General features: G+C 35.8%; 1 protein-coding gene and 1 long non-coding RNA gene across 2 annotated transcripts; one reads left to right on the plus strand and one right to left on the minus strand.

Annotated features, from left to right (window-relative positions):
• Positions 1-41,881: 41,881 nt before the first annotated feature.
• On the minus strand, positions 41,882-50,181 carry LOC131181530 (uncharacterized). The gene is made up of 3 exons (XR_009150058.1): positions 49,883-50,181; positions 46,211-46,289; positions 41,882-42,145 (listed from the first exon to the last, which is right to left on the minus strand). It is a non-coding gene; the product is annotated as an uncharacterized LOC131181530 (long non-coding RNA).
• Positions 50,182-54,684: 4,503 nt separating this feature from the next.
• Positions 54,685-56,081, plus strand: LOC110632467 (transcription factor bHLH162-like). Its single transcript, XM_058150068.1, has 3 exons — positions 54,685-54,933; positions 55,331-55,672; positions 55,796-56,081. The coding sequence occupies exons 1-3, from the start codon at positions 54,781-54,783 to the stop codon at positions 55,937-55,939; spliced, it is 639 nt and encodes a 212-aa protein (XP_058006051.1). The 5' UTR covers positions 54,685-54,780; the 3' UTR covers positions 55,940-56,081.
• Positions 56,082-72,089: the final 16,008 nt, after the last annotated feature.

Consider the following 72,089-nt stretch of genomic DNA (forward strand, 5'->3'; position numbering starts at 1 on the left):
AAAAAAAAAAAAAAAAAAAAAAACTTAGATCTAACCTCTAATAAGAGGAGAATCTAAGCTTGTGCACGTACCATGATAATCAAAACACAACTAACTCTATTATCTTCCCAACAAATGAGAGAGATGGGTAATAACCTAGTCAAGCATCTATAGTGAGATATAAAACAATATCACAATCCTTTTTGTGAGCAGAAATCACAATACAATTCGATTCAAAGTCAATTCCAATACCCAATAATTTTTATGCTCATCACAATTCAAATCATAAATTTGCATTTTTCCATGCAAATTGCCCATCACAATTCAAAACATATTCAATCACAATTTTCCAAAAACATAATTTATTCAATTCACAACAATGCTTAATACTTGTGGAAATACCATTTCACAAAGCTAAATTCATACATACTATAACAATTTCAATAATCATTGAATTAACTCCAATGCTTATTAAACATAATACATAAGAAAAATTTGTCATTTTATCATATGAAATATTCAGAACAAAATCAGTTAAAAACTAGTTCTGCATAAACCTCTGATAAATGTCTCTTGGTCCTGACTCAGTGTTTCCTTCCCCTCCCCTGAGTCTTTGCTAACTAAACACACAATTTGAAGTGTTTCAGTACTCATTTAAACTGTCTCTAACGATAATGCTTAATAATTAATTTATTGAATACTATTATTTCCTTCGTCAACCTAAGATATTGACCCTCGATGCAGTCTAGGTGAATTAGGTTTTAATGTTACCAATGTGTCATATTTAATAGCCTTTTAGTATTGGTACATGTTACCCAATTCATTTTCATGTATAGTGCATTTTATTACAATTTGTCGGATTCCGGTATACTAATTTGACCTAGTCGGATGACCTAGTTCCCTCGGTTTTCGGGTTTCGATCAAAACTACAAACTTGTAGGTCTATGTCTTATTGCACGTGGGGCAAAATTTCAAGTCATTCTGAGTTGTGTAGACCAAGTTATGGTCAATCTACCAATGCTGGTCAAAATGCATCAAAATGGTCACTTTAGGTCATTTTTAGGTCACTTTTGGTTCGGCCAATTTTTGGACCTGAATTTGTGCAAGCTATTTGGCTTTCTTATGGTCATTTCTGGGTGTTGGTGTCTTCATAATAGTTGTAGATATATGTCTCAACTATTCATGGTAAAACCTTCAGGTCAATTGGACCAGTTTTGAGTGAGTTATGGCCAAAATACCAACTGCTGCCCAAATGGTCAATTTTCAGGTTTTCAAAGCACTAATCCGGATTTGGTCATTTTTCAAGTCACCTTCCAAGCAGAATTTTGGTAAGCTTCCTTCATGAAAGTTGGCACATTTTGTGCCTAGTGTCACCTCCAATTGGTCTCATACCAATTGGAGTCACAAACTTAAGGTTCTAAGCCAAAACCTACACTGCCCTATTGCACATTGTTCATCACTCATCAATTATATATTTAACACTTACCAAGTTACACATCCATGCCAATTCTAGTTTGTACCATAACATAAACACATTTTACTTCACATTGTTGGTCATTTTGGCAGCTTGTAATCACACTCAATATGCACATTGTAGTATAGAATTTACCAAGTCCAAATTACAAACAGTTTAACCACATGACAAGCTCATTTACATGTCCAAACTCAAACCTTTATACACATGTACATGCTGCCATAACAAGCACCATAATTCAACAATATAATTCCATAAACCAAACCATGAAACAACACATTTTGGTTCACACTTCAAGTTTGCTAAATTGTACATCCCTTTCAATTAACTTCCAAGCTTCCAAAATCAAGTGTACTATCACATACATCTAGTATACATTATCCAATTTATTCCTACATACATAAATACTTACATCAACACTTTAATCTACCATTTACATGCAAGGATAAACTGCCCTTATTGAAGTTCCATGGCTGCCAAAAATGTACCTCTCCCTTAACTCATCAAACTTTAAAAATCCTTCCACAATTCAACTACCCATAACATTCATACAAAGTTTAATGAAACAAGCATCAAAAATACATACTTACCACTTTTGAAACTCTTCAAAACCTCACCAAAACTTGATTTTCTTGCTGCCTATCTACTGCTCAAGTTGTGTAGAACAACTTTAGTGAAGGAATCAAGTGGAAAAATGGCTTGGATCATGGGAAATGGAAGCTTGGCCATGGAGGTTTCTTTCTTCTTGGTTTCGGCTGGCTTTTGGGAGGTTGAAGAAGATGAGCAATCTGTCCAAAATATGCTGATTAAATTTCCACTTTAGGTGTTAGTGGAGCTGTCACGACCCAGGGATGGGGTTGGGACATGCTTATTCAACCAGCTACGCACTGGGGTGAAAACTTCGTGTCCCACATCGGAAACGGGAAGAAAAGATTTGGGCCATATATGTGGGAGCCTTCCTCACCTGGTCAGCGCGCTTTTGGGAATGAAACCTCCCAAGGGACAAATCCGTGAGGCTCATGGGCCAAAGCGGACAATACTAACTGGAGAAGGGCCGGGCCATTACATTTGTGGTATCAGAGATTGTAACACCCTAGGCAAATCCCACATCGGCAAAACACGGGGGAGATGCTGGGTTTATAAATTGGTGGTTCGTAAATCCTAGTGACGTGTTTTAAAACCGTGAGGGCTTCAGCCAAGAGCGGACAATATCACTAGTGGGCCGGGCTCGGTAACGCAGGCCTATGACCCTATGTGGGGGGCATTAAAGATGGGCGGATTAGTTTGGTGGGTCTAGTTGTTTGGGTGAGGCTAAGTGGGCCCTTGCTGGCTTGCCATTCCCTGTCTGGGTATGCATGGTTTGCATAGTGTTGGCCCAGTTGTTGGGTGGTATTATGCATGTTTAAGCCTTCGATGTTAAGAATACCGGGGACTTCTTGAGCTAGCTTTTGAGGTAGATTAGGCAGGTTCATATCATTTGGTATCAGAGCTGGACTCCCTCTAGTACGGTGTGTGGTGCGAGGACGCACCAGGCGGAAGCTGGTGGGCTTGTCACGACCCAGGGATGGGGTTGGGACGTGCTTGTTCAACCAGCTATGCACTGGGGTGAAAACTTCGTGTCCCACATCGGAAACGGGAAGAAAAGATTTGGGCCATATATGTGGGAGCCTTCCTCACCTGGTCAGCGCGCTTTTGGGAATGAAACCTCCCAAGGGACAAATCTGTGAGGCTCATGGGCCAAAGCGGACAATACTAACTGGAGAAGGGTCGGGCTGTTACAGGAGCACTAAGTGAAGATTGTAATATTTGTTTATTCTAAAGTTTCCATATTCCCACATTAAGCCCCTATCTTTTGCTATTTGAATTAGGTACCACCAATTTAATTTTTCATGACATTTTCCAAGTGTAATATCATTTATTTTTAATGAAAATTTAGGTCAAAAGACAACTCGGGGTGTCAAATGACCACAATGTCCCTGTTCGGGTAGCATTCCTGATTTTTCGTTAACACCAAATTTTGTCATTTTCTCGATTTCCCGTTTTTCTTTGTACTAATTAATTAATTTTTCTTTGATATTTCTAATGATATTTATACTTCAATAGGTCTTTAGTTATGTCTTAAAAATATTTTTCAGGGTTTCCCGCGGTCCAGGGCTAGTCAACAGTCCATGCTGTAACTTCTCAGTGCGGTCACCCATCGCTAGGATTCTCGGCTCGTTTAACTTGGTTACATTTCATTGCTATTATTTTTCCTTTGTTTTTCTTGTATTTTCTTTTCTTGTATTTCATTATTTTATGTCTCCTCACTCATCTCTAAGTGTAGTTCTAGACATCCTAGCTGTCCGGACAACACTGGTCATCGGAACAGTAGAACACACTACCGAGCATAGGGGTGTTACATTTTCAATGCATACATTGATGAAAACATTTTCATGGAACAACCTAGGGGTTTTGAATCCCAAGATATTTCCAAGGTGTGCAAGCTAAAGTGATCCATTTATGGGTTAAAACAAGCTTCGAGGAGTTGGAACATCCATTTTGGTGAAGCCATTAAGTCATTTGGTTTTATCAAAAATGTAGATGAACCATGTGTATATAAAAAGGTTAGTGATAGTGCTGTCACTTTCCTTGTCTTATATGTGGATGACATTCTATTGATAGGTAATGACATAGGTATGTTGACAACTGTCAAGATATGGTTGTCAAATACATTCTCCATGAAAGACTTAGAGGAGGCAACCTATATTCTTGGAATTCGCATCTATAGAGATAGAGCGAAAAGAATAATTGGCTTATCCCAAAGTCTATACTTGGAGAAGGAGTTAAAGAAGTTTAACATGCTTGATTCCAAGAGAGGATTATTACCAGTAAGACATGGTATCCACCTTTCTAAAGAGATGTCTTTAAAGACACCAAAAGAAAGAGATAAAATGGCCAGGATTCCATATGCATCGGCTATTAAAAGTTTGATGTAAGCAATAATGTGTACTAGGCTAGATATCGCGTATGCTATTAGTTTGACTAGCAGGTTTCAGTCCAATCTAAGTTTGAAACTCTGGATAGCTGTCAAGAATATCCTTAAGTACTTGAGAAGAACTAAGGATTTATTCTTGATTTATAGAGGTGGTGACTTGCAATTGGATGGTTATACTGATTCTGATTTTCAATCAGATATCAATGATAGAAAGTCTACCTCTGGATTTGTGTTCATTTGTAATGGAGGTGTAGTCAGTTGGAAGAGTTCCAAACAGAGTATGACTGCTGATTCCTCTACAGAGGCCGAGTACATCGCTGCATCAGATGCTGCAAAAGAGGCTATTTGGATAAAGAAGTTCGTGATAGAACTTGCAATAGTTCCTTCCATTGAGTTAGCTGTTCCTCTCTACTGTGACAATAATGAAGCAGTCATACAGGCTAAGGAACCCCGGTCTTACCAGAAATCCAAACACATAGAAAAGCGTTACCACATTACCAGAAAGATAGTTGGGTGAAGCGATGTAGCCATGCAGAAAATAGCATCAGCTAAAAATCTAGCTGATCCATTCACAAAGCCTATGTCATAAACTCAGTTAGACCGACATCTTGAGAAGATGGGTCTAAGATATTATAATGAATGGCTCTAGTGCTAGTGGGAGATTGTTAGTAGTATATCCTAGAGCATATCATTTTGTATGTATCTTGTACATATTTTATTAATAAAAAGGCAATTTCACTTTTCGGTTTATATAATATATTTATGTGTAATAGAAAAGGTCCATTGATATTTTATTAGAAATTATATTCTTAAGTTGTTAAGAATATGAGTGACAGTATTTCTAGCACAAAGTATCATAAATAGGTTCACAATCGAGGATACTTCACAATAAGGACATGACTTATCCAGAAAGATTGTATTCATGTTTGTTCCCAAGTTATTTATATGAGATATAAATAAGATGGAGTGGTGAGTCTCATGCCACAAAACAAACATGATAGGCACTTATACATGATAAGTAGGCCGAACTAGTGACGCTTATGACAAGCACATGGAGTTTACTCTTGTCAATGCATTGTTATATATCATATCAGTGCATATAATCTTTAGATCTGAGATAAATATAGGTGGTTTGAGTTTGATACTACTTTCATACTTGTACTATGTATGGATATATAGGCATGTGTTAGCTCCTACTAGTTATATATGGAGATAGGTGTTGATCAAGATGGGATCCATTACCCTAAGTAAATAGGGATAAAATCCTATATTCATTTAATTGTTCTTGATGTTTCAAGTTTCTGGCTAGGATAGACAGATTTAGTCAGAAAAGAGTTTCTGATAAGAAAATCTAATTAATCAAGAACTGGAATTAAAAGAGAACATAATGTTCATAGCAAATGGGGTTGACATTAACTATGACTCCAGCTCGAATTAGAATTTTATAACAGAGAGATTTTAGTGCATGGTAACATATGATTAAAGGTTCATTTAAGGTATTTTTTATTACTGATTGGATGGCCATGACATACTATGCTAGGTGTCAACCATGGTCTATGAGATACCTGAAATGATTTAGAGAAATCATTTACGGTAAGAAAGAGTTCTAATGATATTAAGAGTTAATATCATTTCTCATTGCCAATAAGTAATGAGCCTAGTAAGTCACACATCCACACAAGCTAATCACCATTTAAAATGTGATTTAGTTAATTAATTAGAGAGTTTAATTAATTAATTAAAGAGGTTTGGTTTGCAATAAGATTGCAAAGTCCCTAGCATGACTTGAAATCAAATCTAGGTTATTAGATGTATAGTATAAAATAAATTTATATTTAATTTAATTAAATATGAATTTAATTATGAGAAATTAATTAATGGAGATTAATTAATTAATTTATATTTGATATAAATTGATTTAAAGAGGAGAAATTATAATTTTAGGTTGAGAACTCAAATTAAAAAGTAAGGGCAAATTGGTATTTTCACATGGTGACATGTGGCACCATAAGATGGTGACACATGGCACCATATGATCTTGCCACTTGTCTTCCTATGATGGAAGACTACATGTTATGATTTAAATGGAGCTTGACACATGGCTTCATAGGATTAAATCAAATAATAAGAAGATGGGATCTTGTGGTGACATGTGGCAAGGGAGTTAGGGTTTGACCTAAGTATATAAAGAAATGTTATAAAGAAAATTCAGCCCACCTCTCTTTTCTCTTATATGGGATGGCAACATAGTGTCTCCCTCTCCTCTTTAATTTCTCAATTGATTCAAAGGGAATAACTTAGATTTCCTCTTGAATTAAATTATTAGAAAGTGTTTTTAACACCCAATACATTCATACAACCTTCACAAAGCATAATCCCCATCTCATAATTGGTTGACAAGGCTTGAGAAGAAAATCTAGGGGCTGCCATTGTTACTTTGGTGTGTGTTTGTAGTGGACAAACTAGAGGGACAACATTTGGGGTCCTAAGAACATCCTAAGATTGCATTAATTGTGTATCAAGAGGTTAGTACCTAAAAATCCCTCTTTTAGTTAGGGTTTGATTGAATTAAATATTAATTCATAATCTTTAATGGCAAATGAAATTTTAATGTATGCTAAAATATGTTTTGGTATGCAATTGGGCATTGGAAATTGATTAGGTTCATAAGACACTTTGTATGGTACATGTAACCTTAGAAATTATTTTTGAAATTCAAGATTCTAATGCCTAATAATCACGCTTCCACTCCTTCAGTATAATTACTTTCTCACAGCTGTCTAGAGGAGCAGGACATCAGTATCAAGGAGGAGCCTTCAGCCGAAGTTCCACAAGATCAAAGCTGCAGATCCTCTTCAGTTCTTTTGTTCTATTTCTTTTAAAGGATTTTTATTGTCCCTTACTTTATTTTTATCATGTTTGCTAAACTCACCATGAGTGAGTAATTTTCATATTCTGTAATTAGGAGAGTATTGCTTGTAATCATTATTATGGGCAAACATTAAGTTTTATTTATTGGATTTGAGTTTTGTTCCTTGATTTAATTTCTTGTAATCTTAATGCATGCTATGTGTTGGTACCCACTTAGTACTGATTATAGATATTAATTGAAGGACTGAAAGGTGAAGATTAATATTAAAAAATCAAGATTTTGAACATAGAAAATCTGACTTAGAGATAGGCTGATGACCTTTGTGGAGTTCTGAAATTAGTCAAAGATCTTAAAGGATTTTAATTAATTTAATCGCCACAAAAGTAGAGTATAGGTTAATTAAAATATACTATAGGTGCCTTGAGAGAGGACTTAGGATATCTTAGGATTAATTTCTATCAAGGCAAACGATTCTCAATCCAGTAAATAAACAAGATTACATCCATAGTAAGATTAAAGTGTGAAATCTTAATTCTGAAATTATTTCAAAATAGACTATTCCATTTTAAGTTTATTATATTTTTTTATTCTAGCATTTAAAATAGACAAGTTTCATTCCCTCATTTTATTCGACAGCTTAAAAAGCCAAAATCACTGTGTAGTTTGGTATTTACTAATTAAATTTCTCGTGGGACGATACTCTGCTCACTATTTTATTACTTGTTCATGATCTGTGCACTTGTGGGGTTGTAAAACCATCAAACAGTATACCTTAGGATGGCCTAAAAACCCAAATCTAACGTTCCTACTTCCTAAGCTTTCTATTTAGATCTCATCGACCAGAGACCAGTTTAGACTATCAGACTTAGATATTGTGGTCCTCATCCCTCAAGCATCGATTTGACACCAACCATGCTTTGATCGGACCTTAATAAGTGAAAAATGCTTATCAAATGGTCAAGATTAAATTTGTCGATATATGACAATTGGAATGGAGTTCCAATGAACGGACTTAGAATCCATCATCAGTAGTTTTTAGGCATCTCAATTGTGCATTTGGATCAGTGATACCTCATTAGAACCTAAGACTGAGTTTTTTGCTAGATTATGATGTCCTATGGACTTTTTTGGAAGGCAATTGTGCTTATAAGCAATCCTAGCATTACACATTTCAAGTAATAGAATCAACATTTGTAAGTCCAAACTCCAACTCTATATTTTTAACCTAGAGTTAGGTTTTATCAATTAATTAATTAAATATTCATGTCTTAATGAAAATAAGTAAAATGAATATAAATAATTAAAGGACAATGACATGGAACCCAAGAACATTTTCATAATTTATACAACTTTGGACATAATTTATTTGACTAAAGAGAAGTTAGGTACCTAAGCTGGAATTTGGATATTGGGCCTAAAATTAGGATTTTTGTAGGCTTTGGATGGGCTGTATGATGATTTTTGTGGGCCTAAGGCTAATTATGGTGTTGTTATTGCAATACATATCTATATTTTCTTTGTAGACAGTAAGGTTTTAAGTATAGAGGAAACTCTATCAAAATTCCAGCAAAAACCTTAGGATTATTATTCTTGCTTTTGTAGTTGCTAATTATTTTTCTATCAGTGTTTGGTAGACATTGGTATGCCTGTATAAGTAACTTGTGATAGCCGTTTTCTCCTTTCAGTTGGACTAGCAGTAGTCAAGTCATGAGTTAGATATTACATATTCTTTATAATTTCAAAAGTATTTGTGTATTTTCTAACATTCCCAAGCACTATTTGTAAATATATTTAATTAATATTTTAGTAGCATCCCAACTAGTTGCATAATTATTTGTTGTGATGTGTCATCCTGTTGTTTGTGCATGTTTGGGTGTGTATCTATATGGCATGTATAACCTTAAATTATCTTTTTTATGTGTAGATTTACATGGATTTATTTATTAGTGATTGTAGACACTATATTTTGGCCAACCTCCGAAGGCAAGGGCCTTTTAAAATTGAAACTTTATAACCCGTTCTGTACCGATGTCCTGATCACAAGGTAGCTTTTCCGAACTTATAGATTGCTCGTCCCTGGAACAAATCGATCTCACGCTCAAGTTAGACTATTTTCTGATCTCTTGGTCTTTATCAGATAAGTTCGAGTCAATATTGGGTTTCCGGACAATCCAATCTTGCCTACTGATATTCTCCGATCTCTCTGTATAAATATTACAGAAGTTCATTTGGCTAATGTTGTGATCGGGCTTCTCGTTTGAATGCCCAAGATATTCCTTAAAAGGAAGTTAAGGTCTCCATCCAGCCTAATAATGGTTCTGATCTTAAAAGCTCAAGTCAGTATCAAATCTTTGCAATTTTAAAATTTTAAGGTTTCATCCTGTATTTAGTCATGGCTTTGTCCGATCTCATATTCGCGTACAATGTTTTTCTGATCTCTTATCTTTTGATTAATAGTCGCTCTAAGGTTTAATGTTCAACCACATTCAATCAATTAAATATTCAGACAATTTGGTTTGGACGCTTTTCGATCTCATCAAGAAATTGAACAAAAAACTTCAATTCATTTCAAAATAAAATGTACAAGTCATTCGGCAGGAAGGTCTCCCCCAGCCTGCTCCCTGGATACATTATCATTTCTCTCTTCCTCTCTCTCTCTCTCTCTCAGGCTCCTCCTCGCTCTCCTCCTCACCCCTAGGGACAAGATCCACCATCCAGGAGAAGTCTTCCTCAGGATAGCCCTCTCAACCAGAAGATCGCCGTGTGCATTCACATAAGTGCCAGCTTCCCTTCTCACGGCCTCCTCTTCTTTCACTATGACCTCCTCGGTAAGGCGAGTGACATTTGCAGTTCGGCAGGACCGAACTTCTTCGAGTTCAGCTTCAGTTCAGTTATCCTATCCTCATAAGATTTTGTCCGACCCTCAATCTCGGCGATATAGTCCTGAGTAGATGAAAGTTGGGATCGGGCGGAAGTAGCGTCCTGGACTGCCTTCAGAATTTCTTGTCTCAAGAGATGAGCCTTTTCTCTAATTATGTGTTGATTCACAAGGCCCCCAACGCTCAAGCTCATCGTCTGAGCCAGGAGATCATCAATGCTATCCGAAGTCAGCCTATTACGGTCATCCTGGAAGTAGATGGTGGCACCCAAAACTTTGGCTAGGCCAGGATTCCCCCAAACTGAGCGGTTCTTCTCTAACGAGTGAATGAGGACCTGGGCACCATGAGAAAGGGTCCTCACAGTAGGTTGGGAAAACCCTCCCTCTACACTTGAAGAAATCGATGGAGGTGGTGGTTCATCTTGTCGAGGAGGAGGAACAATCTCTACCTCTGGGATCGGCTATCCCGAAGGTCAGGACGAAGAGCCTGGCACTTCCGCCGACTCTCGCCTTGGCATTTGGGATACCGCAGCAATCTTCATTTCCCACACCTTCTGGGAGACCTCTCTTTTTCACTTGCGGCTCTCCTTCGTGCCTTCGCCTCCAGCCATATCTGCACAGAAAATAAGTTAGTGAGATCACCTAAGTCAGGAGGCTAAAAATTTAGGTTATACCGATCCCGGGTCTGAGGTCAGAGAGCTGCAACTCATAATCTTCAATAGCAATCATCTGCATTAGCCACCACTTCAGTTTGGCCATAACGGCATCTAAACATGAATACTTATGAGTGGCCGCCTGATCCTTCAATTCCTTTACCATGATATCCTCATCTCTATTTAGGGCGATCTTCTTTGGAACTGAAGGGACCAAGTACTGCCAACTGCATGGGAAACCCTTGAAGCCATTCAAAATCTTGCTCCTCAATATAAAGAATCGGTTCTTCCAATTCTTCAATAAAGAAGGGAGGTCGGTAAAAAGCCCGCAGTGCGGCTTGGCATGGAAGAACCAGTACTCGTCGTCCTTTCGACGAGTGAGCCTATGTAACTCAGCAAAAACCTTTACTGTAGGCTTGAGCTTTTTAGCTCTGCATAAGCCTCTAAAAGCCACCAGGATCTGCCATGAGTTCAAGTGCATTTGGGCTATACATACATGGTGGAACTTCAGAATAGCCTTAAAGAAGTCGTCAAGGGGAAACCGAAGCCTGGCTTTCAATTGTTCTTCATACACCATCATCATGTCATTTTCATCAAAGAAATGAACAGCTCAAATATCAGCATGACAACTGATAAGCTTGAAAGAGTCAGTCCGAAGGTTGTACTCTTGACTGATGGACTGCAGATAAGTTTCTTGGAGGACCGATGGCAACTCATCCACGGGAAGATTTTTTTTCCTTGAGGAAGATGCCTGTTTTAATTGGACCGCCCGACCGTGGGCTGAGACAGAAGTTGGAGAAGGTTCAGGTCGCCCACTCGACCTGACCACCTCAACTTCATCCGACGTCCATGAGATATGAACAGAGGGAGGACTAGCAGCTCTCTGACCATCGTTACCGCTCATTTTCAGAAAATAAAAAGGAAATTTTACAGGGAAAAGATCAAAACCCTTACCAGAGTATGAATTGGTGCCTGGAAACTTTAGAAAACGAGAAAAGTGTTGAGATTGTTGGGGAGAGGTCTGAAGATGACATAAGGAAACAAATGACTCACCCTTCCCCCTATTTATACCTATCTAAGCATTAAATGCTCATGTAGCCCCAAGTGACGCATTGGTTAGCGGAACCGGGCCACTTCCTTGACACGTCGCAAGAAGGTTCCAGAAACATAATAAAAAATCGGATAAATGAGATCAGTTAACTAAGGTCATCAAATTGAACAAATTTCCAAACCCACGGATTGGTGAATGGCGAGTCGTCTAGGGATCAGATCGGATACGCTTATCAAAGATCGAAAAAATAACTAATGCAATAACAAAACAAAAACATTCAAATAAAAATTTCATTTCATTTTCAAAAGATCAGATTACATCATTTAGACGATCTCAAAAGATCGGATTACATCATTTGGGCGATCTCTCGAAATCAGCACTGCATTCTACCTAACTTAAGAATACTCCTAATGCTGGCCTATGTCAAAGCCTAGTCTTGTGGCCGAATCAAAAGATGTGTTTGATCAGAAAGCTAGCCACAAATATTGGATAGATGTGCAGCTTAGATAGGGTGACTATGACTCTCATGATATTGAGCGGAGTCATCGCTGATGTCATTGACCAGAACCGAGCTACAATCAGGACGCCTAATATGGTTGGAAGCCAAATGAACTTCAAGAGGCAGTCACCGACATCAAGATTGAAATTAGCAGTCCTCTTGTCCGAGATCAGTCTACCGATTATACCGATAGACCAATTCAAGATCGGCACGGCCGTCACTTTCGATTTTGATTGGTAAATTAGTTCGATTCCCTCACTATCATTAGATGACATTCTCGTAGCTCTCCAATCGCCGGGGTCATAAATTTTCAGGCAAGGGGCGAAGGAAGCAGTTGAAAAAAGATCAAAATAGCCATCATAATTAGAATTATCACTGGAAAAGCTAAAATTGGGGAAGGGGTGCATTGATAATAAACTGAAAAGGAAAAGTGAGGTGTGAAGGATATTTCCCATTACTGCATATATATAGGGCTTTGGCATTTATTGCATATAGAACCCGAAGCTAATGCATCGGTAACTAAAGAATTTATTGATTTGACCAATGCAAGTTAGATAGAGAGGAAAGATTAGGAATGAGAGAGATCGGGAAATAAGAGGGGACCCGATGTAAGAGATAGAGATCTGAATAATTATCCCAGAAGGGGATGGTCATAATGGGAAGATCGGAAAAGACAAAAGACGACCTCTAGAGATCAGAAAGTGCAGAAGGGCTAAATAACTTCCGGTTAGAACTTTCAATCAACACATCTCATTTGCAAGGACACCCACCTAGCCACCAAATGCCAAAACAGTTAAAGCAGTCCTGTACATCTCGATCTCCACCGTTGATCATAATCGTAAGGATGGATCCAGAGCCCTCGGATCAAATAGTAGACGACAGGTTCGGCACCTTTTATTCCCAGCCTTTAGATCCATTTTGTAAGGCAAGACCCTAAACCGTTAGATTAAGAGAAGAAAGGACGAATATTCTGAATGGAATCTCAACCCTCCATTTTGATTCTCTTTAATTCTTAGACATCAAATTATGTCCTTTTGAATTTAAACCCTCCGTCTCCCCTGGTGAGATCCTGACCCTTCACTTTGGGCACCTGTTCCCTATAAATACCTGCATGCAACACTGTAGAAGGGACAGAAAAAAAAAAGGGTGGTGGTGATTATTGTGGAAAGACTCTGAAATTTAATTCAGTCTTGCTACTTGCCATTTTGAGCTTTCGAAGTATTGAGAAACTTTAGAAACCAGTTTTCTGAAGTATTTCACTAAAAGAGCTATGAACCTTGAGATTTTCATTTTTAGCGCCTGTGCACCATCCTTTGAAACTATCTTCACCCCTCCTCATTCCCACCGCTTCAGTATCTGTGCATTATCTTTTGAGTTCAACTTTGTTCCAACCTATTCCCATTATTTCAGGTAAGTTCGAGCCCTTTGGCCGTCAGCTTTCACCTCTGTAAGACTTGTGGACACCGGAGTTAGCTCATCTATCTCCTCAACTTCCCACAGGTAAGCTCCTAAACTGGTATTTTGTCGAATATCCTTGTTTTATTTTCTCCAGTTTTCTCTTAAATTTTCTTTTATGTCCAGTAGCTCTAAATCTCAAAATAGATTATCTAGGCCAATAGATATTTCCTGTGTCTTCTTTTATTTCATTCGTAAATTCCATTTATCGTCACTTAGTTTTCATTCCCTTCAAGGGTAGATGTTCGAGTCCTCAGTGACTCGTAAATAGTCTGAAGAATGTAGGCAGGAGCATTTTAACATGAGAGTCTTGGGTCTGAATAAGTGAAAGGTGATAAAGATAGGTAGGTGTAGCAAAGGTCAAAAACGATAAAAAAAATTAGGTCAAACAAATAAGTTATGAGGTCGGGCCTCGTAACGAGCCCAGGCGATAATATAATAGATCAGAAATTAGGATAAGTTTGGATTCTGGGCAAGTGACTAAAAAGAGATCGAATGCGCAAATTAAAGAGTTTGGATAGAGCGATCTTGCGAGAGATCGGCAAGGAGTTCAATCTTTTATCCACCCTCTAGTTATGAGATCCTATAGGCTAGGAAAAGCACGGGTTTCTTACGCCTTTAGTACTTTATACTTATATAAGAAGAGGTCAAGAAAGACCCTTTACCAGAATCCTTAGTTCAAAGTTCTTACAAACGCCATTCAAATAAGCACATTAAGAGTTCAGGAGAGAGTTCTTACTCGAACTCAGTCTAATTTTTAAAGCAACTCATTAAGAGATCGGGGGAGAGTTCTTACCCGAGTTCTCAATTAAAATCCTTAACACTAAGAGATCGGGGGGTGAGTTCTTACCCGAGCTCTACTTAACCTTCAAGCGCAATATATTAAAGAGATTTAGGGAGAGTTCTTACCCGAGTTCTCAATTAAAATCCTTAACACTAAGAGATCGGGGGAGAGTTCTTACCCAAGCTCAGTTTAATTTTTAAACGTAATATGTTAAAAAGATCGGGGAAGAGTTCTTACCCAAGCTTAGCTTAAATTTTAAACAGAATACACTAAGAGATCGGGGAAAAGTTCTTACCCGAATTCTCAACCAAAATCTTAATAAAATATGTGGAGATCATAAGAGAGTTCTTATCCGAAATCTCCTGTTTAAATTTTAAATAGAATACATTAAGAGATCGAGGGAGAGTTCTTACCCGGATTCTGGGCCAAAATCTTAATAAAACATGCGGAGATCGGAGGAGAGTTTTTATCCAAAATCTTCCGCTTAAATTCTTAATAAAATACAGCAAGAGATCAGGAGGGAGTTCTTACCCGAATTCTCTTAGCTTAAATCCAAACTAAAAAAAATCATAACTTCAATATTCAAATTAATCCCCAACAAAACCCGTTACATAACACCTATTCACTGAAGGGTCATCCCATGTACTCGTGTTCTTGGGCAACCTTAAATAGTGAAAAATCAAATATTCCTTTTATCCACACAAAGGATTAACATCATCATCCTACCTACTGAATTACCAATTGATAATGAGCATAATATTAAATCTGCTTACCCTCGTTGAGGGACAAGGTGGGGTGCCTAACACCTTACCCACCCGTACACGGACCCCGAACCTAGAATCTCTGTTTTCAAAGTGGATTTTCAATTTTTAAGAAAAATGGTTTTCTTTAATTTCCCTCAAAATTAAAGTGGCGACTCCTCACTTTTCCCACTTTGGTGAGAACTAGTCCGGTAATCGCGACAGCTTGGCGACTCCACTAGGGACTCTCTGGTTTAGAGGTCCAAAAGAAATTTTAATTTTATGCTCATTAAAACCATAATTGGGAGACTTAACTCACAAAATTCGAAAATCTTTATATATTGATTGTTATTATTCTCTCTAACCATCTTGCTTGCTTTGATTATCTTATTTGTTATAGTAATTTTCGTCTAAAACTCCCCCCCCCCCCTCGTACAGGGAAGAGGTAAATATGTCCCTTCACACACTGACTACTTACACGATGTCCTCACACACTTCAGCCCTATACTCGGGCTTTCTTACCCTTTTAGGAAATAGGAGGGAGTCATGTAGCGATACTTGTGGGTTTTACCCCATTAGTATCCGTAAAGGCTTCTGCTCAGATTGGAACTTGTTCCATCTACTGTGATACCCATGGAATTCTCCCGTTAGTATCATGGTGGTGGAATGGGGCTCTATTATTTACAGTAGGGACAATTTGGGAACCTGTGGCTTTAGAAATTAGACCTTGAGCTAAACTATCACATTAGTTGAGAGCCATAGCAAACTACCTCATAAGATAGAACTATGCAATTAGATAGTACTTACCCGGTACTAGGACTCTCCTTATTTTAGGACAAAAGGGACATGCTTACTTTCATCTTACTCTGTTTGTATTTTTAAATTTTAAATAACATGAGGATAATGTTGAATCATACTGTTAGGATGATCTAAACACCTTCCTACTTTGATAGGTGTATAGATATTGCCGCGCCAGCAGTATAATTCAAAATTGCTTGAATTTATTCTGCTAATGTATTTTCTCCGCAGGCATTATAAATTGGAGTCTGCAAAGGAAAAATGGAAACTTTAATATGGCATCCTCAAGTCAGTCAACTGAAAGAGTTCCAAGGCAGGAACAGAATGCTAGACAATGGTCCAAACCACTTCATAGTTTGAAGTACTCACAGATTGATGACAGAGGGGCAGATATTGGCCTATTACCTCTATTGGATCCAAGCAAGGTTGAGGTTAAAATGACCGATCTTGAGGATCTATCTAGCAGTTGGAAATCACTTCCTGATCATGTCAAAGTAAAGTTTGAGGAAAAATATGGAAAGATTGCAACTTGGATATAGGTCAGAGTATAAGTTCCTGCATTAAAAGCCATGCTATCAACTTGGAATCCCAAGTATGGGGTGTTCTTCTTCAACGATATTGATACAACTCCCACTATGGAAGAATATCAGGTGCTGCTAGAAATCCCTTATGTGGCATAGAATCGAATTTACCTACACCTCGAGCATAGACAGACCTGGAAATGGTTCACGCATATACTTGGAATCTCTGCAGAGGAAGCAAAGGTTGTCAAGGGAAGCACACATGGGTGGTATTGGACTTACATCAAGAAGCATTTGGATCTGCATATTCAAAGCAAGCAATGGGAATAGGCTTTGTTGGCATTAGCTTTGGGAATTTATGGCTTGATCTTGTTTCCTGGGCCTTTGGGAGTTATAACTTACAGTGTCACGGTGTTGTTTTGGGCGATAGAGAAGCAAAATGTCAACCCAATACCTGCCATCCTCGCAGAGACCTTTTTGACTCTTACGTATTACCAACGACAGGGTAAGGGAACCATCAAGTTTTGTTCCCAATTGCTACATCTTTGGATCCTCAGCCATATCTGTCCTCTAGAAACTAAGGGATTAACCTGGTATCCCGACCAGCCTCTCATCGAAAAGATGGCTAAATTGGCAATAAGTCCAAAGAATGAACTACAATGGCAAGAGCAGGTTCTAAGCTTCAACAGTCACAACTATTACTGGAGGAAGTTATGGACTATGGGCCAGCCTATTTTGTTCAGTACAAGGGATAATCATTTGCTACCTTTGATCGGATTGACTGAATATACAAGTTACATCCCAGCTTTGGTAATGAGGCAATTTGGTTCAACCCAGTTCGCGCCCAATGTTGAAGAACTTCATCAAGCTCATTTCTATCATGAACCCAGCGGAGAGGAAGAACTGAAAGCATTTCGCAAATCCTGGTAAAGGTTCACCATGATTGAATGGTCACCTAAAGGGCCAAGCACCACGAAAGATTACCTCAGATGGAGAACAAGCAGAGGCCAAGGGTATCAAGTTTCCAAACTAGTAGAGCCTAAGGGAAGCATGCCTCACCAGCAAGTTCTTTCAAAATAAGTTAATGCCAAGTTGGTCAGCTCCCTACAGAGTTCGAACGCCGAGAACCAGCAATTGTAAGAACGAATAAGGCAGTTGGAAGACCGATAACAAATCCTGAAAAAGGAGGTAAAAAGGCTCAGGGAAGAAGTGATAGCAGAAAAAGCAGAATTTGAGGAACAGGAAGTACAGTGGGGGAAAGAAAAGACCTCGCTTCAAAATGCAGTGCGAGAAGCAGCAGTCCAGAATGGCAAATTGCAGAAGCAATTAGAATATCAGGAAATACTCATGGAAGAATATAAGCAGGAAAGGAAAAAGAAGAAGCTTGAATTAAAGGAGCAGGCACAGCTTATTAATAACATTTTGAAAGAATGTGCCAAAGAAAGGAAAGAAAAAGAAAGACAAGCAACCCTTTATCAAGAGTGTGACACAGTAAGTAATGCCACACACTCTAATATTCCTTAATTAATTTATATCATGCTTTTGCATATAATTTATGAAATACAATTTATTTAAACCATTTATCAAAAGTATCATTCATTTAAGGTTCCGAAAATTTTAAAGAAAATCCGGCGGAGTACCGGCTAAAAATGGAGAAAATCGTTCTTCGGAACTTGTGAAAAACACTTCCTATATTCTTATTCATTCATCTCAACTCCATTTATCAAAATCTCAATATTTTTCAGTTCACATTCATTTCTCAATCATTCATTTCATGTGATAATCATATATATATCACAGATAAACATTCACTTTTTCATTTACAAACACAATTCTCATTATTTACATGAGCATCAAATTACATTTCTTAAGTTCATTTACACATGAGAAAATAAGATCAATTACAAAATACCAAAATGACACCTAGTGTCCTACCAATGGAGGTGACACGGACACTATGGATGGACTTACCCACTAAGCATAAAGCTTAGTGGTGCAAATAATAAAATAGAAAGAAATAATATGCAAATAAAAATCACAATTTCTTAGCCATTGTGTTCACAAGAACTGAATAATTACCAACTTAATGTTTAGTCGAGGGGTAATTACGTTTTATGATATTAACTTCTTCATGCATTTTGTTTATTTATTTTCTTCATGATCTTGAGGTTCTTTGTATTCTATCGTAATCATTTCTGATATTTAATTTTCGTATTTTCTTTAACAATCGTTCAATTACGCTTATACTTTTCCATGCCCAAGTAACCTATACAAATTGATAAACGGGTAAACTAGCACCGGGTACACCATCGGTCACAATGTGTCTAAACAGAATGGCTAATAAGCCATATAAGCAATAAGGCATAAAGCCAAGTAAAACATCATAATCGGTATAGCCATAGGCTATCACATCGCAATGAAGCCATACATCATGATCGCTATCGTAACCCTATTGGCATGCCAACCTATCCAAACCAATCACATTAGGCCTACTAGGGCATTTGATACTTTTGAATTCTTCAATTTTTTGAATTTCAAGTTTTTATGTCACTATTCACTTCAATAGTCAACAAAAAGTTGACTTTTGCATAGATCATAGGTGCATTGGTTTTAACACTCCCAATGTACCACATTTTGCATTTAAAACTTGTTGGAATTAATTACCAAATCCATTTCCAAGCTTATTTCAAGTTTTCATGTCACTATTCACTTCATTAGTCAACTAAAATGTTGACTTTTGCATAGAAAATATGTACATTGACTTTGGCACTTCAAACATACTACATTTTTCATTTAAAACTTGTTGGTTTTGGTCACTTTCTCAAAGCTTAGGTCATTTTGGCAAAATTGCCAATTTTTTGGTAAGTTGCACTGTTTCATTGGTCGATTTACTGTTGGAATTTGACAAAACTTCCTTCATATAAAACGTTTCTTATTTTGTCTAGTTGAATTTCTTTTTTTGAATCACTCCATTTGAAGTTTTGTAGCTCAAGTTATGGCCAAAATAAGTTGACTGTTCAACTTTGGTCAGTAATTTGACCAAGTTAAGTTCATAATTTGGTCTAACTTTCTTCATATGAAATGTTCTACCATGCCTTAGGTTTCCATCGGTTCAAGAATCGCCTAAATCCGAGTTTTCTAGAGAGAGTTATAGCCATCCAAACATTACTGCTCAAATGAAAATCTGCAGAGTTGCAGGTTTGAACAGTAACTGTGACTGCCATTTGGGTTAGGTTCTGGTCATAATTTGGGCCAGGTTTCTTCATGAAAGTTGTTTGTCTATGTCTTAACTTGTTTCTGTAAAAATTTCAGCTCAATTGACCAAATCTACAGTGAGTTATGGCCAAATGAACAGTTACTGTTCATTTGGTCATTCGTATCCGTATTGGGGCCAAGTTTTGGTCCTCTTGCTTTGGTATTTTGGGCATGGTTTCTTCAGCAAAAATGTGCCATTATAAGCCTAGTTTCATGTCCAATTGGCCAAACATCAATTGGACTAACACAGCCCAAGTTATGGCAGTGCAAAGGGACTGAATTTTCAGTCCCTATTTTATACCTTGACTTTGCCATACCATTTTTCAGTCCAAATTGTATTCAACATACCTCAAATGGTCACTTATTGACCATTAGATTGTTCTTTAACAGTTTAGTAAGTCAAGTCAATTTTTCATGCCTCAAAACCCTAATATCCAATGCAATTTACCCATAAGCCTCAATTAGCACCCTAGTTCAACATCTATATAGGTATATAGCTTAAACATAACCTCCAATTCATGCTAAGTCCATTAAAAACATCCAAAACCATTCCTCTATTAGGGCTGCCGAATTCTTTGGTGGAGATATACATTGAATTTGTTTCATTATTTCACAATTTCTAATTCATTACAAGCCTAAATCATGGAATTAATGAACTTTAATTACATATATGCACTAACCTTGTTTGGGCAGAATTTCCAAAGCCCTAAACTTCACTTTCTTCCCTCTTGTTGGCTGCCAAAAGGTTTAGCAAGGTGTGGGATTAATTTTTGATGAAGGGACTTATGGGTTTTAGGGTGAGGAAGCATGGAAATTTGAAGCTTTTATTGCAAATTAATGGAGGGAAATGGGGAGAGGGTTTCAGCTGGATTTTTGGGGAAGATGGCTGCTGCAATTTTGGTGGATTTAGTCTTCATTTAGTCTTTTATTTAGTTAGTCAAAGGATGGCTAAATTGTGATTGGTCCAAATTTTCTTAATGACATCACCATGATGTCATAATTAGGCTTTTTCCTCATTTTCTTTCCTTTCCTCCACTACTCATTTTCAATTTAATTTCTAGTAATGTTTATTCATATTTTATATTATATTAATTATTTACTCAACTGGACAAGTCGGCCAAAAATCACCTCGGAAGGCGAAATGACCAAAATGCCCTCCGTTTGGCTTAACGGGTCAAAATCGGATTGAAAATTTTTCTAGGTATTTTCTTGGCATTCTAATGCCATGGGAACCTCAATTACCCTTCTTCGAGTCCCAAAATTATTTTATAATTTTTATAGGGCTCAACTTACCTCTAGTTACCCATCGCGTTTAACTTGGTTGTATTTTATTTCTAAAATTTTTACTAAATTTTTCTTATTAATATTTGAGTTAATTATGGTTCTGACTTTAGTTTAAATATTTTGGAGGGTGTTACAAAGAGCTAAGAGAAAATGTTGATTAGCTAGAAAGAATGATAGCACAAGGGAAACAAGAGCTCTTGCCAGAATCTGAGTATGCCTTGAAGACATTCAATCCTGCCAGACAAGAAGAAAGACTCTATGAGTACCTTAAAAGATGTCATTGTATTTTAAAGAGTCTTCCTAAACCTAGGCAATAACAAAGGATGTTATTTATGAACAGATTGATTAATGAATTGTTTTGAACTATGTTTAGCAAAATATGAATGAATAGTGTAACTCTTGTGGGAACTATCCTCGTTAGGGTTATACGAAAAGATGAATGCATCATATGGACAAGTATCATAGACACGCATACGATCCCGTCATTCACTATTGGACTATCGAGCGATGCCATGATAAATTTGACACAATTTGCCTTCTGCAGACTCCATTTTGGCGGTTATCTGCCACCGTATCCTTTGTCTAGTTAGGATCTTTAACTCTAATAGATTTCAAAACTAATTTAACAATTTCCCACAGGAAATCATCATTGCTCCAGAAAAAGCGAACCCGATCAAGCAAGTAGTTCAACCAAAAAGAGTGTACTTAACAAGGTCCCAAGCGAAGAAGATAATGGAAGACCAGGAACAAGTACAGAACCTATAGGGACAAGGATAGAACCTATAAGGACAAGTTTCAGAATTGAGAGACCAAGTCTCAGAGATGATGAAACTGATGAAGGAGATGTCCTAAAGTAAAGAAACCACTCGACCTACACCAAAACCGAATTTGCCACTACCTCCCCCACTCCCAACGATGGTTGATTCCCATCAAGCTTCAACCTCTTTCACTTTCCAGCCTCCTATTATAGACCCGACAATCACTGTGAACCCAACACTCCCAAATAATGACTTAACCTTCTCCTATTATCCGACTATCTCAAACGCTGAATTGCACCCTTCCATACCAATCCCTCCAGTTCACCCTGCAACTTATTTCCCAACCAGAGGCATGGCCTATTTAGCAGGGGGTGAAAATAAAGAGAAAGAAAATGAGAAGTTGTCTGCTTTAGACTAAGAGTTATTAAAGGTCTGAACATGTATGGCTCAGTTTATGTATCTTCGCTGAGATTGATACCGGATGTAGTGGTACCACCTAAGTTCAAAGTTCCGAACTTTGATAAGCCGGAAATTCAAACCCCCGCATCCATTTGGCCACTTACATAGCCAAAACGTCCGCCCTTACTGAAGATGACAGACTTTTAGTCCACTTCTTTCTTGAAAGCCTCTCTGGGGCAGCATTGCGATGGTGCATACAGCTGGATAGAAGCAAACTACGCCCCTGGAAAGATTTGGTTGATGCTTTCCTTAAGCAATACAAGTTCAATTGCGATGTTGCCCCCAAAAGGAGAGACCTCCAAAACCTGCTGCAGAAGGAGAGGAAAAGGTTTAAGGAGTATGCCCAGAGATGGACAGAGAAGGGAGTTGAGGTATATCCTCCAATTACTGACAATGAGCTTTGCTCTCTCTTCATTGAAGCGTTGAAGGCTCCGTACCTCAATTTAATGATCGAAAACACATCCAATAGCTTTTTTGACATTATCCAAGCTAGCAAAAGAATTGAAGGTAACCTCAGGTTAAGACGGTTGCAGAAGTTGACTGGAGAAAACTCTGCAAAGAAGACTGCTAGTTTCGAAAAGAAGAAAGAAGGTGATGTACACTCTATCACTAGACAGGCTCAATCACCATTCCCTCAAAATAACTATCGAGCATACCCTCCAACTCAAGGCCCAACAATAGCAAACATTCTGCCCCTTTTTCCAAATTATCCTCACCTTCACCCACAATATCCACCACAAGCTGCTTACCACCCCAAACCGCCTACTCAACCTAATCAGTTGAGACCGCTTGCTCCCCAAACCAACCCAAGACCTTAAAGGAACCCTGATCCACCTCTCCCCCTTCCACTCAGTGAAATCTACTGATACCTCCTCGATATAAATCAGATAATGCCTATCCCCCTTGACCCAGTTCAACCACCATATCCTAGGTGGTATGATGCTAGTGCCCAATGCGAATATCATAGTGGGGCAGTGGGGCATTTAACTGATAACTGTGGAGCTCTCCGGGGAATAGTACAAGCCCTCATTAGAAACAAGTGATTAATAATTGAAGGAAATGGTTCTCTTCCCAACGTCACTTCAAACCCATTGCCTAATCATGGTACAGGTAATGGCATGAACATGATAAAACCTAAGGATGAAAGGTCAATTTTGGAGGTAGATCAGCTGATCCCTCATTTCAAGGAGATTTTTGCAATGGCAGTAAAAGAGGGATACCTTTGCCCTCAGGCATCCGAGTCGAAAAGTGATATAGGATGCCCCTACCATGGAGGAGCAGCTGATCATGAGCCACACAACTGTGAGGAGTTTAGGCAGGAAGTTCAGAGAATGATGTCGCTCAAAACTTTGAGGTGTCAGCGGAGGTCGAGGATGGAGGGTGAAGTAAATGCAGCCAGGTTTGGCCGAGATGCCTTTACCCCCAACCCAAGATTAGTCTTTTCTGCTCCCAACACACCAACACCACCAATAACGGTCATCCAAACCCCGCCTCAACTCCCAGTCACCAACACCCATGCAGTACCTTGGAATTACAACCTCCAAGTGTTTACTCAGGGCGCATCCAGCAGCACTCCAACTCCTACCCTTAACCATACCTGCACCCAACCCATCACCCCTCCTAAGCCATGCTTTGCTCCTCACGAGCATTTTAAAATGACTTACACAGGACCCTCCAACAATACTTCTCCTCAACCAAACCCAAAACCTATCACAACTAGTAACTCTCTCCCCTAAGATTAGGAAGTAGAATTTATAACCCGAAGTGGGAGATGTTACGGAAGTGATGAAGCTGAAAAGAAGAAAGGGAAAGTAAAAATGGGAGAGCCACAAGAAAATACGGAGGAAAGGGCTGTGAGGGTTGAGAAAGGGGAACCTGCTAAAAAGAAAGAAGAGGAGGAACTCCTACTACAGATAATGAAGCAGAGTGAATATGACGTCATCGAGCAACTGAGAAAGATGCTTGCTCGAATTTCTTTGCTGTCATTAATTCTAAGCTCGGAAGTGCATCGCCAAACCTTGCAAAAAGTTTTAGACCAAGCCTTTATGAACCCCGATATCACACACTAGGAAATTTGAGAAAATAGTTGGGCAAATTCAGGCGTCCAGTTTTATCACTTTCTCGGAAGATGAGATAGACTCGGCTGGCTTGAAGCATACCAAAGCTCTGCATGTGATAGTTAAATATAAAGGGTGCATAGTTGCTAAGGTCCTGATTGACAATGGATCTACCCTCAATGTCTTACCTAATGCCACCTTGGCAAGACTACCTATTGATCCATCAGCCATACGCTAAAGTGCCATGATAGTAAGAGCCTTTGATGGTACAAAGAGAGAAGTACTTGGGGAAATCGATTTGCCACTTCAAATCGGGGCATGCACTTTTAATGTCACTTTCCAAGTGATGGATATTGAGCCTGCATACACCATGCTGTTGGGGAGACCCTAGATCCATTCAGCAAATGCGGTACCTTCAACTTTGCATCAGAGGATCAAGTACATCATGGGTGGCAAAATCATCACTGTAAGAGGGGAGGAAGCCATCTTAGTCACTAAGCCTTAATCAGTTCCTTATGTAGAAACAGCTGAAAGATCCTTGGAAAGTTCTTTCCAAGTGCTGGAGTTACAAGAAACTCCCCTGAGGGATGAAGGAGCTGCGGCTATGGTTGCAAAGGTGATGTTAAAAAGTGGCTATGAAAAGGGCAAGGGATTAGGCGCCGCATTACAGGAGATTGTCGAACCTGTACTGGCTATTTAGAAGATCAGTCACTCTGGCTTGGGATATGAGGAAGATGCTCTCGTGGATGGGAGATTCTACATGAGGAATATGCTCCAGGATTAAAGGTTTGATCGAACAATCTGGAAAATGAAAGTTGTCCCGAAAATCACAGATGTTTTTACCAAACCAATCATTCAGAATCCAAAAGAAAGTGAAGAGTCTCCTGAAGAACCCTCCATTGATGTCATACAACTAGACTCCTTGTCCGAGGCACTGATTTCACCAATCACTGAGGGGCAAGAGCTTGATAATTGGGAAGCAGAAGACATCCCTGTGCTTAATCTCAAGTAAAGTGCATTTTGTTATCAACACTTAATCATTTTGTCTATGGTGACAAGTGTAATGCTGTAAATGGACCATTTTTCTTATGATTAAAGTATTAATGAATTAATAGCACATTTTATGTTCAATTATCTTTTCCTTTTGCCATTAAAGTCTATTTTTTTAATATACTCCACTTTCATTTCTCCAGGACTATTAACCAATTCATTCCTAATAATTCAATTGACTCAGAAGTTCCTAATGTTAACTTTGAAACTCCCATAACTGCCATTGGTTCAAGTAATTCCTAAGAAGAGTCTGTAGAAGAATAGGGCGAAAGAGATGAACCTTCCCTGGTGCCTTGTTGGGATGAAATGCACACAATAAATCTAAGGACTGAGGAAATGAAGAGGTAACTTAAGGTCGTAAATAACAGAGAATTAGATAGTATAGTCAGTTTACTCAAGGAATTCTTTGATGTATTCTCATGGAGCTATGATGACATGCCCGGGTTGGATCCTCAAATAGTGACGCATGAGATCCCCTTGATTCCTGGGACAATTCCAGTGAAACAGAATTTGAGAAGAATGAACCCCGACATGCTGCTCAAAGTTAGGGATGAAGTCAAAAAGTAGTATGATACTGGGTTCCTAGAAGTGGTCAAATACCCTCAGTGGATAGCTAATGTTGTCCCGGTAATGAAACAAGATGGAAGAGTAAGGGTATGTGTTGATTACAACGATCTCAATAAGGCAAGCTGTATGTGTTGATTACAAGGATCTCAATAAGGCAAGCTGTATGTGTTGATTTCCCTCTCCCACACATAGACGAGCTGGTGGACAATGCTGTAGGACTGGGAAGATGTTTATGCATTGACGGGGCATCCAGGCATAACCAAATCCCTATGGATGAAGAGGATAAGGAAAAAACTGCTTTTATCACCCAGTGGGGGGTATTTTGCTATCGGGTCATGCCCTTTGGGTTAAAGAATGCCGAAGCTACCTACCAGCGTGCCATGGTCACATTATTCCATGACATGATGCACAAGGAAGTGAGAGTGTATGTGGATGATATGATCATCAAATCCAGAGGGGCAGAAAGTCATGTACAGGTGTTGAGAAAGGTGTTCGAAAGGCTCAGAAAGTATCAACTGAAACTGAACCCAGCTAATTGTGTGTTTGGGGCCAAGTCTGGTAAGCTATTAGGATTCATAGTAAGCGAGAAGGGAATAGAAGTGGATCTAGACAAAGTTTAAGCCATTCAAGAAATGCCATCCCCAAAAACAGAAAGGGAGGCACGCAGTTTCCTGGGAAAGCTGAACTACATCTCGAGGTTCATCTCCAATCTCACTGCTAAAGTTGAGCCCATTTTTAAACTACTCAGGAAGAATAACACTGCTCAGTGGGATCAAATTTGTCAAGAGGCTTTTGAAAAGATTAAACAACACCTGTCAAATCCGCCAATATTAGTTCCTCCAGTGGTGGGAAAGTCGTTGATTCTGTACATAACAGTTCAGCAGAGCTCGATGGGTTGTGTTCTGGGACAACATGATGACACAGGAAGAAAGGAAAGAGCCATTTATTATTTAAGTAAGAAATTCAACGATTGCGAGTCGAGATACTCATTCCTAGAGAAAACTTGTTGTGCATTGGCATGGACGGCAAATCGACTCAAGCACTACATGTTGAATCATAAAACTTGGCTCATCTCTAGAATGGACCCAATCAAGTATGTATTTGAAAGCCCGTTCATGCCAGGGAGGATAGCAAAATGGCAGGTCATACTTTCTCAATATGACATTGTCTACATGACCAGAAAGGCAGTGAAAGGAAGCGTGATTATTGATCTCCTAACAGAAAATCCAATCCAGGATTATGAAGCTCTGGATTTTGAATTCCCCGATGAGTATGTTAATGAAGTCAGCAACGATGACAAAGAACTGAATGATGTATGGGAAATGTATTTCGACGGAGCGGCCAATTTGTCCGGTAATGGGATTGGGGCAGTTTTCATATCCCCCAGATGGAAAGCACTTCCCAATAGCTATCAAGCTAAGGTTTGACTGCACCAACAACGTTGCAGAGTATGAAGCCTGTGTGATGGGTTTACAGGCTGCCATTGAAATGAAGATCAAGAAGTTAGAGGTGTACAGAGATTCAGCCTTCATCATTTACCAAGTCAAAGGGGAATGGCAAACTAAGGACCCGAAACTGATCCCGTATCAAAAGTATCTCCTAGAAATGATCAAGAAATTCGAAGAGATTTCTTTCACTCACCTCAACCGTGACAAGAACCAATTTGCTGATGCCTTAGCCACTCTAACTGTCATGACTCAGATGGAAGAGGAACAAATAACACAGGAGTTGCAAATCAAAGCAAGGAGTGAGCCTGCGTACTGCTTCATGATCGAAGAAGAAACAGATGGTAAACCCTGGTATCATGACATCCAGGTCCACATCAAAACCAGGGAATACCCTCCCGAGGCGAGCAGAAATGAAAGAAGAATGATCAGGAGATTGGCACTGGAACACTTCCTCAGTGGGGAAATTTTGTACAAAAGTAGCTCTAATGGCAAATTGTTGAGGTGCGTGGATGCAAAAGAAGCAAGAAGGATGTCACACCCTACTCCTCGTAAGATGTAACATGCTCCCGTAGTACACCTAATGAATTACTGTACTTCGCCCACCGATAACCCATTAAATATACTACAAAGGATTTTAAAACAATTTTCGTTCATTTTTAAATTACTGGGTAAAATTTTTTTTCAGATTTTAAAAACCTTTATTTAAAGTCCAAACATAAACTAAATTTTTAGATATTTAAAATCTCCACAAGTTTTATAAAAATTTTGGCTGAGTATAGTCTGTATTTTGAGAAAACAGTTCTTCAAAACCTGAAAATAATGATACTCCCAATATTTTTCTCAATCACAACTCCATTATTCAATCTCATTTCACAAATCAATATAAGCAACTCAATACACAGTTTAAATTAAATCAAACATTGAAACCTCTCATTAAGGTAACAAAATTAATATTTACATTCATGGGATCATTAAAAATTTAGTAGTGCAAAACTTTATAAATACATAAAATCTCAAGATAACCTTATAATAATTTGTATTTCATTACAATCCAAAAATATATTACAAAAGAGTTGGTACAACTGCTCAAAGTAAATTTCATATATACAATTACAGAATTACCTCAAAATCTAAAGTACAAGGGTATACCTATGATATACCCGAAGATAGTCTCACTATGCCTTTTAGTAATCTTGCTCAGCTGCTTTATATTTTCTTTCACCTGCGACAGCATACAAAGCTATCGCTGAGTGGTGAACTCAGTGGTGCACAAACTAATAATTTAAAACTTAATACAAGTTATACTTGAAAATTCATAACAAATAAAAATTTAAAATTTCTAAATTCTTCAAAATTCATAACATTCAGAAATCAATATTTTCATTCATGCAAATTATTCATTTGAATAACATTTTGATCAAATAGTAACTATTTATCTACATTTCTTTTAAATCCCGAAATAATACAAAAATATTTTGAATCACTGACAAATTATTTATTTCAACCACAATTTATCAAACTATGCATAATTTAAAGGGCGCTGTCAACAATTTACACAGTTGAACCCATGACCCAAAATTCAAATAGATGTCGTGTTGTACACCACGACATTTCACACTCTCCCAATAACTGAGGCTAAAAGGGAGGAACAAAGACTAGCTAGTATATATGAGTACTCATTCAAACTCTTCCCCAACTGGCAAGCCAGAGAGGAAGGAACTCGCCCCATCTAGTGGAGGAGATATCTCACTAGACAAGCTAATGAGAATTCACAACATATTTTGCCATGCCAACTGTGGTTTCAAATCATATTCAAAAAAATTTCTTTTTACAAAGTGTTTACAAATCATCAACATATTTAATCATCATAAATTCATGCTCAAGGTTGGCAACACATCAAACTTAAAATTTACAATCCTCAAAATCATGCAATAAATCCTTAAATGCATAAGAAAATTTACATTTAATTTATACAATTTCATTCAAAAAATTAAAATCCTCAATACAACAAAATTATAAATCATAAAATAAACTTGTTCAAATCAATTTAGAAGTGAAAAGTAACAAAATAGTTAGTTGTGCACAAACCTTATACGAGTCATCTTGGCCTTGACTCGATGTCTCGGGTTCTTTCCCGGTATTCTTTTCCACTAAAACACACAGTTTCACTGTGTTTCAGTATCACCATTTATCATAACTCCAAAAATAAATTCAAATCTACTTATACCTAGCTTTAATATGCTAAACTTGATGTTCTTTAAAATTTGTATTTCGGAGTTACTATTCATGATACTATTCAAGTCAATTTATTGACTTTCTAATGCTTAATAGGTATGGGAATTCTAAATTCACCCACATACCATACTTTAGTTACCTAATTTGTTGGTTTTGATTGTTTTCTCAAATTTTAAGTCTTTTAGGCAAAATTGCAAATTTTCAGTTTTGGTGTCCTATGTTGCACTGTTTCATTGGTCATGTTGTTGTTAGAATTTGGCTAAGTTTTCTTCATAGAAATTGTTCCTTATTGTCTTAACATTATTCTCCTTTTTGAATCACTCCAATTGGAGTTTTGTAGCTCAAGTTATAGCCATTTGAATCATGGCTGCCGGATTGGACTTAACCCAGATTTCTGGGCACCAAACTGGTTCTGGCAGTTTTAAGTCACCAATTTTGGGTGGCCAAATGACTTAGTTAAGTGCATAATTTGAGTTTTTGTTCTTCATGAAAGTTTTAGTTCTATATCTCAGCTGTCCACTGGTAAAATTTCAGGTCATTTAGACCTACCTAGCCCAAGTTATGGCCAAATGAATAAACATTGTTCATTTAGTCATTTTTGTGCAGGTCAGACTGCATAAATCTGGATTTGATCAATTTGTTCACTAGGTTTTGGTCACTTTTTGGGCATGATTCCTAAATGAAAAATGTTCCATTTTGTGTCTATTTTCATTCCCAATTGACCTCACACCAATTGGGCTTGTAAATTTTCAGTTTTGATCCCTGAAATGGACCTTGGTTCTGCTGCCTATAGCATGACCATTTTCAATCCGAATTTAAACTCACTTCTAACACTTCCAACACATCTCAATTGGTCAAAAATGACCATTTTTCATCTCAAACAAGGTCAAACACACCATTTGACCAATTCTTACATTTTTGCCTCCCAAACCCTAGGTGCCAAATACCCTAACTCATAAAATTCAAACCTAATACATTCTAAACATCTATCCATAGTTTACATACTTAATTCAACTTAAGCAACCATTCAAATGCATCAAATTTACCCATTTCAAACCCTAACTAAGGCTGGCCAAAGTTCATGTTTGGTCCCTCAACCATGTTTTCCTTTGATTTGTTTCAATTTCTAAGTCTATTAAAGCATATTTGCATGAAATTTAAAGAAATAAATTAGAGTTTATTACTAACCTTTCTTTGATTTCTACCTCTTCAATTTCCTCTCTTTTCTTCCTTTCATTTCTTTCTCTAAAACTTCTTTAAGTTGATCTAACAAGTTCTTATGGACTAGTTTGGGGTCAAAGTGTGTTAAGTGGTTGGAAGCAAGCTTAAAGCATGCTTTAATGGAGGTTTTTGGTGAGAGAAGAAATGGCATAGAGAGAGCTACGGGAATTTGGAGAAGAAGAAGCAAAAATTTTGTCTTTTTAATTTTGTTTTTATCTTCATTTATGCCATAATTGACTTAGTCAAAAATTTGGGTAAAATAATTTTAATTTTGACATCATTCATGATGTCACCTAATGATGTAAGCATGATATAAATAAAGTTTTTTTTTTCTTTTGCATTTATTTTTCTATTAGTTCTTTAATTTAATTCTTGGTCCCAAAATTTTCTTTTCTCTGATTTTATTTGACAGTTAGGTCAGGAGTCAGTTTTAGGTGTGAATTGACCAGATTGCCCCTCACCGGTTCAACTCGGTTTGCAAATAATTCAATATTTCTTCCAGATCCCTGACCTAATTATTTGACCAGCTTAACAATTCTTTTTCATGATTTTCTCTTTTCCAATGTGTTCATAATAGTCCTAAGGACTGCAGCGTCACATTTTACGATTCAAAATTTAAGTTTAAATCGACTTCGCAGTCCTTCCCAAGAAGGTTACCCATCGCTATGACTCTTGGCTCGTTTAACTTCTTATGTTCTGTTTTTCTTATTTATACTTAACTAATTGACAATTACTAATTATTTGTGTTTATGACTTATCTAGTTATTTTAAGTGTGGTTCTAATCCTCTTAATTGTCCGGACCTACACCGGTTACTAGAATAGTGAAATATACTAGGCTATACAAATAGGGGTGTTATAGAGGATCCTTTTTGAAACTCATGAGGGGAATTGCGCTACTCACGCAAATGGGCATATGATGGCCAAGCAAATCATGAGGCGGGGATACTTCTAGACTACTTTAGAAAAAGGTTGCATTGAGTACTTTCGGAAGTGTCATAAATGTCAAATCTATGCTGATCCGATAAATGTCCCGCCTCATCAGCTTTTTAATCTTGTTTCGCCTTGGCCTTTTGCAATGTGGGGCATCGATGTGATCGGTCCTATTAATCCCAAGGCATCCAATGGGCACAAGTTCATCTTGGTGGCTATTGATTACTTTTCTAAAAGGGTTGCGGTAACGTCATATGCTCATATCACGCAAAATACATTCCTCAAATTTCTCAAGAATAATGTTATCTGCTGACACGGCCTTCCTAGTGAAATTTTCACCGACAACGCCAAGAACTTAAATGGCCCAAAGATTCAAAATTTGTGTGACCAGTACAAAATTCGGCATCTCAATTCTTCACCATACCGTCCCCAAATGAACGGAGCGGTGGAGGCCACTAATAAAAATCTCAAGAGAATAATCAGGAAGATGATCGTCACTTATAAGGATTGGCATGATATGCTTCCCTTTGCCCTTCATGCTTATCGGACCTCCATAAGAACATCGACTAGGGCAACTCCGTACTCATTGGTCTATGGAATGGAAGTTGTTTTACCCATAAAAGTGGAAATTCCCTTCTTGAGAATTCTGAAAGAGTCGGGAATCAACGAGTCAGAATAGATTCCATCGAGGTAGGACCAGCTGAATTTACTACACGAGAAAAGACTAGCAGCAGCGTGTCATGGGCAATTATACCAAAGGAGAATGGCTAGAGCATTTAATAAAGACATTCACCCGCACGAATTCCAATCGAGAGATCTGGTTTTGAAAAAGATCCTCCCAAATCAAAATGATCCTCGAGGCAAATGGTAGCCAACTTACAAAGGACCCTACGTGGTTAACAAGGTATTTTCTAGCGGTGCGCTGATCTTAACTCATATGGACGATGAAGAATTCCCAAGACTCGTGAATGCAAATGCTGTTAAAAGATATTGCACCTAAAAAAAATGTAGGAGTGGAAACTCTAAGGGGTGCTCCTAGCAAAATGTGTGAAAGAATGCGAAAACCCGTGAGGGCGCTTTCTGCAAAATAAGCAAGGGGTGAAAACCTGAAAGGACATCCTTAAAAAGTGAGCAAAAAAAAAAAGAGAGAAAAAAATTCCTCTAGGGGTGAAAACCCGAAAGGGCTCTCCTAAGACCAGAAAACAGAGAAATAAGGAAAGGGGGGGCCTAAGACCAGAAGAGGTAATAAATCACCATGGCACGAACGTTCATCGGAAGATTACTTTAAATAATGGCAGTTAAGGGAATTCAAAGTTAGCTACAAGGAATTTGTGAGATCTATTCTTGTACCCTTTTCCTTTGAAATTGTACCTTTATTTTTAAGCCATAATAAAATCGTTCCTTCACTCCAATTTATTTTTCTTATAGACCTTAATTTATGCGCTATTAATTCATTAAAACTTTATTATAAGATCAGGATTTAAATATTGATAATCTCATGTACTTTGCTATGAGATTTGTAGGGGAGGAACGATGGCCAGGCAATTAAAAAAAAATGTAAGAGTAAAAACCCGAAAGGGCGCTCTTAGCAAAATGTGTCGAAGAGAACAAAAACCCGCGAGAGCGCTTTCTGCAAAATGAGTAAGGAGCCAAAACCCGGAAGGGCATTTTGAAAAGTGAATAAAAGGAGGAAATTGTCGACCAAGCCTTGGGACTCATTCTGACCCTCTCCATTAATCATCTATCTTTGGGACCTTGTTAAGTACACTTTGATTGGAGGAACATCTTGTGTCAGGTTTGCTTTGCTTTGTCAGCATTTTAATTTCCTATTATCAACTTCTGGTTCCTAGATCCAAGTTGATTTTAATTTTCAGCATTTTAATTTCCTACCATCAATCTCTGGTTTCTTGATCCATGTTGATTTTAATTTCTAGCATTTATTTTCCTGTTATCAACCTCTGCTTCCTTGATCCAAGTTGATTTTAATTTCTAGTATTTATTTTCCTGTTATCAACCTCTGGTTCTTTGATCTATGTTGATTTTAATTTTCAGCATTTAAATTTCTGTCATCAACCTCTTGTTCCTATATCCAAGTTGATTTTAATTTTCAGCATTTAAAATTCCTGTCATCAACCTCTGGTTCCTAGATCCAAGTTGATTTTAATTTTCGGCATTTTAATTTCCTACCATCAACCTCTGGTTCCTTAATCTAAGTTAATTTTAATTTTTAATATTTAATTTCCTGTCATCAACCTCTGGTTCCTAGATCTAAGTTGATTTTAACTTTCGGCATTTTAATTTCCTGCCATCAACCTCTGGTTTCTTGATCCAAGTTGATTTTAATTTTCAGCATTTAATTTCCAGCCATTAACCTCTGGTTCCTAGATCTAAGTTTATTTTAATTTTTGGCATTTTAATTTCCTATCATCAACCTCTGGTTCCTTGATCTAAGTTGATTTTAATTTTTAGCATTTTAAATTCCTGTCATCAACCTCCGATTCCTTGATCCAAGTAGATTTTAGTTTTCAGCATTTAAATTCTTATCATCAACCTCTGGTTCCTAAATCCAAGTTGATTTTAATTTTTAGCATTTTAAATTCATGTCATCAACCTCTGGTTCCTAGATCTAAGTCGATTTTTAATTTTCAGCATTTAATTTTCTGTCATCAACCTCTGGGTTCAATGCCCAAGTTGATTTTAATTTTCATCATTTAATTTCTTGTTGATCGTTGGTTTCAATATCCCAGCCGCCCAAAATATGGTTCTAAATCTTTACATAATTCCTATATAAGAGAATTTCATTCTCTTTAATAGAAATTATGTAAAGAGGGGCAGCTGTAGACACCATATTTTAGCTGACCTCCGAAGGCAAGGGCCTTTTAAAATTGAAACTTTATTACCCGTTCTCTACCGATGTCCTAATCACAAGGTAGCTTTTCTGAACTTACCGATTGCTCGTCCCTGGAACAAATCGATCTCACGCTCAAGTTAGACTATTTTTCGATCTCTTGGTCTTTATCAGATGAGTTCGAGTTAACATTGGGTTTCCGAACCATCCAATCTTGCCTACTGATATTCTCCGATCTCTCTATACAAATATTACAGAACTTCATTTGGCTAATGTTGTGATCGAGGTTCTCGTTTGAATGCCCCAGATATTCCTTAAAAGGAAGTTAAGGTTTCCATCCAGTCTAATAATGGTTTCGATCTTAAAAGCTCAAGTCAGTGTCAAATCTTTGCAATTCTAATATTTTAAAGTTTCATCCGGTATTTAGTCATGGCTTTGTCTGATCTCATGTTCGCGTATAATGTTTTCCGATCTCTTATCTTCTAATTAATAGTCACTCTCAGGTTTAATGTTTAACCACATTCAATCAATTAAATATTCCAACAATTTGGTTTGGACGCTTTTCGATCTCATTAAGAAATTGAACAAAAAAATTCAATTCATTTCAAAATAAAATGTACAAGTCATTCGGTAGGAGGGTCTCCCCCAGCCTGCTCCCTGGATACATTATCATTTCTCTCTTCCTCTCCCTCTCTCTCAGGCTCCTCCTTGCTCTCCTCCTCACCCCTAAGGACAAAATCCACCATCTAGGAGAAGTCTTTCTCAGGATAGTGCCTTACAAGCTCGGCCACAGGATCACCATATGCATTCACATAAGCGCCAGCTTCCCTTGTCACGGCCTCCTCTTCTTTCACTATGATCTCCTCGGTAAGGTGAGTGACATCGACAGTTTGGCAGGCCCGAGCTTCTTTGAGTTCATGCTCTAGTTCAGCTATCCTGGCCTCGTAAGATTTCATCTGACCCTCAATCTCGACGATGTAGTCTTGAGCAAACGAAAGTTGGGATTGGGCAGAAGCAGCATCCTGGACTGCCTTCAAAATTTCCTGTCTCAAGAGATGAGCCTTTTCTCTGATTATGTGTTGATTCACAAGGCTCTCAACGCTCAAGCTCATCATCTGAGCTAGGAGATCATCAATGTTATCCAGAGTTAGCCTATTCCGGTCGTCCTGGAAGCAGATGGTGGCACCCAAAACTTTGGCCAGGCCAGGATTCCCTCGAACTGAGCAATTCCTCTCTAGCTAGTGAATGAGGACCTGGGCACCACGAGAAAAGGTCCTCACATTAGGTTGGGAAGACCATCCCTCCACACTTGAAGAAACCGGTGGAGGTGGTGGTTCATCTTGTCGAGGAGGGGAAGGAGCGATCTCTACCTCTGGGATCGGCTGTCCCGAAGGTCAGAACGAAAAGCCCAGTACTTCTGTCGAGTCTTGCCCTAGCATTTGGAATACCGCAGCAATCTTTATTTTTCGCACCTTCTGGGCGACGTCGCTTTTTCACTTATGGCTCTCCTTTGCACCCTCGCCTCTAGCCATACCTGCACAGAAAACAAGTTAGTGAGATTACCTAAGTTAGGAGGCTAAAGATTTAGGTTATAAAGATCCCGGGTCCGAGGTTAGAGAGCTGCAGTTCATAATCATCATTGGCGATCATCTGCATTAGCCACCACTTCAGTTCGACCATAACGGCATCTAGACATGAATACTTGTGAGTGGCCGCCTGATCCTTCAATTCCTTTACCATGATATCCTCATCTCTATTTAGGGCAATCTTCTTTGGAACTAAAGGGACCAGGTACTACCAACTGCGTGGGAAACCTTTGAAGCCGTTCAGAATCTTGCTCTTCAATATAAAGAACCGGTTCTTCCAATTCTTCAATGAAGAAGGGAGATCGGTAAAAAGCCCACAGTGCGGCTTGGCTTGGAAGAACCAGTACTCGTCGTCCTTTCAACGAGTGAGCCTATGCAATTTAGCAAAAACCTTTGCTGTAGGCTTGAGCTTTTTGGCTCGGCATAAGCCTCTAAAAGCCACTAGGATCCGCCATGAGTTCGGGTGCGCTTGGGCTATACATACATGGTGGAACTTCAGAACGGCCTTAAAGAAGTCGTCAAGGGGAAACCGAAGCCCGGCTTTCAATTGTTCTTCATACACCATGATGACGTCGTTTTCGTCAAAGAAATGATCAGCTCAGAGATTAGCATGACATCTGATAAGCTCGAAGGAGTCAGTATGAAGGTTGTACTCTTGACTGATGGACTGCAGATTTGTTTCCTGGAGGATCGATGGCAACTCATCCATGGAAAGATTTTCTTTCCCTGAGGAAGATGCCTATTTTGATTGGGCTGCCTGACCGTGGGTTGAGACAGAGGTTGTAGAAGGTTCAGGTTAGCCACTTGGCCTGACCACCTCAATTTCGTCCAACATCCATGAGATATGAACAAAGAGAGGACTAGCAACTCTCTAACCGTCATTACTGCTCATTTTCAGAAAATGAAAAGGAAATTTAACCGGAAAAAGATCAAAACCCTTACCAGAGTATAAATCGGTGCCTGGAAACTTTAGAAAACGAGAAAAGTGCTGAGATTGCTGGGGGGAGGTCTGAAGATGACATAAGGAAATAAATGACTCACCCTTCCCCCTATTTATACCCGTCTGAGCATTAAATGCTCACGAAGTCCAAGTGACGCATCAGTTAGCAGAACCGGACTGCTTCCTTGACACGTCGCAAGAAGGTTCCAGAAACATAATAAAAAAATCGGATAAATGAGATTGGTTAACTAAGGTCATCAAATTGAACAAATTTCCAAACCTACGGATCGGCGAATGGTAAGTCGTCTAGGGATCAGATCGGATACGCTTATCAGAGATCGGAAAAATAACTAATGCAATAACAAAACATTCAAATAAAAATTTCATTTCATTTTCAAAAGATTGGATTACATCATTTGGGTGATCTCAAAAGATCGAATTACATCATTTGGGTGATCTTAAAAGATCGGATTACATCATTTACGCAATCTCTCAAAATCAGCACTATATTCTACCTAGCTTAAGACTACTCCTAATACTAGCCTATGTCAAAGCCTAGTCTTGTGGCTGAATAAAAAAGATATGTTTGATCAGAAAGCCAACCACAAATATTGGATAGATGTGCAGCTCAGATAGGATGACTATGACTCTCGTGATATTGAGCGGAGTCATTGTCGATGTCATTGACCAGAACTGAGCTGCAGTCGGGATGCCTAATATGGTTGGAAGCCAAATGAACTTCAAGAGGCAGTTACCAACATCAAGATTGAAATTAGCAGTCCTCTTGTCCGAGATCGGTCTATCGATTGTACCGATAGACCGATTCGAGATCGGCACGGCCGTCACTTTCGATCTTGATCGGTAAATTAGTTCGGTTCCCTCACTGTCATTAGATGACATTCTCGTAGCTCTCCAATCCCCAGGGTCATAAATTTTCAGTCAAGGGGCAAAGGAAACAGTCGGAAAAAGATCAAAATGGCCATCATAATTAGAATTATCACCGGAAAAGCTAGAATTGGGGAAGGTGTGCATTGACAATAAACTGAAAAGGAAAAGTGAGGTGTGAAGGATATTTCCCATTACTGCATATAAATAGTGCTTTGGCATTTATTGCATACAGAACCCGAAGTGAATGCATCGGTAACTAAAGAATTTATTGGTTTGACCAATGCAAGTTAGATAGAAAGGAAAGATTAGGAATAAGAGAGATCGAGAAATAAGAGGGGACCCGATGCAAGAGATAGAGATCTGAATAATGATCCCAGAAGGGGATGGTCATAATGAGAAGATCAGAAAAGACAGGAGATGACCTCTAGAGATCGGAAAGTGCAGAAGGGTTAAATAACTTCCGGTTAGAACTTTTAATTAACACATCTCATTTTCAAGGACGCCCACCTAGCTGCTAGACACCAAAATAGTTAAAGCAATCCTGTATATCTCAATCTCCACTGTTGATCATAATCGTAAGGATGGATCTGGAGCCCTCGGATCAAAAAGCAAACGATAGGTTTGGCACTTTTTATTCCCAGCCTTTGGATCCATTTTGTACGGCAAGACCCTAAGCCGTTGGATTAAGAGAAGAAAGGACGAATATTCTGAACGGAATCCTGAACCTCCATTTTGATTCTCTTTAATTCTCAGACATCAAATTATGTCCTTTTGAATCTAAACCCTCCGTCTCCCCTGGTGAGATCCTGACCCTTCACTTTGGGCACCCATTCCCTATAAATACTTGCAGGCAATACTATAGAAGGGACGGAAAAAAAAAAAGGGTGGTGGTGATTATCGTGGAAAGACTCTGAAATTTAATTCATTCTTGCTACTTGCTATTTTGAGCTTTCAAAGTATTGAGAAACTTTAGAAACCAGTTTTTTGAAGTATTTCACTAAAAGAGCTCTGAACCCTGAGATTTTCATTTTCAACGCCTGTGCAGCACCCTCTGAAACTATCTTCACCCCTCCTCATTCCCACCGCTCCAGTATCTGTGCATTATCTTCCGAGTTCAACTTCGTTCTGACCTATTCCCATTACTTCGGGTAAGTTCGAGTCTTTTGGCCGTCAGCTTTCACCTCTGTAAGACTTGTGGAAACCGGAGTCAGCTCATCTGTCTCCTCAACTTCCCACAGGTAAGCGTCTAAACTGTTATTTTGTCAAATATCCTTATTTTATTTTCTCCAATTTTCTCTTAAAATTTCTTTTATGTCCAGTCGCACTAAATCTCAAAATAGATTATCTAGGCCAATAGCTATTTCTTGTGTCTTGTTTTATTTCATTCGTAAATTCCATTTATCGTCACTTAGTTTTCATTCCCTTCAAGAGTAGATGTTCGAGTCCTCAGCGACTAGTAAATACTCTGAAGAATGTAGGTAGGAGCATTTTAACATAAGATTCTTGGGTCTGAATAAGTGAAAGGTGATAAAGAAAGGTAGGTGTAGCAAAGGTCGAAAAGGATAAAAAAATTAGGTCAAACAAATAAGTTATGAGGTCGGGCCTCGTAACGAGCCCAGGCGATAATATAATAGATCAAAAATTAGGATAAGTTTGGATTCTGGGCGAGCGACTAAAAAGAGATCAGATGAGCAAATCAAAGAGTTCGGATAAAGTGATCTCGCGGGAGATCATTAAGGAGTTCGGTCTTTCGTCCACCCTCTAGTTATGAGATCCCGTAGGCTAGGAAAAGCTTTGCACGGGTTTCTTACACCTTCAGTACTTCATACTCATATAAGAAGAGGTCAAGAAAGACCCTTTACCAGAATCCTTAGTTCAAAGTTCTTACAAAATGCCATTCTAATAAGCACATTAAGAGTTCGGGGGAGAATTCTTACCCGAACTCATTCTAATTTTTAACGCAACTCATTAAGAGATCGGGGGAGAGTTCTTACCCGAGTTCTCAATTAAAATCCTTAACACTAAGAGATCGGAGGGAGAGTTCTTACCTGAGCTCAGCTTAATCTTCAAACGCAATATATTAAAGAGATCGAGGGAGAGTTTTTACCTGAGTTCTCAATTAAAATCCTTAACACTAAGAGATCAGGGGAGAGTTCTTACTCGAGCCCAACTTAATTTTTAAACATAATATGTTAAAGAGATTGAGGGAGAGTTCTTGCCCGAGCTCAGCTTAAATTTTAAACAGAATACACTAAGTGATCGGGGGAAAGTTCTTACCTAAATTCTCGGCCAAAATCTTAATAAAATATATGGAGATCGGAGGAGGGTTCTTATCCGAAATCTCCCGCTTAAATTTTAAATAGAATACACTAAGAGATAGGGGGAGTGTTCTTACCTGAATTCTCAGCCAAAATCTTAATAAAACATGTGGAGATCGGAGGAGAGTTCTTATTCAAAATATCCGCTTAAATTCTTAAAAAAATACATCATGAGATTGGGAGAGAGTTCTTACCTGAATTCTCTTAGCTTAAATCCAAACTAAAAAGAAAATCACAACTTAAATATTCAAATTAATCCCCAACAAAACTCGTTACATAACACCTATTCACTGAAGGGTCATCCCATGTACTCGTGTTCTTGGGCAACCCTAAATAATGAAAAATCAAATATTCCTTTTATCCACACAAAGGATTAACATCATCATCCTACCCCCTGAATTACTAATTTATAATGAGCATAATATTAAATTTGCTTACCCTCATTGAGGGACGAGGTGGGGTGCCTAACACCTTCCCCACCCGTACACAGACCCTGAACCTAGAATCTCTATTTTCAAAGTAGATTTTAAATTTTTAAGAAACATGGTTTTCTTTAATTTCCCTCAAAATTAAAGTGGCGACTCGTCACTTTTCCCACTTCGGTGAGAACTCGTCCGGCGACCACAAAACACTTGCGACAGTGATACATTTTCATTTTAGGACTACCTTAGATTTAGTGGGTTAAAGAAATTATAACTATACTTAATATTTATACTCATTGAGTTGAAAGGTCATTCCTGTACAATATTTTTCTCCAGGTGACAAGAGGATCATTTTTATTTTCTAAGTCTAACCAGCATTTTTCCCTACATGGTATTGGGTGTGATTATATTCTATTTTCATTAATTATGTTCTTAGAAATCTGTTATGACATTGATATGTACTTTGTATATGAATATCGCAGTTGAACTAAGCTCCCCTAATTGTTGCGCAATGTTATTGAGTTGAGTTGGACACCTTAGAATATTTTATATTATTTTTATATTATGAGTTTTAGCTTGATTATGGGTTTTGGGAATAGTAAGACTTACTACAAGCTTTGATGACCTTAAGACTCCCTTAGTCGCAGTATCGGTCTGCCCACAGAATCTGTGACACCCTCACCCATCTACAGTGTAGCCGAGCAAAGTATGTCACACTCGGTGCCGGAGTATTTTAACTTATCTTATTACATATTCTAATATTCACATTTTATTTTTATTAATTTGGGTCAATTTATTAATCGGAGAAACTGGCAGAATTTCCCCTAAATTATTTACAATTTTGATAAATCCACCTGTTAAAAATCACAATAATAATTTCAAATATATGTAACTTTTCCCAATTTCGAATCTCATCTCAATATTGCAAACTCATAATTTCATACATAAATAGATCCATACTCAAATTTCATAAATAAAATATGCAAATCACATTAATTACATAATTTACAAATAATTACATGAGTTTGTAATTCACATGGCAAAAGTTAATGTCTTATACAAAATATAAAATACAATGAAGCCTAGTGGTCCTACCAAAATACACTGCATGGATGAGGTGACACCGGACTACACTAATGCAGATCAAACTCTATCTCCTAGTCGAAGGCCTACTGGGCTCTCTTAGAGTATCTCTAGTACCTACGCGTGGCAAAAAGGGACGCTCTAAGTATAAAACTTAGTGGTGCCAATATAATATAAAAATAAACTAAATAATTTAAATATGTAGAAATTATGCTATTTATTCATGCAGATCGAATTTTTGATAATTATTTGTAATATCCTTAATTTAGTGATTTTTATCTAGTTGTAAATTTTTAAAACTTATTTAATTGTCCAAGTAACCAATACCAATTGACCAGACTGGATAAACGGGTAAACTAATATTGGGTATCAAGTACCTCGAGCCGTCACACCATCGATCACAAAGTGTCTCCAGGTGTGCAACAGAACAGCTAATAAGCCATAGTAATCATCGAGCATAAAGCCAAGTATGTCAAGAATAGCAAAATGGCCAAAAGCCATAATATCACAAAATGGCACTAAAGCCATAAATCACGAAATGGCATGAAGCCATAGGCAGTACTACAATCGGAATCCTATTGGCATGCCAACCTATCCAAACCAATTATACTAGGCATACTGGGACATATTAACAAAGTTAGGTTTTGGTTCCTTAGATTTGGTGTTATGGTGGTTACTATTCACATTACTATTCATTCAAAATGTTGACTTTTTCATAAATAATAGGTATACAAATTTTTAACACATGGTCATACCACATTTTAGGTCACAAATTTGTTGGCATTGATTGTCAATTGCAATTCAAGGCTTATTAGGAGTAATTCCAAAATTTCATATTTCATTGCCCATGTTTACTATTCCATTGGACCATTCTACAATGAGAATTTGGCTAAACTTTCTTCATCAAAGTTGTTCATTAATGTCTCTACTTTAATTTCCTTTTTAAATCACTCCATTTGGAGTTTTGTAGCTCAAGTTGTGGCATTTTTACCATAACTGGCCGGATTGTCCATGTCTAGAATTTCTGGGCAATTTTGGTTCTGGCAACTTTAGTGAGCTAATTTTGGTTAGCAATTTGAATAGGTTATAGTCAGAATTTGAATTTTTATTCTTCATGAAAGTTGTTTTACTATGTCTAAGCTTTCCATGAGTTTAAGATTCATGTCATTTGGACCTCTCTACGCAAAGTTATGGCCATATGACCAAGCACTATTCATTTGATCATTTTTCTAGGTCCAGATTTTGGTTACCTGGATTCAAGCAATTTTTAGGTCAGTTTAGGTTAGTTTTCTGGGCAGGGTCTCTTCATGAAAAATGTGGCATTATGTCCCTAGTTTCACTCCAATTGGTCTTACACCAATTGTAGTTACACAAGTCAACTTATAGATGCCCAAACCCACTAGACTCAAATCTAGAATTTCTAGCACATGGGGTAGCATATCCAATTCATTATCTTATGCCACAATCAACTCTATTTTAAAGTCAAACCCTATCAAATGGTCACTAATTGACCATTAGAACACCAATTCATCAACAAATTGGCAAAACCCTCATTTTTCCTCAAACCTTAATTTCCAAAGTTTCAAATCTTACACTACACATACAAATTAAAGTTTTAATCTCTAAATTCACATCAAGGCCATCACTAACAATCTTTAACTCAACTAAAAGTCATCAAAACCCTAGCATACTCATGGTTGCTGAAAATTAAGGGAGGTCTAACATGCATAATTTGTTTCAATTCTAACAATTTCTCACTTAATTTGTGATCCTAACAAAGAATATATAGAGAAAGATGAGAGAATTGGCACTAACCTCTTGAAGCAAGATTCTAAGGTTTCAAATCTTCACTTTTTCTTTAATTCTTGGCAACCAAGCACCTTATCAAGATTAGATGACAAGTTTTGATGAAGGAAGTTATGGGTTTTAGGGGAAGAAATCAAGGATTAGCAAGGGTTGATGAAAGAGCACCAATGGTGGAGTGAGGGATGGGTTTCGGCCAAGGTTGAAGAAGAAGAGGAAATTGATTTTTTTTTTTTTTTTGTTTATTTTGACTTATTTTTATCTCTTATAAGGTGCTTGTCTAATTGTGATTGACTAGGAATTTTAATTACCTCATTTTGACATATGCATGATGTCATAATTAGCTTTTTAATTTCATTTTTATTTTGTTTTTCTTTCTTCTTTCTTTTACTCATTTGTAATTAAATTTTCATCAATATTTATTCACATTTTATGTCATATACCTCACTTACTTAAATGGACAAGTTGATCAAAAATCATCTCTGAAGATGAAATGATCAAAATGCACTTTGTTTTGTTTAATGAGCTAAAATTGTCTGCACCGATTTACATAATTTTTCTTGTATGTTCTTAGCAATCTATCATCATCTAAACCTCAATAATCCTTTACTTGAGTCCTAAAAATTATTTCACGGGGTTCTCCACAGATCTAGGATCGCTAACTATTTTCACAACCGCTTCCCGTTATGGTTACCCATCGCCGTAGCTTCGCCTCATTTAACCTTGTTGCATTTCTTTTCTTAATTTTATTATCATTGTTTGGCTTATATATGACTCCTCACTGTAGTTTAAGTATAGTTCTAAATATTCTGGCTTTTCGGACAGATGTTAGTTACCGAAACAGTAAAATGTACATACTACCTAAAGTGAGGGCGTTACAGAATCGGTTGTGACAAATAGAGAGAGATGAAAGAAAGCTTTTAAGAGAAGCTTTTGAACCTCTAGAATCTACTTTCCAACTCTTCAAGATCTGCCCCAAGAGATTTCTTCTTTGATTCTTGTTGTAATTGTTACAATTGTGCTTCTCATAGAAGTTTCCTCTTTATTTTTATGTAAATAATAGACTCTATATATGTTGTATATGGAATTATAGAAATCTTAAAAGAGTTTTCCCCTTATTTCCTATTTTGATCCAAATTTTAGCATGTTTCCCCGAGCATAACATTGCCAGGCTAGGTCCCTTACCTCTCTCAAATGGCCTAACTATGTTATTCTCTTAACAATCTTGAAACTTAGCATTTTTCATTCACAGAACATAACACAGTCAAACCATGATTTTTTCCAATTTCACATGGCTAGGCCATGTTGCATTTTGTCCAAAAATGACCTACTTCTTAAATAAGAATTTAATACAAAACATGTGAAACACTTATTTATGATTAAACTTAATAAATTCATACTAAAATTAATATAAAAAAAAAACATGTTCATTAACAAAATAAATGCAAAACACACCTAGTTATAATGCATTTTATCAATATATCTATTATAAATTTTGAGGTTGAATAGGGCTCCCATATTATGGATTACTTTATGATTATACATGTTGACTTGGGTAGTAAGTTAAAAGTGAGCTAAACTTCTCATTGCATATATATGTGATATTGTGCAGACAAAGTGAGTTAGGCTTTTTATTGAATTGCCAAAATTATAATCAAATTCTATCCATTTGTTTTAAAATTTAATTTGTCTTTTGAGCTTAAATAATGGGCTTGAAATAGTTACTGTACTTTGAAGGTCTTAAATCAGTCTAAGTCCTAGTGTCGATCATGACTCACAAGGTTGATTCGCGATATTATATATTAATAAAATTTTATAAGAATAATGTTAACTTATAAATTTAATTGTTGATCTATATAGGAAACAATAATTTTATGTGATTCCTTAAAAAAAATGAGGTGTGTTACATGAAGATACTTCATGTGATTTATTATTAACTATATTCCATTTTATAATTCTATTACAAGAATTACATTCCATACTTAGTTCCAAAGCAAACAAAATGTGTTCTTAAAGTAGTTAAATAAGAACTTCAAAGGAAATGAGCTTCAAACGTATCAACAATAATATAAAAATAAAAAAAAAAGTTTGGTAAAATAAAACTGATAATCTTTAATAATAAATTTCACTTTTACGTAAGCACATAAATGATTGACTTGAGAGAGTGGAGCGTGCTGTTGTCAACGAATATATCCACTAATTTGCAACTTTAATATTGGTGGGTGAGAGAGAGAGAGGCTTCGTGGCAAAAGGGGTAAAATCATTTATGTGTTAAATAAATAATTAAGTATATATGATTCAACAATGAAATAATTCCGGCATCACTTGTGCAAGTTTTAGCAATTTCCATGAAATGTTAAAAACAGCACAGAAAAACACCTGTTGTCCTGTCCATCCCACGTTGTTTGCAAGAAATTGGCAGGAAAGTCAAGTCTGAACAAGACTACAACAATTGTACCTGTTTAGCAGTCAAGGCGAATTATTTTTTAGAAAAAAAAATATTTTAAATAATGTTCAAAAATATTAAAAAAAATTATTTTACTATTTAATATTTTTATAATTAAAATTTATTAAATATAATTTTAAATTATTTTTAATAATACCTTAATAATATATTTAAAAAATATTTTTCTGAATAATAATTTCAACAAGTACAACCAGCAATTTCCGCAATGGAACACTAATCCAAGTCAAGTCTATTTTTTGTCTCTTTCTTGGAGCCGAAATTTCTACAGTGGATTTCCATCAAAGACCTATGAATTCATGGCTTTCTAAGTAAAAGTACCAACACACAATAAATTGAAATTAATTTAATTAAAATTAATTTTTTTGAATTAAAATTAATTAATTATTTATAAGTTTAAATTAAATTAAAATTATTTTAAAAAGGGTTAATTTATATTTTTTTTATTTAAAATTTAAATTAAACTAAATTGAAATTGATAATTTGATTCAATAGTTTAATTTAAATTGAATTTTTTTAATTTAAAAATTTTAATAATTGAAGTATCTTTATTCTGATAAATAATATGTAAAACCAGAATCGTACGATTCAGTGCCCTCAGCGGATCTGAAAAAAAAAAACTACCCTCAACAGATGGGAATCATACAGTTGCCAGCACTAATCCCCATGTGCTCATTTCCTGGGTACCTTCTTGGAAGTTGCCAAATATAAATTATATTTATAATTTTTAAAATATAATTAATATAATTAAAATAATTTATTTTATATAATTATTTTAATATACTTTTTACCTATATTGCTCTATATTAAAAATTAAGTAATTTACGTTATAAAATTAATATTAAAAATAATAAACAATTTAATAAATGCAAATCCAATGGACTTTTAATTTTCTTAAAAGTTTTTTTCTTTTTTCAAAAAACTAAATATAAATTAAATAAAAATAAAATTATTTTCCTTTTTAATTTTTCTTCCTCCGTTATTTCCCTTCATTCAATTATAGTCTATATTATCTAATTGATTAGACATTCAGCAAACATACTATTGAAAAAAAAAAGGGGTGGCGCACAATTTTAATTAATGAGAGAAAATTCTAATAAGAATTTATCATAATTTAAAAGATTTTATATCTTAATTAATATAGTGCTACAATAAATATTAAATTTAATATTACTTTTTTCAGAAAATTGGATTTTTTTTAACAAAATTCTCATTTCATTCAAATAAATAAAAAAAAGTACAAGATTAGAAATCTAATTAAAACATATTTAAACTTTCAAACAAATAGATTTTTAGCACTCTTAATATAATCAATATTTACATAACTTGAAAAAGAAAAACAAACAAGATTAATGTGCAAAGAGCCATTTAAAACTAAGTGGAAGCACAAACTAAATACTACGTGCGAGTCTTGAAGGGAAGCAAGACATACAGAAACTTTGTTATATCTGAGTAAGCCGAATCAATCTTCTAAGAATGTTTGTAAATTAGTAATCTAAGCCACTTTGATGTTAAAGAACACGAGTCATTACGGAAGTAGATTGAATGTCGAGTAGATTATTCTAAGGCACTACCCAATTTGGCCTTTCTTCTCTTCCCAAGCATAAAAAATCTCCTTGGAAAAGTTATAGGGGAACTCATAAAAAAGAGCATAAATCTCTCACTGAAATTAGAAAAAATCGTATGAAAATTTTAAAAAATAAGAAAAAAATGAAGAAAAATGAAAAAAAAGAACCAGAAGGCTATACAAAAGGAAGGAAAAGGATGTGAGGATGAATGAGGACCAAGAAAGGGAGGAAGGGAGGAGTTGTCACCCATTTTTGTGTTGAGAGGATTTTTAGTGTCAGAAAGTCTAGAGTGAAAAAAAAAAGATTCAGAAAATTGAATTTAATATTATTAGCTTCAACACTATAAATTTTTGTATTAAAATAATAGTTAACAACTTTTACATATTAGTGCAGTTAAAAACTTTTAATTACATTTTTTTATATATCAAATTTAATATTAAATTTTTATTTTTAATAATAAAATAATTTTTTTCATTAAGAGATTTTTTTTAATAATGCCTACTGAAATATCTGTATAATATATCTAAAAATAAAGGATTTAATATTAATTTATATGATATGTTGTTGGTTAAAAATAGTTATTTTCTAAATGTCATAAGGGAAGATTGATGATTTGAAATAAAAAATAAAAATTATATAAAGCCTTTGAATCAAGTCAAGTTAGACTATATTTTGTTATATTTATTTGTTATTATAATTATGTTATTTAAATTTTTTTTTTCTAAATTTTTTGGCCCTCTCTTCTTTAAAATTACCTAATTATTTTTATTTTTTGACGCATCCCGTGACTAATTACTTATAATAAAGATCCTTATTGCGATGATTACAATTACAGATAATAATAATAATAATAATAATAATAATAATAATAATAATAATAATAATAATAGTAGTAGTAGTAGTAATAGCTATAAATGTAATGGATTATGCTTTAATTTTTCTCTTTTCTCGTCATAGCTTCTGTTTTCGTTCAATGTTTTCTAAATAACCATGTGCTTTGTTGGCTTACGTGGCCAATTAAGAACATGATTATCCTAACACGGTAACACCGCAATACCCAACAAAGTAAGTCAATAATTATCAACAAAGACTAAGGAAAAGCTTTAGACTATGTCATATTCCAATTTAAAAAAAAAAAAAACTCCATTGATCTGGAGAAAATTTTTGAATTCTATAAAAGCACAACAGGCCCTTTTACTATAAAAATAAATATTTTTAAAATAGAATAATTAAAAGATTCAAACTCAACACTTTTTAACTTTTTACACCTCAATATGAAAAAGATCAACCATATTACTCTATGGTTGGCATGTATTTACAGAAAAATTTATCATACATAATTAAAATTAAAATATTAGAAATTTTTATATGAAATCATAAAGTGTTGGATCAATAATTTAATAATTAAATATTTATCCCTTATAACAAAATATATAAATAATTTTATTTGTTTTATTATATTGAATGGCGTATCCATTTGACAAGGTTAAGGATTTTATTTATTTATTTTATTTTATTTTATTTTATTTTTTAGACTTGAACCATATAGATGAGCGTTTTGAGTCTTGACAACAAGTCTTCTTTAGATGATTCATCCACAAGTTTTACTTTCTTATTTTCTTCAAAAAAAATTTTATGTAAAGAAAATAAAGCACTTAAGCAGTTAGTTAAGCACGATCATTATAATTCTTTTAATTGATCGATGAATATATATATACCAAGGACGCCAAGATCGAAAGGGGGATGAGCTAACAGGAAAGAAGCAATAATCTAAATCTTGAACAATATATAAATAACTAGAGAAATAAACAAAATGCACAAGAGAAGGAAATCTTCAGAAATGAAAATTAAATTTGTAAATTTAAATATGAATATACATGTATATATTCAATAGGCGGCAGAGCCAGTCCGTTATGAATATATATACGTATATTTATGCGGATCAGGCGGTTGAACCGACCATATGCATGCTAAAGAAATAAATTTGAAATTTTGTAAAAGAAATTGAAGAAAACTTACTTCAAAATCTTATAAAATTTGTAAGATTTGTACAAAGGTTTTGGAGATGTAATTCCGGGTAGGACTTACAAAGGTTGCTCAACACATGAGCTTCTCAAGATCTACTACAATGAAGTTACAAGGTTTGTAGGTTTGTAGGTGAGGTAGAAGTAGGGTAGGATGGAAAGTGAATCAACCTTCTTGCTCCTTCTGAACCTCGGGTTGAGACTTCTTCAGGACCTTCTTCGGATTCTCTCGGCTTAAGAAGCTTGAAAGGGAGAAGCTTGAAGAGGGAGAAGCTTGGGTAAGCTTTTGTTCCTTTGAAGTGGCCTCCTCTTGCCTTGGATAGGTGCCCCCTTATATAGAAGTGTCCAGGGGCAGTTTTGTAATTTTGAAAAGTTTGAACAGTGTCTGCCACTTGATGCCTTCACGTGTGAACAGTGCTTCTTGTCTCATTCACATGCAAACAGTAAAAAGTGAACAGTACAAGATATGACAGGTGAACAGTGTCCTGTCTGGTTTTGAAATAAAGGAAGAGAAAAAAAGAATATTACAAAAGTAAAAATGATTACAAAAATAAAGGAAAATAAAGAGAAAAGTAAAAGTGCAAAATTTCAAAGAGTAAAAATAAAAGTAGAATGGAAAATAAAGAAAGCAAGATGGTGTTTTCTACGAGCGCTTTCTTCATATTTAAGCAAATTTCAATTTGTAATCTTTTGATTGATATTGATAGGTGTCCCATTTTACTTGAGATTATTGCGTTGTATGTAAGAATCAGTTTTTTTAAAAGAACTTGATAGAATAGAGATTCCACTTTACTAATTCAAGTGAGATATATATATATATATATATATTGATCAATTAAAAGAATTATAATGATCGTGCTTAACTAACTGCTTAAGTGCTTTCTTTTCTTTACATAAAATTTTTTTTGAAGAAAATAAGAAAGTAAAACTTGTGGATGAAACATCTAAAGAAGACTTGTTGTCAAGACTCAAAACGCCCATCTATATGGTTCAAGTCTAAAAAATAAAATAAAATAAGTAAAAAAAATCCTTAACCTTGTCAAATTGATACGCCATATATATATATATATATATATATATATATATATATATATATATATATATATATATATATATATATATATATATATATATATATATATATATATATATATTTATTTATTTATTTATTTATTTATTTTCGGTCGATGACTAAATTAGGCTAAGTAAATTAAAAATTAAGAATTAGTGAAAACAATGTTGTTAGTGAAACTCATTTTGCTAAACAATATTATAGAAAGTTATTTTTTATTATAAATATTTTTATATTTTTTATTTAATTTACTTAATTTTTATAGTTGTAATTTACTTATTTATTTTTTTATAATCACATTGTTAATGTTGTGAAAACCACACCCAAACAAAATAAGGAACACAAAATTTAACGTAGTTCAGCGTAAGTCTACTCCACCAACAAATTCACTATTAAGGAAAAATAATTATAACAATTAATTATTTTTCTCACCCTCAAAATTACTCAAATAAAACTCACAGAATTCAATACATCTCTTCACTTTGTGAACTCTCTGCAATACATTCCATATAATGGCCAACTAACTATTCATATATATAGATCACTAAAACCTAGTCCTTTTAGGGCTCTAATTATTAAATTTCATAATTTAAATTTTACTAAATTTCCTAAATTAATTATACTTCCTAAATTAATTATACTTCTTAATTCCAATTGGACTTGAACTCTAACAATCTCTACCTCCAAATCAAATGGAATTAGTCTTCACAATTTCTACAAAAGTCAATTTTCTCTTGGATACTTCTTTACACTCTTGATTGTGATATTGCCTCTCACTTTCACTTGCATTCTTCCAATCAATGTGCTTCCTCCCAATTTGTAGAGATTTTTTGTACCAATTTTCTCACCCTTCATGATCAGAAGAGTACCTCGACTAACTCTCATAACTCCACCATTAATTGAACACTCATAACCCAAAGAATCCAATTTACTCAAGGAAATTAAGTTCTTTTCAAATTTAAGAACATATCTCACTTCATCGAACACTATTACTTGATCACCATGCAGATTGATCTTCACTTTTCTAATACCTTCAACTTCCATCTTGTTCCCATTTGCTAGCTTCATTTTTTCTCCTTTCTTTTCTTCAATCACATCAAACCACTCATTCTTTGAGCAAATATGGAATGGGCAAGCAGAATCCATTAACCACTCATCTTGTAATGGATCTTTTGCCTTTTCCTTATCATCATCCACATTTAAACATTCACTATCAATACCATCATCCATTGCAATTGCAGTAGTTCCTTCTTTTTCTTTTTCGTGACTCCTTTTAAATTGTTTAAACTTTATAAGATCTTCCTTCATCTTCATACAATGATATTGAATGTGGCCATTTTCATGACAGTAGTAGCATTCTGTATCTTCATGATCTACTCTTGGTCTCGAACTCGATCTATTATTCCTTCTCTAATTATTTCTACGTGAATTGCTTCTACCACGATTAGAACCAGCAACAAAAGCTCTACCTTTATTGCTACTACCTGTCTTCTTGAACTTCTCATCATCTAAGATAATTGCGGTAACCTCCTCCACTTTTAAATTCTCCTTCCCAACTGTTAGAGCTATCACCAAGCTTTTATAAGAGTGTGGGAGAGAGGTTAAAAGCAAGAGAGCTTTATCAGTACCTTCATCTATTCTGAGTTGGTACAACTTCTTCTTTAAGTACAAATGATTTGTGAGTGATTTTGACATGTACAGGCTCTCCAATTTCTTCCACAAAATAATAGGCGAGGTCTTCTCCAAGACATTATAATTCACATCTAGGGCTAACATCAATTTAATCGTGCTCATAGTATTTTGTTGAAGCTCCTCCCAATCATTATCTTTAATGGTCGCTGGTTTCTTCTCGTTCAATGCTTTAATTAATCCTTATTGTATAAGGACATCTTTCACGGTGCTTTGCCATATACTGAAATTATTTTTCCCATCGAACGGTTCCATCTCAAATTTTGTGCTTGCCATTTTTGACATCTCGAACTATAGCTCTGATACCACTTGTTGTGAAAACCACACCCACACAAAATAAGGAATATAAAATTTAATGTGATTTAGCGTAAATCTACTCCACCAACAAATTCACTATAGAGAAAAAATAATTACAACTACTAATTATTTTTCTCACCCTCAAAATCACTCAAACAAAATTCAAGCAATTTAACATACCTCTCCACTTTGTGGGCTCTCTGCAATACATTCCATATAATGGCCAACTAACTATTCATATATATAGACCACTAAAATCTAGTCCTTTTAGGACTCTAATTATTAAACTTTATAATTTAAATTCTACTAAATTTTCTAAACTAATTATACTTTCTAAATTAATTATACTTCTTAATTCCAATTGGACTTAGGTCTAACGGTTAATAATTCATTCACTCTTTATATATATATATTTGTTTATTTTCTATAATTACTATAATATTATTCACTATTATAACTCGTTATAACTAAAGACTTTAATTAGTTGAATTAGTATTTTAAAAACTCTAGCTGTTTCTTCTTTTTCCTTTCTCATCTCATTCTCCTTTTTCTTCAATTTTTTTTTAAAATTTTATTTTAGGGTCATCTTCGATCTTTTCACATGTCTGGTGCCTCCCATTTTTATTTTCAATAAAAACTGTTATTTGAATATATTAATATAATAATGGGAATCCATAGTACTCTTATTTAAAAAATATATTAGTTTGTCACGTATTTTTATTCTGATTATTTTTATTCTGATTATTTTTTAGTTTCTCTGTTCAATTTAAACTAAATTTTCTTTAATAAAGGGAGAGAAAAATTATCTTTATAAAGATTTAATAGTTCAAAATTAGAAAATGATCAAAGGATTATATAATTGTGTTTTTAAAAATATATAGACCGAAAAAAAGTTTACATTAACACTTAAAATAATCAGAAGAACTAAAAGGTAAATTGAACAAAAATACAAAAATTAATTGATATATATCTTTTTTAAAATTTTTCATTCATAAAAGTTTTTTAAGTTTTGTGCTATCTTGAAACCTTTGATTTTTCAAGATTTAAGGTCGTTGAATTAAAAAAAAAAAAAAAAAACTGAGGTCGTTGAAAGACAAAAATCACTGGATGGATCATTCTTATTAATATGATAGATAAAATAATCACTCTTTCAAAAAAATTTATAGTTGAATATTTCTTTATATCTATTTTATTTTTTTATTTTATAAATTAAAATATACTATTTTCTCCATAATAAAAAATAATGTATTTTCCTTAAAAAAAAGTTGAATTAGTTGCCGGGGTTGTAATTTCCTTTGTTTCGATTGAGAATTTTTTTTAAAATATTTTAAATAATTTTAAAATATTTATTTTTCTTAAATTGTAAAAAAAATAAAAATTCAAAAGATATTACAATCTTGCTTTAAAATATTTTATTTTATTTTACCTCTCCGAATTTTTCAAGGGGGAAAGATTTTGTGGCCAAAAATAAAAAGAAATCCATTCTCTTTTTAATTAATGTCTTTCTAGCAACAGTACATGAAATTGAAAGAGTTTGGATACTATCTTAAAAGTTAGATGGACGGTAGTTGCCTAATGAAATCAAATCTCTCATTTTCAAAAAGAGTGAATAGAATAGACATGTGAAATAAAACCATTACAGTCCAAAATGGTGGCTGATGAGCGGCGGCTGACGTCCATTATCTGACGTCTGCTTCAATAGCCTCACCGTTTTTCAAGCTTCCTTTTTGTGCTTTGCTCAGATGGGGCATATATAGAGGACTAATGATTCTTAACAATCTTCACATCTAGGTTTTCTCATGGGATAAGTCCTTCTTAACTCAAGAAGGATACCAATGGAGATGGGTCAATCTTCTTCAAGAACTGCTATGCTTCGTTCTACTTCTTCAACAAAGACAGAAAGAAAGGTCATAGAGCAAAATAGAAGAAATCAAATGAAGACCCTCTTCTCCAACCTTAATTCTCTCCTTCCTAAACAAAGTTCCAAGGTTCTCTCTCTCTCTCTCTCTCTCTCTCTCTCTCTGTGTGTGTGTGTGAGTGTGTGTAAACATTACTACCTTTGTTCCTGGTTTTGGAAAAATGACTTCAATTTCATATTCATGAATCACAAACCCTTGTTTGTAATTAGCCTTGTGTTAATGAAGTCAAAAAATGAGAGAAATTTGACAGAAATCCTTATTTAACATGCCATGATTTGACTTTTGGGTGTTTACCTGATAGGATATGATTGATACATCCATCATAATTCATGTTTCATAATGTTTCATATGCATGTGTTTTTTTTTTCTTTATAATTTATAGTTTCTTTATTTGTTTCTTGAATGAATAAGAAATTAATTTAAGTGCAAGAATTCTTATGAAAACTTAATTGATTTTTGGTTCCAGGAAGCATTGCCACTGCCTGATCAGGTAGATGAAGCTATAAACTACATAAAGAGTGTAAAGGAAAAGTTGAAGAAATACAAGGAAAAGAAAGAAAGCTTATCAGGCAGAAAAAGATCGTTTTCTAATTGCACCCGTTCTTTTGAATCTACGTCAACTTCAAGAGCACCTCAATTAGAAATCCGAGAAATGGGTTTTTCTCTGCAGATAGTTTTGATAAGTGGGGTAGATAATCAGTTCATTTTCTATGAGATCATTCGCATTCTGCACGATGAAGGTGTAGAAATCGCTAGTGCTAGTTTTTCAGTTTCTGGCAATTCAATTTATCATGTAGTTCATGCACAGGTAATTAACTTTTGACTATATATAAAATCATAAATACTAATTCCTATGGTGATTCCAATTTGTTTTTAATGTGGAACTCAATAATTGATTTGAAAATTTTTTTCCCTGTCTCTTTTTGTGCAGATGAGGGAATCTGATTTCAGTTTTGGAGCTGCAAAAGTGACTGAGAGACTGAACAGGTTTATCAACGGATCAACGAGTGAATTAGAATTAGAACCAGAGTTATGGGACTTTAATGATCTTAATCCTGAGACATGGGCATTCTGAAAGATGAAGTAAGAATTCCATTGTAGTTTTGAATCTGGATGACAGAGAGATATCTGTATTATAAAATGTACTATATAGCAAAGAAGCCTTCTTGTTCTTTTTAATAATATGGGCAACTATAGGATGCAAATTTCCTATCAAATTATCTTTGAAAGTCTTCTGTTTAGTTTCACAATTGCCTGATGAGTAACTTAAAACATTGAAGAGGAGAGGCCAAAGAAAGGGAAAATTCTTTTTGGCTACAATTTGAAACATATAATTGGCATGGATGTTGCTATATATATTACTCAGTAGAAAATAATTCAAAAAAAAGAAATGAACAAAACTAGATACCACAAGGGAATGCAATGCTGCTCATAAGTCATAACGCCATAGAGAAAATCAAGAAAGTGATGAGAAGGATTTCAAATAGTTCAATATTGTGGAAGCCATAAGATAAACTCTGGCACATGCTTGTTGTAGCTTATTGTAAACAGAATTTGTGAAGGGAATTTCTTGTATTTCATAATGGTTTGATAATATGCACACCTTTCTTCCTATTAAAACAGGAATGTAATCTCTATAATTATATTATCCTAACTAATTAGGAATTCCTAACTATTTAGAGTCCAAATTTATATGATTATATACAAGGATCAACACTATCCATAACACTCTCCTGGAGCAAAGATTTTAATCATGCTCAACTTATTTACAAATGTAGTCAATCCAAACTTCATTTAGAACTTTAGTAAAAATATCTCCTAATTGCTCTCCAATCTTGACATATCCTATTGAGATAATTTTCTACTGAATCTTTTCACAAATGAAATGGTAGTCAATCTCTATGTGTTTAGTTTGCTCATGCAATGCTGGATTGGAAGTAATATGGAAAGCAACTTGGTTTTCACATCACAATTAAACAAGTAGAGATGTCTCCAATCCAGTAAATAAAGTATCCACATTATTTCACACATTGATTGTTCCATTATTTTGTGTTCCTATTCATCACAAGAGACTACATTATGTTTCTTACTCCTCCAAGATACTAAATTGCCTCCAATGAAGACACAATGTCCTATAGTTGACCTCCTGTCAACCTTAGATCCTACCCAATCGACATTTGAAAAACATTCAACATTCAAATATCCATGATTTACTATATACTAAGTATCATCCTAGAGCTCCCTTAAAATAACACAAAATTTGTACTAAGGCTTTCCAATGAGCAACAGTCGAGAAAGACATAAATTGACTCACCACACAGATAGAGTACGTAATGTTAGAACGAGTTACTGTAAGATAGTTCAATTTACCCGCCAATCTCTTTTACATCTTAGGATATCCAAACAACTCACCATCCCTTGTTGCAAGTTGTAAATTCAGAGTCATTGCTACACTGCAAGGCTTAGCACCTAATTTCCCTATTAATGCCAATAGATCAAGGACATACTTTCTCTGGGATAAGAAAATGTCTTTCTTACTCCTCATAACTTTAATACCGAAGAAATATTTTAACAAGCCCAAGTCTTTTATCTAAAACTATATTTAAAGAAAAGATTGAATGCTTGAAATACTTGTTGAATCACGTCCAGTAATAATATTATCATCTACATAAACCATTAGCAAAATTAGGCTAGTATCTGACTGCTTATAGAATACTGAATTATCACATTTACTCTTTTTCTTACCAAACTCCTGTACTACCTCATTGAATCTCCCAAACCAAGCTTGGGGAATCTATTTCAAGCCATAAAGAGACTTTTGAAGTTTGCAAACCTTGTTTAACTCCCTTTGAGCAATAAACACAGATGGTTGATATAAACTTATTCTTGAAGGTCACCATAAGGAAAAGCACTCTTGATATCTAATTGATGAAGAGGCCAGTCATGTGTGGCTGCTAAAGAGATGAACAAACAAACAAAATAAAGCTTTGCGACAGGAGAGAATGTATTAGAAAAGCCAGCTCCATAGGTTTATGCATACCCTTTGGTAATAAGGTGGAATTTTAACCGAGCCATAGAACCATTTGGATTCACTTTCACTGTAAAGAGCCCTTCACAACCAATAGCTTTCTTATTTGTGGGTAAAGGCACAACATCCCAAATACCATTAGCATCTTAAGGCTCCATTTCCTTCATCATAGCAACATGCCAACCAAGATGTGACCAAGCTTCAACAACAGTTTTAAGAACAAATATAGACTCTATGGATGTAATGAAATACTAAGACAAAAAAGATAAATGGTCATAAGAAACAAAAGCTAATATAGGATAAATACATGTACATTTACCTTAACGAAGAGCAATGGGAAGGTCCAGGTCAAAATCAGAGGCAATGGTTCAACAAAGAAGCTGTTAGAGGGTCTAAGTCAGGAATCCCTAGTTTTTTAGAATAAACATGAACAACAAGAGGTTGAACTACTGTTGGGGAAGGAGGATGGAGAGGATTGGACATATGTTTGATCATGTATATTAAAAGATGATTGTCCTCCACTTGACTCTCATACATAAATGATTGAAGAAAGAATGAAGTAGACTAAAAAAAAAAAAAACATTACATCTATAGACACAAGATTGTGATTGAGAGTTGAAGAGAAATACCTGTACCCTTTTTAAAGTTGAGAATACCCAAGAAAGACACACTTCAAAGACTTTGAATCCAGTTTAGTAACATGTAGACAAACATTAGGCACAAAATAAGTATAACAAAAAAGATGAGGTTCAACAAGGATTAAAGATTTAAAGGGAAACAAAATAACAAAGGAATATCCCCATCAAGGACAGAAGATAACATACCCATCAAAGACAAAAGAAAACATATTATTGATTAGAAAACATGTCATAGAAACTGCATCGACCCAAAACTGTCAAGGAACATTCATTTGAAAATGAAGAGCTCTAGCTACCTCAAGGTGATGCCATTTTTTTTTTCTTTCAGTAACACTATTTTGGGATAGTGTATCAACATATGAGGATCGATGAAGAATGCCTTTTTATACCATATAAGATTGAAAGTTTTTCAAAAAATAGTTTTTGGCATTGTCACTTCTCAACATGCATACAGAAGTGTTGAATTGAGTTTTAATTTCAGTACAAAAGGCACAATAGCAAATAAATCAAAATGATTCTTTATTAAATATAACCATGTAACACAAAAGTAATCATCAATAAAAGCAATAAAATATCAGAATCCTGATTTTGAAATAACAGAACAAAGACTCCAAGCATCAGATTTAACTAACTCAAAAGGGGTGAAGCTCGTTTCTTGACTCTAGGCACAGAGGGTAAACAATGATACTTAGCAAACTGACATGACTCTCGCCTTAAGGTTAACAAACATTTATATTGAGGATGTAATTTTTTTTAAGATAAATAAGGATGATGTCCTAGACGACAATGAACTTCAAATAGAGTTAAAGTACTATAGCACACAGGAGACCTTAATACTTGTTATTCAAGGATATAGAGACCTCCATACTCATGACCTTTACCAATAGCCTATTTCGTCAAAAAATCCTAAAATAGACAATGGTTAGGGAAAAATGAAATAGTAATTTAAGACTAGAGTAAGTTTACTAACAAATAATAAATTAAAAGAGAAGTTAGGCAAGTATAAAATAGATGACAAAGGGATGGTGGGTTTACAAATCCAGAACCCATGACACAATGAACCATAAACTAAAGTAACAATAGATGAGGCAATATGAGACTAAAAGGTAGATAAAAGGTCAAAATGACCTGTCATATGGCCTATTGTACCAGAATCAATAACCCACTTAGAAGAAGACATGAGGCACAAAGTAGATTTACCTAACTCGGTGATAGCAATTGTTACACCTTACCCTTCTGTAAGGCATAACATGATCCCGTAGAATACCTAATGAACTACCGAACTTCACCTACCGATAACTCATTAAGTACCCTACAAGCGATTTTAAAACTATTTTCTTACTTTTTGGAAGTGGTGAGCATTTTTTACATTTAATAGAAATTTAAAAACTAGTTAAATTTTTTTTTTTAATTTTATTTTTACTCAAATTTTAGAAAAATTTTGGCAGAGTGCCGTCTGTATTTTAAGAAAACAGTTCTTCAAAAACCTGTAAAAACACTTCCAATAATTTATTTCATCAACTCAACAACTACCACAAAAAACTTCAACATCATTTCTCAAACTCCAAAATTCAAATCAATAATTCACAACTCAATTGTCATCAAAATAGTACCCAATACTTCCATTCATTTTTTTAAAAGTAAAAACAAATTACATTTATCAACCACTTTACATTAGCAAATCCAAAATAATATTATTACAAACTTTATACAACTACCCAAAGTCAATTTATACATGTACATACGGTTATATACACAAATATAAACATTACAAATAGGGTATAAAATTATACCCGATAAAACTTCAAAGATGTAGCTCCAAGATCGTCAGCAGCTCACTCTGCTGCTCTTTAATCTCTATATCTGTGACAGCAATAATAGCCATCGCTGAGTACTATGACTCAGTGGTGCACAACATACTAAAATAACATTTATGCATAATTCAAATCATACTTATTCAAACACATTGCTGAAAATGGAAGACATATGCAAAACATGATTTATAAACTTTTAGTCCAACAATTTCATTTAGGAATTCTCAAATCAATTTCATAAAAACACACAGTTATATCACGTCATTCGAAATATATTCATCTCAATAGCTGGAAGGTTATGAGAAATCACAAGGCTAGCTAGCTCAAATATATGGGTACCCATTCAATTTCTTCTTCTACTAGCACACACCTCAACACTTTAGCCAGAGAAGGAATCAAAATTCGAAACTATTTCTTCCCACTAGTTATGCTAGTGAGGTATTCAAATATATGGTAATGACACTGTGGTTTCAAAACTATCTTAATAATTTACTAAACATTTATTGCCATTTCAACCACATACAAGTAAACTTTCAACAATTTAAGTCAAAAGCATAATACACATTTTGCAATATAAGTAATTCATTTCATGCACTTTGTAAATGAATTTTAAGAATATTGATGTTGTGCACAAACCTTATACGAGTCGCCTCTTGGCCTTGACTGAATGCTTCAGGTTCTTTCTCGGTATTCTTTTCCACTAAAACACACAATTTTACAGTGTTTCAGTACCATAAATTATCATAAGTCCAAAAATAATTTCAAATATAACATTAATATACTTAATTTGACGTTCTTTGAAATTTGTATTTTGAGGTTACTATTCATGATACTATTCAAGTCAATATGTTGACTTTCTAATGCTTAATAGGTATGGGAATTCTAATTTCACCCACATAGCACATTTTGGTTACCTAATTTGTTGGTTTTGGTTATTTTCTCAAACTTCAAGTCTCTTAGGTACAAATTTCAAATTTTTAGTTTTGGTACCTTGTTTTGCACTATTCTATTGGTCATGTTGCTGTGATAATTTGGCTAAGTTTTCTTCATAGAAGTTATTCCTTATTATCTTAACTTTATTTCCTTTTTTGAATCACTCCATTTGAAGTTTTGTAGCCTAAATTATAGCCATTTGAACATGGCTGGCCGGATTTGGTTTTATCCAGAATTCTGGGCATTCATTGGATAATGGCAGTTTTTGTAGGTTGATTGCAGGTGGCTTTTTAAACAGGTTATGGTCAAAATTTAGGTTTGTTTTCTTCATGTTATTTGTAGGTCTATTCTCAGCTTTCTACAGGTAAAATTTCAGGTCATTTGGACTTTCCTAGACCAAGTTATGGTCATTTACGTAACTACTGTTCATTTGGTCATTTTTGTACAGGTCAGTTTGCCAATTCTGGATTTGGCCTAATTGTTCACTAAGTTATGGTCACTTTCTGAGCATGATTCCTGAATGAAAAATGTGTCATTTTGTGTCTAGTTTCATTCCCAATTGGCCTCATACCAATTGGGTTAGTAAATTTTCAGTTTTGGTTTCTGAAAGGGACCTAGGTCAAGCTGCCTGTGGATTGACCCTCACCAATCCGAATTTAAACTTATTTCCAACAATTCATACACACCACAAATGGTCACAATTGACCATTTCTCAACTCAAATAAGGCCAATAACATCATTTGGCCAGTTCTCAAATTTTTCTCCAAAACCCTAGGGGTGTAAACCCTGATTTTTCTAAATTGCACAATACATGCAATAAAGGCAAAGCATGGAGATGGTCTTGGGTTCAAAAAGTAATGATATATAAAATGGGGGAACTAATCACAAGAGATGCCTTTTGGTAGAATGGCCTGGAGAGTTGGAAGAACTCCAGGGTTAAGCGTGCTAGCTTGAGAGAAATCCTAGGATGGGTGACCTCCTGGGAAGTTCTCCATTCCACCTATGGGACAAAACCGTGAGGCTTATAGCCAAAGTGGACAATTCCTCTAGTGGTTGGAGTCTGATTGTTATAGCAATGATAGGAGAAAGCTTACCAATTCCCCTATCATTGCTATCACTGAGTTAGGATTATAAACTTGAACTAGGAATATAGTGAGAGAACTAACCAAATTCTTTTGTAGATACCATAATAGTTTTCTCGGAGGATAATGCAATTAAAGATTCCTTAATTTCCATTTTATGATGCAAAGAAATATTAATTCACAAGTAGCAAGTCACCAAAACACCTCAAAATCACAAGTTCAATAGTACCAAGTCTCTTTTAGTAACACTAGAAAAATAAGCCAGCTGAAAGAGTAACTCACAAGAGTGGCACACTAGCCTAATGGAGAGCACTTATATGATGACACAAAGATCACCACAAAAACTTCATGATATAAAAATAGGCACAATATGCAAAATACCTGAGAAATAGCAGCCTACCAACAACATTCATGTAACATCCTCACTTTAGCTAATCCATACGTTCTACTGTTCCAGTGACTAATGTCGGTCCGGACAATTAGAATATTTGGAATCATAATTAGACTAGAGTGAGGAGTTATAAATAAACCAAATAATGATAAAAAAAACTAAGGAAAATTTTTAAAAATGAAATGCACTAAAATTAAATGAGCCAGTGCCCTAGCGATGGGCGACCTAACGGGAAATTGCTGTCTTCACAGCTAGTAGCACTAAACCCGAGGGAAAATCCGTGAAATAATTTTTGGGACTCCAGAGAAGAGTCATTGAGGTTTTTATGACATTAGAATGCTAAGGAAATGCTTAGAAAAATTTTTAGATTAGTACAGACAATTTTTATTCGTTAAGTAAAACGAAGGGTATTTCGGTCATTTCGCCTTCAGAGACGATTTTTGACCAACTTGTCCAATTAAGTAAATAAATTAAATGACATAAAATATGAATAGAAATTTATGAAAATTATATTAAAAATGGATAGAAAAGAAAAGAAATCAAAATAAAACAAAACTCACATTTATGACATAATTATGATATCATAAATGAATAAACTTAAAATCCTAACCAATGGGAATTAACCAAGCAACTTAAAAGGGATAATTATCAATAATTGACAAAAAAATGAAACAAATTTTTTGCTCTTCTTCTTCTTGGTTTGGTAGCCCATTCCTCTCAACTCCATTAGAGCTTTCTCCTTTCTCTCTCTTCATAACTTTTATTTCACACTATAAAACCTCATCCCACCTTCACTAAACTTGATCCTTGCAACTAGAATAGTCTTGAGGCAGCAATTTGAGAGAAAAATCTTGAAGATTAGCAAGCTCAAGAGGGAATTCTAACAAGGTTAGTGCCCAATTTATTCTCTCTCTCACTCAATTCATGTTTAAGGACATGATATAAGTTGAAATTATAAGTTTAATGCATAAATTGAACTTTGAGAACTTAGAGACTTGAGCAAAATTAGGATTTGCTCATGTAATGGTATATGAACATTGTAATGGTCAATAAGTGACCATTTGGCTATATTTGATGAGGAATTGAAGTGATTTATGATAATGGAACTGAGGTTAGATATGCTGCCCTAGGTGACCTACAGGGCTGGGTATGAGTCTAGCAAGTTGGGGTAGTTGTAACTTGAAAGGTGTAGGTTTAATTGATGCAACACCAATTGGATATGAAACTAGACCCATAATGGCACAACTTTGGTGAAGAAACCCTACCCATAAAACTAACCCAAGTTGACCTAAAAACTACCCTAATCTGGGTGACCAACATGCTATCCCTGGAAAATGACTAAATGAACAGTATTTGTTCAAATGGTCAAAACTCAGTGTAGAAAAATCCAATTGACCTGAAATTTATATCAATGAAAAGCTTAGACAATTTAGAACAATTTTCATGAGGAACACTAAACCAAATTCTGACCATAACCCATCTGAATTGCTAACCAAAATCAAGGTATCAAAACTGCCAGAACCATTTCTACCCAGAAATTCTGGGTAGATGCCAATCCGGCCAGTGCTAAAGAAAGTAGCATAACTTGAGTTAGAAAATTCCAAATGGAGTGATTCAAAAAGAGAATAAAAGAAGACACATAAAGGAACAACTTTGATTAAGAACATTTGGCAAAATTCTCATTGTAGAATTGCCTAATAGAACAGTGAACTCTAGCACCCAAAACTAAAATTTTTTATTTAATTCCTATTGGTTTTAAGTATTGATTGGCAACTAATGCCAACACTTTTGTGAACCAAAATGTGGTATCTTGGTGAACTTATGTTCAAAAAATCTATTATAAATTAAAAAGTCAACCTTTTAGTGGCAATAGTCAAGTGAATAGTGACCTCTACATTACAAAAATAAATAATTAAATCATTAACTGTGTAAAATGCCCTAGTATGCCTAGAATGATTGTTTTGGATAGGTTGGTATGCCAATAGGGTTCTATTAGCAATACTGCATATGGCTTTATATCATTCTGTGTTTTATAGCCTTACGTGCTATTCTGTGATATAATAGTTTTTGGCTATTTTGATTGAGTTTACTATACTTGGGTTTCATGCCTAATAATTATTACAGCTTATTAGCTGTTCTGGGGCACACCGGGAGACATAATGTGACCGATGGTGTGACGGCTCGAGTTACTTGATACACAGTGCCAGTTTGCCTGTTTATCCAGTCCAGTCGACTAGTATAGGTTACTTGGGCAATCAAAATAAATTTTACCAAATTTTAATCAAATAATACTACAATAATTGCTATAAAACTTAGTCTACATAAAATGTCAACATACATTCTGCACATCCATTTTATTTTGGCTTTTTTATTTTATATTGGCACCACTAAGTAGTATTGCTTAGCGCGTCGCTTTTGCCACGTGCAAGTACTGGAGACATAGCTGGGGAGCCCAGCAAACCTCAGACCTGGTGATTAGTCAGATCTGCACAGAGTCTAGAGTCACTTCTTATCTGCAGTGCACTTGGTAGGATATTAGGATTTTGGGTTGTATTTTGTACTTTGCATTTTGTACTAGTTCTTGATTGTAATTACAAACTCATTAAATCATATGATAATGTAAATATATGAAATTACATGTTACTGTAATTATCAGTACATTTTGTTGAGAAATAAAATGTTGGGGAGTTATTTATGAAATTGATTCGAAATGTGATATGAACCAAATTTTGAAAATTGTGTTGAAGTTTGGAGATTGAGTTGATATGTATGTATATTGGAGTTCTAGATCTGAAAACCATATTGGAAGTGTTTTTTTTTAACAGGTTCAGAAGAACTGTTTTTCCAATTTACATCTAGCACTCTGCCGGATTTTCTATAAAATTTACGGGAAATTCAAATTAATCAAATTTTTAAATAAATGATATAATTGGTAAAACTTTGCACTTAGTGACTAATAAATAAATGAATTAATAAGGGTAAATTGTTATGGAATAAGATATGGTGCTTCGGCACACTGTGTGGCATATCTTGCTCGACTACACTGTAGACGGGTAAGGGGTGTCACATTTAGTGGTATCAGAGCTTCGGTTTAGGCATTTCTTAGCCTAGATAGAGTGCATACCATTGCATTACATTTGTAAGTGTTGAAGTGACACTGATGCAGATCTGTTTGTTTTCTTATTTTGATTAGGATATAGATCCTGCTTATCAAAGAGTAGTTGATGAAGAGGTGGAGAGTCGTGCTCCACCAAGGGCTGAATCGGAAGGTAGGGGAGAACCTGCTCCACCAGCAGCTGAGGCACCTGCCCAACCTCGGTTTGTGTTATCCCAGCAAATGACTGAATTTTATCGACAAATGATGGGGGCAATTCCACCACCACAACCATAGCCACAACCTCTGCCACCACTACAAAAGTCCCATCTGGAAAAGCTATGAAAACATGGGGCTGTAGATTTCTTTGGGAAGAAGGAGGATGACCCCATGACAGCTAAAAATTGGCTGGATAGAACTGGAAGAGTGTTGAAACAGCTTCATTGCACCCCCGAGCAGAACCTGGAGGGTGATGTGTCCCTACTTCAAGATGATGCATACCAGTGGTGGGACACAGTATCCAGTGAGGTGCAGTCAGAGTAGATCACCTGAGATTTCTTCCTCACAGAGTTCAGGAAGAAGTATGTCAATAAAGTGTACCTATAAGAGAGAAGAAGAGAATTTATCAGTCTGAGACAGAGGCAGCTCTCAGTGGCAGAATATGAGCATGAATTTGTCAGACTGAGCCGGTATGGGAGGGAGATAGTTCCTACAGAGGCTGAGAGGTGCAGAAGGTTTGAAGATGGGCTAAATGATAATATTAAGGTCATGATAACAGCATTGGAGATTATGAATTTTGCTAAATTAGTCGATGCTGCATTGAAAGTAGAAAGAGTCAGAATAAATGAGCAAAACAAAAGGGAAAGATAGCAGAAGAGGGGTCTAGGTCAGTCTAGTTCATTCTCTGCTCCCAGTAAGAAGTTTAAGGGTCCTCCAGCTCAGAGTTTGAGTCAACCACAAGGTCAGGGTCAGTCCCATGGGCCCATACCACATTTTACACCTAGGAGAGGCCAGTCTACCCCATCTGTGGGCAGCTCTCTAAGGATGGTGTTCAGGGGACCAGCCCCAGCATCTTCTGCCTGTCCATACTGCCAGAAGTGGCATAAGGGGGAGTGTTGGCGAGTGACTGGTGCTTGCTTACGATGTGGGTCTACAGAACATCAGATCAAAAATTGTCCGAAGAGGACTACTATTGTTGCCCCAGCACAAGCAGATAGGCCTGCCCCTGCACCTCAAAAGGGTAGAAGGCCCTATAAATCTGAGGCAGCTGGTCCATCATAGAGGCCTGCATCTAAGTCAACTGAGAGGCCAGAGGTTAGAATACCTGCCAGAGCTTATGCCATGAGAGCTCAGGAGGAGCAAGACGCCCCAGATGTCATGAGGGGTACGTTCTTCCTCTACACTTTGCCTGTGCATGCATTGGTGGATCCAGGATCTACCCATTCATATATCTGCATCAAGCTACCCGTAGAGAGGGGAATCTTAGTAGAGGAAAGTGACCAAGACATTCTGGTCACTAATCCATTAGGCCATAGTGTGGTAGTAAATAAGGTGTATAAAGGTTACCCGTTGAGGATTCAAGGGTATGAATTCTCTGCAGACCTAATTGAATTGCCCTTCCACGAGTTTAACGTGATTTTGGAAATGGACTGGTTGTCACATCATCAGGCAATAGTGGACTGTAGATTGAAGAGGATTTTATTGAAAACTCCTGAGGGTACTGAGATCACAGTCATGGGTAAAAGGACATATTTCCTATCTAATGTCATTTCAGTCACAGTTGCAAGAAAATTGATGAGAAAGGGCTGTGAAGCCTACCTAGCACACGTGGTTAATACTAGGCAGGCTAAGCCAAACCTGTGTGATATACCCACAATAAGAGACTTCCCAAATGTGTTTCCTAAAGATTTGCCTGGTTTACCACCCTAAAGATTTGCTATTGAGGTAATGTCAGGTACAGTACCAATTTCTATTGCTCCTTATAGGATGGCACCCATTGAATTGAAGGAGCTGAAAATTCAGTTGTAGGAGTTACTGGATAAGGGGTTCATACGCCTCAGTGTGTCACCATGGGGAGCTCCGATGCTGTTTGTGAAGAAGAAGGATGGGACCTTAAGATTGTGCATTAATTACCGGCAGTTGAACAAAGTAATTGTGAAGAATAAATATCCGTTGCCTAGAATTGACGATCTGTTTGATCAGTTGAAGGGAGCTGGTGTATTTTCAAAAATTGATCTCAGATCAGGGTATCATCAGCTGAGGGTAAAGGATGCATATGTGTCTAAAACTGCATTCAGAACCCGGTATGGACATTATGAATTCCTAGTGATGCCGTTTGGGTTAACAAATGCACCAGCAGCATTCATGGACCTTATGAACCGTATCTTCCATCCATATTTAGATCGGTTTGTAGTGGTCTTTATTAATGATATTCTAGTGTATTCCAAGACCAGGGAAGAACACGATGAATATTTGAGGATTGTTCTACAAACCCTACGAGAAAAGAAGCTGTATGCTAAGTTATCCAAGTGTGACTTCTAGATGAGTGAGATCTCCTTCCTTGGACACATAGTATTAGCTGAGGGGATTAGAGTAGATCCCAAGAAGATAGAAGCAGTGATGGAATGGAAACCTCCCAGAAATACAACTGAGGTCAAAATTTTCTTGGGGCTAGTTGGGTATTACAGAAGATTTGTGAAGAGGTTCTCTCTCATAGCTGCTCCAATGACCAAGTTATTACACAAGAATGTGAAATTTAGCTGGAACGACAAGTGCCAAGCCAGTTTTGAGAGGCTGAAGGCTATGTTGATAGAGGCACCAATGTTAACACCGCTAGTAACGGGAAAGGACTTTGTGGTCTACAGTGATGCCTTGCATAATGGGTTAGGGTGTGTATTGATGCAAGAGGAGAAAGTGGTCACCTATGCTTCCAAGCAGTTAAGGCTACATGAACAGAACTACCCTACTCATGATCTGGAGCTAGCAGTAATTATCTTCGCACTGAAGATATGGAGGCATTATTTGTATGGTGAAAAGTGCTACATCTATACAAACCACAAAAGTCTAAAATACTTGCCTACCCAGAAAGAGCTCAACCTTAGATAGAGGTGATGGATTGAGTTCCTAAAGGACTATGATTGTGTGATAGATTACCATCCTGGAAAGGCAAATGTAGTTGCTGATGCCTTGAGCAGAAAGTCCATCACAGCTTTAAGATCACTAAATGTCCATCTATCCCTAGCTCAAGATGGAGCTATTTTGGCTGAGTTACAAGTGAGGCCAAACCTACTATAGCGGATACAAGATGGGCAGAAGGCAGATGAAAAATTAATGGCTATTGTGGGTAAAATCTCAGAGGGGAAGGAAACTGATTATGAGGTAAAAGCAGATGGGTGTCTGTACTACAAAGGGAGAGTGTGTGTACCAAATAATGGGGAAATGAAGATCAGTATTCTGAAAGAGGCACACACTAGTGTTTATGCTATGCACCCGGGAAGCACAAAAATGTATAATGATTTGAAGCCTCATTATTGATGGCCTGGTATGAAGAAGGATATAGCTGACTATGTTACTAGGTGCTTGATATGTCAGTAAGTTAAAGCAGAATATCAAGTTCCATTAGGATTGCTACAGCCTATAAGCATACCTGAATGGAAATGGGACCAGGTCACTATGAATTTTGTTAGTGGTCTACCTTTCACGCAGAAGAAGCATGACGCAGTGTGGGTGATAGTGGATAGATTGACGAAGTCAGCACATTTTCTGCCAGTTAGGACTGACTACTCACTGGAGAAGCTAGCAGAGTTGTATATAAGTGAGATAGTTAGACTGCACGGAATCCCACTTTCCATCATATCTGATCGAGACCCAAGGTTTACATCTTGATTTTGGAAGAAGTTGCAAGAAGCCTTAGGCACACAACTCCACTTTAGCACGGCTTTTCATCCTCAGACGGATGGACAGTCAAAACGAGTAATCCAGGTAAACCTAAAAATAAATTGAATTCTTAAAAATAATAAATTGAAATGATAGTAACAATGTGAATTATGTGATAGGTCCTTAAGGATATGCTGAGGAGTTGTATCATTAAGTTTAAGGGGAGTTGGGATAGATATCTCCCACTGGCAGAATTCGCATATAACAATAGCTATCAAGCTAGCATTCAAATGCCCCCGTATGAAGCACTGTATGGGAGGAAGTATAGAACCCCAGTATGTTGGACTAAATTGGGCAAAGATAAGCTGGTATGACCAGACCTGGTGAAACAGACCAAGGAGAAAGTAAAGATAATCAAAGCTAATTTGAAGGTTGCCTCAGATAAACAAAAATCTTATGCTAACTTGAAGAGAAAAGAGATAGAGTATGCAGTTGGCGACAAAGTATTTTTCAAAGTCTTACTGTGGAAGAAAGTACTGAGGTTTGGAAGGAAGGGTAAGTTAAGCCCTAGGTTCATTGGCCCATATGAAGTCATTGAACCTATGGGACCAGTGGCCTATCGGTTAGCTTTACTGCCAGAACTGGATAAAATTTACAATGTATTTCATGTGTCTATGCTAAGAAGATACCGCTCAGACCCTTCACAGGTCATCTCCATGGAAGAGATTGAAATCCAACCAGACTTGACATATGCAGAAGAACCCATACCGATCCTGAGTCGGGAAGTGAAGGAACTGAGAAATAAACAAATTCCACTGGTGAAAGTACTTTGGAGGCTCCATAATACCGAGGAGGCAACTTAGGAAATTGAAGAAATGATGAGGCAACAGTTCCCTCAACTATTTGCATCAGGTAAATTTCGAGGACGAAATTTTTATTAGAGGGGAAGAGCTGTAACATCCTCACTTTAGCTAATCCATACGTTCTACTGTTCCGGTGACCAATGTCTGTCCAGGCAGCTAGAATATTTGGAATCATAATTAGACTAGAGTGAAAAGTTATAAATAATGATAAGAAAAATTAAGGAAAATTTTTAAAAAAGAAATGCACTAAAGTTAAATGAGCCAGTGCCCTAGCGATGGGCGACCTAACGGGAAATTGTTGTCTTCATAGCTAGTAGCCCTAAATCCGAGAGAAAATCCGTGAAATAATTTTTGGAACTCCAGAGAAGAGTCATTGAGGTTTCGATGACATTAGAATGCCAATAAAATGCTTAGAAAAATTTTTAGATTGGTACAGACAATTTTCGTTCGTTAAGTAAAACGAAGGGCATTTCTGTCATTTCGCCTTCAGATACGATTTTTGACTAACTTGTCCAATTAAGTAAATAAATTATATAATATAAAATATGAATAAAAATTCATGAAAATTATATTAAAAATGGATAGAAAAGAAAAGAAATGAAAATAAAACAAAACTCTCATTTATGACATAATTATGATGTCATAAATGAATAAACTTAAAATCCTAACTAGTGGGAATTAACCAAGCAACTTAAAAGGGATAATTATCAATAATTGAGATAAAAAAAATGAAACAAATTTTCTGCTCTTCTTCTTCTTGGTTCGGCAGCCCATTCCTCTCAACTCCATTAGAGCTTTCTTCTTTCTCTCTCTTCATAACTTTTATTTCACACCATAAAACCTCATCCCACCTTCACTAAACTTGATCCTTGCAACTAGAATAGTCTTGAGGCAACAATTTGAGAGAAAAATCTTGAATATTAGCAAGCTCAAGAGGGAATTCTAACAAGGTTAGTGCCCAATTTATTCTCTCTCTCACTCAATTCATGTTTAAGGACATGATATAAGTTGAAATTATAAGTTTAATGCATAAATTGAACTTTGAGAACTTAGAGACTTGAGAAAAATTAGGATTTGCTCATGTAATGGTATATGAACATTGTAATGGTCAATTAGTGACCATTTGGCTATATTTGATGAGGAATTGAAGTGATTTATGATAATGGAACTGAGGTTAGATATGCTGCCCTAGGTGACTTGCAGGGCTGGGTGTGAGTCCAGCTAGTTGGGGTAGCTGTAACTTGAAAGGTGTAGGTTCAATTGGTGCAAGGCCAATTGGACATGAAACTAGACCCATAATGGCACAACTTTGGTGAAGAAACCTGCCCAGAAAACCAAACCAAGTTGACCTAAAAACTATCCTAATCCGGATGACCAACATGCTGTCTCTGGAAAATGACCAAATGAACAGTATTTGTTCAAATGGTCATAACTCAGTGTAGAAAAATCCAATTGACCTGAAATTTATATCAATGAAAAGTTTAGACAATTTAGAACAACTTTCAT

Source organism: Hevea brasiliensis, chromosome 7, assembly GCF_030052815.1.
Source record: "Hevea brasiliensis isolate MT/VB/25A 57/8 chromosome 7, ASM3005281v1, whole genome shotgun sequence".
NCBI classification, from domain to species: Eukaryota; Viridiplantae; Streptophyta; class Magnoliopsida; order Malpighiales; family Euphorbiaceae; genus Hevea; species Hevea brasiliensis.

What these genes read in the sequence shown, in the direction of transcription:
- LOC110632467 (XM_058150068.1), top strand. Translation starts at nt 54,781, where the DNA reads ATGGAGATGGGTCAATCTTCTTCAAGAACTGCTATGCTTCGTTCTACT. An exon ending in TTCCTAAACAAAGTTCCAAG is followed by an intron (nt 54,934 to 55,330) that starts GTTCTCTCTCTC and finishes TTTTGGTTCCAG; the next exon opens with GAAGCATTGCCACTGCCTGA. An exon ending in ATCATGTAGTTCATGCACAG is followed by an intron (nt 55,673 to 55,795) that starts GTAATTAACTTT and finishes CTTTTTGTGCAG; the next exon opens with ATGAGGGAATCTGATTTCAG.